The sequence below is a fragment of the Triticum aestivum genome, chromosome 2B (assembly GCF_018294505.1).
Source record: "Triticum aestivum cultivar Chinese Spring chromosome 2B, IWGSC CS RefSeq v2.1, whole genome shotgun sequence".
Lineage (NCBI taxonomy): Eukaryota > Viridiplantae > Streptophyta > Magnoliopsida > Poales > Poaceae > Triticum > Triticum aestivum.
Genome location: NC_057798.1, coordinates 175,572,669 through 175,644,757, shown reverse-complemented (window position 1 = coordinate 175,644,757; position 72,089 = coordinate 175,572,669). Strand labels below are relative to the sequence as shown.

At 44.7% G+C, this 72,089-nt stretch overlaps 5 protein-coding genes across 6 annotated transcripts; 3 read left to right on the top strand and 2 right to left on the bottom strand.

Annotated features, from left to right (window-relative positions):
• Nucleotides 1–20,463: 20,463 nt before the first annotated feature.
• On the top strand, nucleotides 20,464–21,087 carry LOC123040983 (uncharacterized). Its single transcript, XM_044463690.1, has one exon. It carries the CDS (start codon nucleotides 20,499–20,501, stop codon nucleotides 20,757–20,759), a length of 261 nt encoding a protein of 86 aa, XP_044319625.1. The 5' UTR covers nucleotides 20,464–20,498; the 3' UTR covers nucleotides 20,760–21,087.
• Nucleotides 21,088–22,385: 1,298 nt separating this feature from the next.
• LOC123040982 (probable calcium-binding protein CML27) lies at nucleotides 22,386–22,830 on the top strand. The gene has a single exon (XM_044463689.1). It carries the CDS (start codon nucleotides 22,546–22,548, stop codon nucleotides 22,828–22,830), a length of 285 nt encoding a protein of 94 aa, XP_044319624.1. The 5' UTR covers nucleotides 22,386–22,545.
• A 158-nt stretch (nucleotides 22,831–22,988) lies between these two features.
• On the bottom strand, nucleotides 22,989–26,084 carry LOC123044185 (uncharacterized). Of its 2 annotated transcripts, none has more exons than XM_044466845.1 (3): nucleotides 25,928–26,084; nucleotides 25,761–25,835; nucleotides 22,989–25,645 (listed from the first exon to the last, which is right to left on the bottom strand). In XM_044466845.1, exon 3 carries the CDS (start codon nucleotides 24,508–24,510, stop codon nucleotides 23,386–23,388), a length of 1,125 nt encoding a protein of 374 aa, XP_044322780.1. In that variant the 5' UTR covers nucleotides 24,511–25,645; nucleotides 25,761–25,835; nucleotides 25,928–26,084; the 3' UTR covers nucleotides 22,989–23,385. Both variants share the same exon structure in this region, with proteins under 2 accessions (XP_044322780.1, XP_044322781.1).
• Nucleotides 26,085–42,309: 16,225 nt separating this feature from the next.
• On the top strand, nucleotides 42,310–43,712 carry LOC123044184 (uncharacterized). Its single transcript, XM_044466844.1, has one exon. It carries the CDS (start codon nucleotides 42,509–42,511, stop codon nucleotides 43,475–43,477), a length of 969 nt encoding a protein of 322 aa, XP_044322779.1. The 5' UTR covers nucleotides 42,310–42,508; the 3' UTR covers nucleotides 43,478–43,712.
• A 5,695-nt stretch (nucleotides 43,713–49,407) lies between these two features.
• On the bottom strand, nucleotides 49,408–54,259 carry LOC123044183 (zinc finger CCCH domain-containing protein 62). The gene is made up of 8 exons (XM_044466843.1): nucleotides 53,724–54,259; nucleotides 52,721–52,839; nucleotides 52,468–52,529; nucleotides 52,331–52,385; nucleotides 52,155–52,251; nucleotides 51,965–52,063; nucleotides 51,305–51,413; nucleotides 49,408–50,633 (listed from the first exon to the last, which is right to left on the bottom strand). Exons 1-8 carry the CDS (start codon nucleotides 54,102–54,104, stop codon nucleotides 49,816–49,818), a joined length of 1,740 nt encoding a protein of 579 aa, XP_044322778.1. The 5' UTR covers nucleotides 54,105–54,259; the 3' UTR covers nucleotides 49,408–49,815.
• Nucleotides 54,260–72,089: the final 17,830 nt, after the last annotated feature.

Genomic DNA, 72,089 nt, shown 5'->3' with positions numbered 1-72,089 from the left:
AGAGAATTGACTCTATGGGAGGACAACCACCATCTACTTTATAATGTGTGAAAATTTCATTAGCTTCTTTCATAATAAATCTAAACTCATATGCTAGAAATATAGTGGAGGCGCGCTTAACAGAAGAATGCTCAATATTAGAAAACTCTAGAAAAATCCTTTGTATGGATGGATGCATGTGAACAAATTGTCTTTCAAGTTCGATCACGAGCAAAGATATAGCATCAGCAAGACTACTAGTTCTATGGAGAATAGATCCACCCATCAAGGGTAACGCACCGACACAAGTAAAAAAATCTTGAATAACCCCTTTTTCCAATAATATTTCCGCTACCAAGGCGAAGTTTTTTAGTGTGCAAAATAGTGGATTCCTCATGAGGATTAGTATTAGCAAAAGCATCAAAGTCCCCCCCATCGTTACTACTAACCTTTTCAGCAATAACCTCCCAATTGCATACATGGGTGCAACAAACCAATCTAGCAAATGAGCACACACAAAGCGAGCAAGAAAGATGAGCGGAAGAGGGGCGAAGAAAAGGCAAATCTTTTCAAAAATTGTTTTAGAAGTGGGGGAGAGGAAAATGAGAGGCGAATGGTGAATAATGTGATGCAAGAGATGAGAGTTTATGATGGGTACTTGGTATGCTTGACTTGGCATAGATCTCCTCGGCAACGGTGCCAGAAATTCTTCCTGGTACTTCTTGAGCTTGCGTTGGTTTTTCCCTTGAAGAGGAAAGGGTGATGCAGCAAAGTAGAGATAAGTATTTCCCTTAGTTTGAGAACCAAGGTATCAAGCCAGTAGGAGACAACGCACAAATCACTGAATACCTGCACAAACAATCAAACAAACTTGCACCCAACGCGATAAAGGGGTTGTCAATCCCTTCACGGTTACTTGCAAAAGTGAGATCTGGTAGAGATAGATAAATGATGAAGTAAATATTTTTGGTATTTTTGGTTTATAGATCAGAAAGTAAAAGATTGCAAGAATAGTAGATTGGAAACTAATATTGTAGATCGGAAACTTATATGATGGAAAAGAGACCCGGGGGAAATAGGTTTCACTAGCGGCTTCTCTCAAGATAGAAAATAATACGGTGGGTGAACTAAATACTGCCGAGCAATTGATAGAAAAGCGCAAAGTTATGATGATATATAAGGCAATGATCATGAATATAGGCATCACGTCCGTGTCAAGTAGACCAAAACGATTCTGCATCTCCTACTATTACTCCACACATCGACCGCTATCCAGCATGCATCTAGAGTATTAATTTCGTAAAGAACGGAGTAACGCATTAAGTAAGATGACATGATGTAGAGGAATTAACTCAAGCAATATGATGAAAACCTCATCTTTTTATCCTCGATGGCAACAATACAATACGTGCCTTGCTGCCCCTACTGTCACTGGGAAAGGACACCACAAGATTGAACGCAAAGCTAAGCACTTCTCCCATTGCAACAAAAAAACAATCTAGTTGGCAAAACCAAACCAATAATTCGAAGAGACTTGCAAAGACACCAAATCATGCATATACGAATTCAGAGAAGATTCAAATAATATTCATAGATAAGCTGATCATAAATCCACAATTCATTGGATCTCGGCAAACACACCGCAAAATGGTATTACATCGAATAGATCTCCAAGAACATCGAGGAGAACATGGTATTGAGAATCAAAGAGAGAGAGAAGAAGCCATCTAGCTACTAGCTATGGACCCGTATGTCTGAGGTAAACAACTCACGCTTCATCTGAAGGGTAATGGTGTTGATGTAGAAGCCCTCCGTGATCGAATCCCCCTATGGCAGGACACCAGAAAAGGCCCCTAGATGGGATCTCATGGGTACAAAAGGTTGCGGTAATGGAAAATTATTTTCGTGGATGCCCCTGTTGGTTTGGGGGTATATGGGAATATATAGGCGAAGAAATTAGGTCAGGAGACCCACGAGGGGCCTAGAAGACAGGCGTGCCTTCCAGCCTTGTGGCCACCTCGTGGCTCCTCCAACTTCATCTCCAAGTCTCATGTTTTACTTCTGGTCCAAGAAAGATCGTCGCAAAAGTTTTATTCCGTTTGGACTCCGTTTGGTATTCCTTTTCTGTGAAACTCTAAAACAGGGAAAAAACAGGAACTGGCACTGGGATCTAGGTTAATAGGTTAGTCCCAAAAATAATATAAAATAGCATAATAATGCATATAAAACATCCAAAACAGATAATGTAATAGCATGGAACAATCAAAAAGTATAGATATGTTGGAGACGTATTAGTAGGCTCGCTAGTTGGTGAGGAGTTGGATGAGATTCATCATGTAATCGAGTTAGTTTTGTTAGGGCTTGATCCCTAGTATCCACTATGTTCTGAGTTGATGTTGCTATGACTATGCCATGCTTAATGCTTGTCACTAGGGCCCGAGTGCCATGATTTCAGATCTGAACCGTTTATGTTTTCACCATTATATCTATGTTCTAGATCCGATCTTGCTAGTCATATGCACCTGCTATGTATTATGATTCGTAAACCCCGGGGTGGCAATAGTCGGGATACTTTTCGATGCTGACCATAGTTTGGGGAGTTCATGTATTCATCATATGTTAATGCTTTGTTCCGGTTCTCTATTAAAAGGAGGCTTTAATATCTCTCAGTTTCCATATGGACCCCGCTGCCACACGAGGGTAGGACAAAAGATACCATGCAAGTTCTGGAGCTAGTTTTGTATTTCCTAGGTTCTGACTGTTATATGATGAATATCATCCAACGAATTCACCGATCCAATGCCTACGAATTTTCCACATGGTGCTCTCGCTAAGTTACTAGTGCTGCTGTTACTATTACACTTGCTACAAAACCACTGCTATCACTATTACTATTACCACTGCTATTAAAATTATCATATTATTGTGCTACTGATTATCTTGTAGCAGATAATTAATCTCCAGGTGGTTGAATTGACAACTCAACTACTAATACTTGCAAATAATCTTTGGCTCCCCTTGTGTCGAATCTATAAATTTGCATTGAATACTCTACACTCAAAAACTATTGCGATCCCCTATACTTGTGGGTTATCAGTCCCCTCATGCAGGTTGGCCCCACTCCAAAACCTTCTAGAACCTTCCTGATACAATACCCAAAAAACCCGAATATTTTCCGGAACCCTGAATATGACTTTCCATATATAAATCTTTACCTCCAAACCATTTTGGAGCTCTTCGTGATGTTTCGGATCCCATCCGAGACTCCGAACAACCTTACGAATTTCCACTATTGATATCTAATAATACCCTAACGCTACGACCGTTAAGTGTGCGACCCTACGGGTTCGAGAATCATGTAGACATGAACGAGACTCCTATATAATAAATAATCAATAGCGGGACCTGGATGCCCATATTGATTCCCACATATTCAACAAAGATCTGTATCGGTTGAACCATGATGTCAAGGATTCAGTCAATCCGGTATCTCTATACCTAGTTCAATCTCGTTACCGGCAAGTCTCTTTACTTGTTCCGTAATACAATATCTCATGACTAAACTTATTAGTCACATGCTTGCAAGCTTCTTGTGATGTTGTATTACCGAGAGGGCCCGGAGATATCTCTCCGTCACACGGAGCGACAAATCCCAGTCTTGATCCATGCAACCCAACAAACACCTTCGGAGATAACTATAGAGCACCTTTATAATCACCTAGTTATGAAGTGAAGTTTTATAGCACACAAAGTATTCCTCTAGTATCCGAGGGTGGCATAATATCATGGTCTAAGGAACTGATACTTGACATGACAAAAGTTGTAGCAAATAACTAAACAATCTGATGCTAAACTTATGGTTGGGTCTGTCCATCACATCATTTTCCTAATGATGTGATCTCTTTACCCAATGACAACTAATGTATATGGTTAGGAAACCTTAACCATCTTTGATCAACGAGCTAGTCTAGTAGAGGCTTACTAGGGACACGGTATTGTCTATGTATTTGCACATGTATTTAAGTCCCGGTCAATAAAATTATAGCATGAATAATAAATATTTATCATGAACGAGAAATATGATAATAACTATTTTATTATTACCTCTAGGGCGTATTTCCAACATCACTCCCCATCCAGCTTTGCCTAGTCGAGCTTGCCTTTTTTGCATGAGTAGGTGTCGGCATTGCACAGTACTAGCTGCTGAAGGCCAGGGTGTTAATTAGAATGGGCGGGTGTCGGTATTACTCGTATAGCAGGTCTCGCTAAGGAGGGTGGAAGGAGAGGCCTAGCCCCTCCATTGGCAGGCGGCAACCATGTACTCCAGTGGCAGTGGAGGGTTGATCTTGTATGCCACGGCGGCGACCCTGGATGGCGGGTTACACGACTGGCTCTCTGGTGAGCAGCGTGGCAACGGCGGTAGCAACTTACCTTGGTTGTGTGGATGGCGAGGTCATGGTGGTGGGTAATCATGGCGAGTTGTTGCCTATCAAGTGGTAGATCCCATATCTCGATCTAAAGGCATTGATATGTTCATGTCGGGCCTTCCCTTAGTGTGGGTTTAACTACCTTGTTACAAGTGTATTGCAGGCGAGATATTGGCGCCAACAATGCCCGTGGGTGTCGGATCCCTCTTGGTGATGCCCTTGTGCTCCCATTCTCTATGCTAGGGCTAAATGTGAAAACCTAAGTTCGTATTATCTGTCTCGACGATGGCGACTCGTAGCATCATCACTGGCCCTTCTGGGGGCGCCGTGGTTGAGCTCAGGTACCTTCTGGTCACATCATGTCGACGTCTTTTCGGGCAAGTTTAGATCGCAGCTCAAAGCTTTGCAGCTCTGGTGTGGTGCAGTCTTGTAGGCCTCCTACCTTTTACACACGACCACATTGCCACCTTTCTTGGTCCTTGTTGTTCAAAGTCAAGACCAATGCTCATCGGTACAGAGCAAGAGGGCAGGGAGCCCTCCACGGTAACTGTTTGGTTCAGTTGTGTGGCTTTGTGTATAAAGTGGAGCAAAATCCTATTTTGAGGGGACGAATGTTTTACCTACTTGAATTTCGTAATTCAGTTCTTGGGATGTAACATTAGGTTTTACCTTTTTACGAGAATCAGCAAGGGATCTCCCTATTGCGGTTTCTATTCACATTTCTTGTGGTGGAACCTATCTACTTCTCGAAGGTTGGGGGGTTCAAAAAGGTCAACTTTGAGTGATCTAGGTTAAACTCAGGAAAGAGCTAGATCAAGTTATATTCTCGGATCGTACTCGGCTTGCGATGATCTCGGGTGGATCTCGAGCCAGTTTTGAGCCAAATAAAAAGTTGGTTTCTTTACAATCGACTTGTTGTGCAATGTGAAATTTCTTGGCTATTTAGATTACAATAATTAAGAATCACATAAGGAAAATAATTATAAATAAAAGGTCATTCAAACAAATAACTTCATAAATATTGAAGAGTAGTTTGACTCCAATCCTTTATCTAAACAAATAACAACATGGTTCATGACATAACTCCATTGATTTATAAGTTGGATAAAATAAATTTTTAACAGATAAAATTCATAAGCATGCATCCAATGCACATGGTGGAGATCTTCTTCGAGCAGCAACACAACTCAATGAATAACCCTTTGCATACTAGACGATGCGCAAGTGTCCCAACTATTGAATTGCCTAAATGGTGGTTATACATTTACCTTTCCATTTGTGTGATTCCACGTAAAGCACTTCTGAATCAAACACACAACCTAAAGATAATATATATTTTCATTTCAAAAAAGAAAGGTAACTAATTATTCTAACTTCATTGCATCTATCAAAGATAACATAGCTGCCATCTTAGTTTTAGCTATATCAGGTAAAAATCGAGCAAGCTAGTCTTGGCTCAAACTTGGTCTATATTTTAACTGAGCCAACACCATCTTTGGCCTGGGATGAGAGGGAAGAGGATGGGATCAAGGGAGCTTATGGGGTAGGACTGTTGATTTAGAGAGTAAGGAAAGTGGCAGGAAATATATTAGTGTTTGTGGCCTACTCTTCAACGACACGAACACCAACCACTATATATATAATGATGTATAAGAGCAGGTGGCCAAACATGATTTTACCCAACATGGGTGACGGATCTTGTTTTTTGGACATGCATGGTAACAAACATCCTCTTGTTGCTTGGTCCAAAGTATGCATAATAAAAATTCAAGGTGGTCTAGGGGTGATCAATATTAACATTCACAACAAGGCTCACTCGAGAACTTGTAGAAATTTTAAAATGGGCAAGACATCCCCTAGGTTAATCTCATATGGGAGTAATAGTAATATACCACCGACTCTCTTTGTGGTAATCATATGCAAGGTTTTTTGTGTGGTGGAAGGCAAATATCAAGTCAATGCCCGGATGCAATTTAGGTGAAGGTAAAAGTATGCTTTTCAGGATTGATATTTCGCATACTATTGCTTGTTTGTTTTGTTTCCACATCTTTTTACCTTTGCAAAGGATGTTAATCTAAATGTGGAAACAATAATGCTTCACAATGAATTTCTTGAGGATCTTTTTCACTTGCCACTCGCCACTGAAGCACATCAAGAATTCTTGCAAATGGAGGACTTGTGTTCAAATCACAATTCTTATGAGCATAGGAATTCAAATGACACCTAGAGTTACATCTGGGGTAATGCTAAATTTTCAATTATCAAGGGTTATAAAGTCACGGTTGGTGCTCAGTCTACTCAACCTCACTTCAAATGAATCTGGGGGAGTTCTTTTCAATCTAAACACTAGGTTTTTTCTGGTTATTACTCCAAGACAGACTCAATACTAGAAACTTATTGTCAAGAAACAATTTTGTTCTGCAAAACTACAATTGTATCATTCTGCAATGTTAGTAGAGAGAACCTTATCTATCCCTTCTTTAAAGATGATGGAACTTTGTCTATCCCAACAGAGGCACAAATCTTTGAGTGTTGGGAGCATTTGTTGGTATTAAGATAGGCTACATGTGCAATGTTTTTATCATTAATTGCCACTTGGGCCATGTGCATGTCAACAATCAACAAAATCTTCAGAATTGTGGATCCAACTTTGCGCATTCCAAAAGGCGTCTATTTAAAGGAGATTACTTAGGCCTACTTTGGCAGCACGGTTTTCAAAAAACCTGAATATTACAATGTATGGGCAGTGAATACTCCGTTTTCTTAAAGGTTTAGCATTTCTCAGGTTTGACAAAACTATCGAAGCATTTGGTTAGCATTATTTTAGCTTCATTTTGATCGATGGTTACACATGGCAGGCAGCTGGACCTAGCTAGGGTATAGTATCATAAACTAGTAGCAGCCGGCACATGATATTACTCTGTTATACTACCTCTCGTTGCATAGTATCATATTGTTATGTCATTAATTCATTCATAGAATCTCAAATCAGAGTTGTGACCCAGATTTATTTTTATTAACTTTTCTCGGTTCATGTGCTAGATATTGTATCACAATGTGCTATATAACTCTCTCTCTCTCTCTCACACACACACACATCATTAATTCAGTGTCACGTCATTTTTTACTTATATGGCAATGCATAATACTCTTATAATATATTTTTATGTAAGAGGTCTAAGGAGCTATATGCTAATGTCGACCGCCGGCTGCATGCAGCCTTGCCGTGCACGAGGTCATTTGGGATCGAGCCGTCTCAGATCAAGGGATGGACAAACAGAGAAGGTTGTCTAGTGTAGATACTGATGGATTAATCGTGGACAAGCAGAGTGACGAGACGAAGAAGGTATAGAGAGCTGACTGAGATAAAGCATGTCAAATGTTTCGGCTAGGACAAACATCACATATGACTTGTCATCGGCTACGTAACTGTTGCCAGATTGACATGGACATAATATCGTACATATAATATCTAAGAAAATGATTCCTTTTGAACGCACATGCAAATCATCCACACCATCAGAGTGTATGCAACCAATTCATTTTTTTTACTTTCACTTTTCACCACATGAAAGCTCTTCACATTATCAAGCGCATCTAAGCAAGTGATTTCATTTGAATGCACACAGTGGCGGACCCAGGATTGGCTGACGCCCCAGGCAAGAAACTAAGGGCTAAAAACTACCCAGAAAAAACTTCAATTTTAAGGCATACAAAAATCAATCTATGATGCATAACTAATAAGAAACCGAACATAATATTCAATGGCAGCATTTGTTCCATGATGGGTCAACTAATAAAGAAAAAAAATCAAAAGACAATATGTAGCATAGATAGATGATACAAAAGATTGATACCAAATCAAAGTATTGGTTGGTCTGAGCCTCCCATGATCACATCTTCAATAGCAGAAGAAGCTAAACATTCAATCATCAATTTTGAAATGCAAGTCAGTGCATAATATAGCAGGTAAAACTAGTTAATGATGCATGCAAAATGTGAAAACTTACATATAGGACGAGGCAAAATGCCTTTACGTGTGCGATAACCTTGAAATCACTCGATGATCTTTGATTCTTCAATACTAACAAATACATCTCGCTCAATGTAGCATACCATTCTATGATTCATCCAATCATCACCCATTTCGTTCCTCAATCCAGTCTTGATAATGCTCATTGCTGAGAATGCTCTTTCCACTGTTGCGGTTGCAATGGGTAAAATCAATGCTAACTCAACAAGACGGTAAACCAAGGGAAAAGTTGTGTGCATATCACTTTTAACCATATTCATGGCAAGATGACCAAGATCATTGCAATTCATCAAATGTGGATCAGCTCTTGCTTCCTGAATGAATGAGTCTAGTTGGCTTCTAAGGACAAAAGTAACTTCATATGCAGAAAAGTCAGCAGCATACATATTAGCAAGATCTACTAGCTTGTCTTCATTATAATTGGCAAATGAATTCTTGGGGTCAAGACAAGCAATGCATATCAACAATTGAGTAGACCTTTCAGCAAAGTGGTTGTTTAACTCCATAATAAGTTGATCATGCAACACATTGAATATTTCAATTTTGAAATGGTGGTTGTAAGTTACCAATTGTCCACCCCAAGTCCTTGAACGTCCATCCGCAGTTCTTATATCTTCCATATTTGGCACTACAATGTTGTATTTGACACAAAAGTATGTTACCTCTTTAAAGAGCTCATCCCAACCATTCTGCCTTATGTCTTGAACATCCTCTAATGTGGTTTTAATCAACCCCACAACACGTACAATACTCTGATTTTTCAATTGCAAGCATTGTGACAGATTGTTAGTCTTGCCCAATAATCTAATCATAAGATGCAATATGAGAACAAATTCGAAGGACTCCATGTGTTTTATCAACCCCGCGGCTGTGGTTCGTTGGGAAACATTATCTGCATCATTGTGTAGATTTTCTAATACCTTTAGAACTGATTTCCACATCTCAACAAGACGGCATAATGTTTTGTGATGTGATCCCCATGGTGTATCACCAGGTCTTGCAAGGTTAGTTAATTGGTTTTTCCCTCTTCCCTCAAGAAGTTCCCCAGCCTCTATTTGACACACTATTTCTCAAGTTTCTCTTGGGCTAATTGATCATGTCTTTTACAAGATGCATTAACAATGTTAACAACCATGCTTGTGTACTCAAAAAAATCCCTTACTGATGAACAACACTTGGCAACAGCAACAACCACTAATTATAACTGATGGACAAAACAATGTATATAATGAGCATAAGGATTTTCCTCCAAGATCAATCTTTGCAACCCACGAAATTCCCCTCTCATGTTTGAAGCCCCATCATAACCCTGCCCTCTCAAATTAGACATAGATAAACCAAGAGTACCAAACAATGTATATAATGAGCATAAAGATTTTCCTCCAAGATCAATGAAGTTGCTCTCGTGTCAGGAACATGCTCAACTGCCATGAATCTCTCAATCACCTCCCCTTGTTTGTCGAGATACCTACATAAGACAATGGAACATGATTAATATTTCAAAAACTTTAACAAAATAAACCTACAAGGCTAAAATATCATACACAACAATATGAGCAAAGGTACTAACCTCAAACACATGGCCATTTGCTCCTTCATAGATGCATCTCTCGACTCATCAACAAGTAGTGCAAATTTACTATCTCCAATCTCCTCAAGAATGACATTGGTGGTCTCTTTTGCACAAGCCTTGCACAAATCCAATTGTATCTTATGTGAAGTCAGCTTATGGTTATCTCCCGCATCCCCAAATAATTTTGCCACCTTTGGGTCTTTCTTTATGAACAAGTCCAACAACTCTTTGAAGTTACCCTTATTAATTGAGCTAGTAGACTCATCGTGACCACGAAAAGCAAGAGCTTGTAGTGTCAAAAATTTGACAATACCCAATACAATCAAGAGATGAGCTTTGTATTCTTCTTCTTTCTTCTGAGAACCCCTATCAAACACATGTGGCAGATTTTGTCTTTGATTTTTGAAATCCTCATAATGTTGCCTAGATTTATTATGAGCACTATCATGCTTGCCAACATGCTGATTAAAAACTTTAGGTCCATCCTTCCAAGATTTGAATCCATTTCTCGTGAATGCTTCAATACCATAGTTTTCAGCTCTTGGTTGCTTAAACAAAAAACAATAAAAGCAAAAGGATGACTTTTTTTCAATGCTATATTCCAACCAGCCGCGGTGATCATTGAACCAATAGCCATGAAAGCTCCTACCATTTATCTTTTCATATGTATGATTAGTTGGTTGGCAAGGACCCATACTAATGTACTCCCTTCTAGCAAGATCTCTAATGTCATGATCTAACTCCTCAATTGGTATTCTCTTATCGGGGTCAGATTCAACATCACCGGGTTTGAGTTCAGCTCTAACATTGGGGGTATTATCAGTTGTTTGAGCTGAAGGACCTGTTTCTACAGTTTCGGTGGTTTGAACTTGAAAAAAAGAATTCAATGTCTTGTTTCCTTTATTCATCTTGCGTTCCTGCAAAATTTTAGAGAAACAAAAAATTCTCAATGTCAAAATTGGTTTCTACATCTAACAAACACACAAACAGTGGCATCTAGCAACTAAAATCATCATCGTCCAATCGAATACTGACAATTTGGCATCTATAAACAAAAACAGGGCATCAAGGCATCAAGTCACCAAAATTGTACTGAGAAAGTGAGCTGCAGGCTGAGTGTGGACTACCTCGCCTCATTGGACGCCGGGCAACCTGCAGGCTGCAGCCTAGCGCGGTCGCGCCCTAGCCGGGTTCGCCGCCTCACGCCCTCGCCGCCTCGCCGGACACGGCGAACAGGACAGTTGCGGAGCAGCCGCAGGCCCACAGCGGCAGCGGCGCAACCGGGGGAGGGCGGCGGGCGCTTAAATGAGGGGCGCTGGAAGGGGGATCCGGGGAGGCGCTGCCGGACGGAGGCAGGGAGCTGACCGGCGACGGCGGGCGGCGATCGGTGACGACTTAGGGTTCGTTAGGTCCAGTCGGGGGAAAGAGCATCTGGCATTTGCGCTTCGTGCGGTGGTGAGCCGATCTGCGGGTGAGTTGGCCTGGGCGGCTGCCGGCTGGGCCAGTGGGCCTGGGCTACCTGGGCCTAGAACTGGGCTGCGCCCCAGGCCAAAGTTTTTTTAAATATAGGCCTAGGGTTTTTCCCACGCCCCAGGCAATGGCCTGGGCTACCTGGGGCCCAAATCCGTCCATGAATGCACATACAAGTCATCCACATCATCAAGCGCATGCAAGCAATCCATGTTTTACTTTTCACCACATGCAAGCCCTTCACATCATCAACCGGTGCAACATGCAAGCTCTCTTACGTCTTTTTTCTTTTTTACTACAACAAATATTTGGACTTTGGACTTGAATGTCACAAGTCAATATAACATGCATCTATACTCCATTTACCTCTAGGTTTTTCTATCGTTGTATGATGAGAATGTGGTGCGGTATTATTTTGATATATTAAAAAAACATTGCTATAACTTTTCGTACCAATGTGTCGGGCACTCTTAGTTGTTTTCCTTTTGGGCTTGGCCGCCTCTCCTCCTCACCCTAACCGCCCCTCCTCCTCACCCTAACTGCCCCTCCTCCTCACCCAGCCCCCCCCCCTCCCCCCTCTTCCCTTCCTAGCCGCCGCCTGAGGCGGCCGCTAGGCAAGCCCGAGGCGCCAAGGATGGTGGAGGCGGGGCCTCGGTTGCCCTGCTTCTACGTGGGGAACCCCGGATCTGGAGCGGCGACTCCATTGGCAAGGCACGGCCGGCTAGCAGCCGTGCGGGCGGTGGATCTGGTGTCTCGGCCGCGCGGGCGGCGGGATCCGGTGGTTGTTGGCGGCTAGCGGGTGGCTTCTGCGGCGGCTGGTGCGCGCGATCTGGCGCCTCCCCTCCTCCCCTGTTAGGTGTGTGGGTCAGCCTGGTCGGGCCGCACTTCTTCTTGGTCGTCGGTTCTGTACAGGAGGCGCTACTGGTGGCGGGGATCTAGTTCGGGCGAAAAATCCCTGGCGGGCCATGACCGGCCACGCCAACGGCGACACCTGAGGGCACCGTTCCCCTCCTTGGAGGCGTCAGTATGGACTAATCTCCTCACTTCACCTTCCCCTAGGTCTCCCGGGTGAAAGCTCTAACTTTGTTGGGCAGCGACGCTCACGGCGTCGTTCCCTTCTTGAAAGCGCCGCTTTGGGAATCTTGGGGTTGGGTGGCGCTTGTGGGTGGTGGGCGTCAGCGGTGGAGCGGCCCTATCCTAGAATGGATTTACATCCGTTGCTTGGAGATGGACTCGCGTAGGTGGAGGTCGTCGTTTGGCGTTGTGGTGGTGTCGGTGGCGGAGGACCTGCCAAGGTTGTCACCTCAATCTACTCTGAGATGGACCAGTGGAAGATGGTGGCGACGACATATGTTAGTGCGTCGGACCGGTTTGAGCCCCGGACCCGGCAGATGGATCTGTCGGGGCCTCTGGCTTTAGATGTTAGGCTTAGGTGAGAGGTCTGGGTATGTGGCCCAGCTTGCACCCCTTCATCATGTTGATAGGAGTAGCGGCAGATGTTGCCAAGATGGCGAATCCAGGCATATTGTTGTTCTACTTTGTAAGGTCCTCGAGAATAATCAATAAAATAGCCGCATGCATCTTCGAGATGCATAGGCCGGCGGTCATCCTCCTTTTTAAAAAAAAACTAGTTGAGAAAAGATGTATGCTCTGTGATTATTGTTTCCTTGTTGGATTGGTGAGTCAATGGAGAATCTCTTTCATGCAAGCCCTACCACACGATGCTAGTTTCCCTACATTGAACTTATCCCCAGGGCTAGCTAATGAGCTTGCCACAGGTTGCCCGCACGGGATGGCCGACACGCGGTGGCACGCGACATTCGTCCCCGACTTCGTCACGGCGCGCACACTCGTCGCCAACGACGGCGAGATCCTCCTTCGCCATGGCGCGCTCCGGATGGTGCTGATCGACAAGCGAGGCGTGACGGTGGACGCGCGGTACATGCGCGAGGGCGAATGCATCGAATTCGGGCAGGCGATCTCGTTTCCGTGTCATGTGGCTAGGGTTGGACAGCGCATTCAGGCACCAAGCGCGTCATCGTTGCATGAGGGGCCTGGTACACAGCGCACGGAGGAACGGCATGCAGCGGCTGGATGCGCGACATCTGGCGCGGGGAGCGCGGCTGGATCAGATCCATGGCCACCCCACTGCCATGCGGGGCCCAGCAATGGCGTCGAGGTACTTAATGGCCACCAAGGGGGCGCGGGCACTACCAATCCCCCACCTACCACCACTCCTATCGGACCCGATTCGCATCTGGCATATCTCTTCGGGCACCTGTGGGAGCGATCTAGGGTTTCCTCCTCTTCTCCAACCCCGCCGCGCGATTCCTTCGGCTGGTGGCGTGGCAAGGTCGGCGGCGACGACCGCTCCTTTGCGCAAGTCGCAGAGGGCTCGAAGATCCGTCTCGATCCATCCAAGGCGATGGGGGATCAAGGCGGGAGAAGATTCGGAGGGCGACGCGACTTCGTGGCCGTGGTGGGTTCGGGGGTGGACGCCGACCACCGCCACCCAACCAGACTCGCAACATGGTGTGGCAGCGGCCAGATCCACCGACGGCCACGGCCGGGAGCTCCAGATCTGCGGGCGACGGCGGTGGCGACAAGTGGGAGGCGGCGGCGCGGGCGATGGGAGGGGGGCCAAGGAGTGGGAGACTCAGAAGACGGCGGCCCCCAAGGAGGCGATTCCTCCTCCTGCTGCAGATTCGACCACAACCCCAGCCCCCAAGAGCTCCGTGGAGCGATGCCTCAACTGCAACAACTCAGGTCATTTCACTCCGCGTTGCCCTACTATTCGTTGCGAGAAATGCAACAAACTTGGTCATATGGCTCAGCTGTGCCAATCGCTTAGGCCGTGGGAGTGTGTTCCTATGTTGTGCGGGTTTCAATCACCTGGACAGGGCTTTTTCTATATCCCTGATTTGTGTGCTGCTAAACAGAGTTCTGAGAAAACTAATAATGTAGTTATCACTGCCATAGAAGGGGCTGCTACTGTGAAAGAGATAGAACATGAATTCAATTGCATATTTGCACATAAACCTGGCAAGAAAAAATGGCGATGTACTGCTCGCTCCATTAGTCCAATGCAATTTGTCATGCGGTTCCCGAATGCTAGTGAAGTGGAAAGAGCATGTTGTTATGGTAAGCGTCTTCCTTTGAAGGATGGTTCTATCATTGTGTGCATTACTCCATGGTCTGCATCTGTGGGGGCTAAGGGGAGTACGGAAAAAGCTTGGGTTCGTGTTAGAAATGTTCCACTGGAAAAAAGATGCCCGGAGCATGTTGCATATGCTGGGGGGCTGGTTGGTATTACCTTGGAGGTGGATGAGGCAACATTACATAAGCCTGAGTATGCCAGGATATTGCTTGGATGCAGGGAGGTTAAGAAAATTCCTCCTTCTGCGGAAGGGATGCTGGGTGAACAATTCTATGATTTTTTTCTATGAGGTTGAGAAGGTGGTATCTGTTGGGGGAGAGAAAAATCAAACCTCCATTGTTGTTGACAGTGGTGCATCCCCATCAGTACCTAAAAAAGCTAAGGTGGATTCATACCCAGCTTCCTCTATGGAGCAAGGGGATACTGATGCTTCTATGGTGGGGAATCAGTCATCGCAAAACTATGATAAAAATTATCAAAGACTAGCTGTTGTGTCTGAAAATGAGGAAGAGGAGGACAGTGACGAAGGGAATCATACTGAGCTGCTTATTGAATCTATGGCCAGAGAACATGATAAAGAAAATGTGTCACATTATGATTCTCCTATCAACAACACGGCTGCTGGGAACATTGGTGATGAGATGAGTTGTGAGGATGGGGGTATCCTGCCTGCCAACAGAAAAGGTGCTTGGGAAATTATTCAAACCCCTATTCCTCCTTCTCCCATGTTTATGTCTCATTGTGAAAGTGCTCATGGGCATGTGTACCCTCCCTTGCTAGATTACGTGAGCTGGCCCTCCCTGCCTCATATAGTCCCTCTTGAAGAAGGGTCGACAGAGGGTGGAGGGGATTGCAGTGCTTACACTGTTGAATCGCCCAACGGGTCTCCTCTCAGGGAAGTGGTGATATCTGAAGAATTGACTTCACGAAGACAGTTTGAGAAGCTGGAAAAAATGGAGGACAGGGCCACTAATAGAATGAAGAAGCGTGACCTTGAAGGTAAAAATATGCTCAACACAAAAAACCAATTCTCTGTGTTATCTAATACTGAAATTGTCTTGCGTGCCTCCCTTATGGGAGTTCAAATTCCTGATGACAACTTTGCTACTGTTGATGTTATCCGTGAGCTAGAAATTTCTAGGAATTTACTTCTAGATAAGAAAAATGAAAAGGATCCTCCCAAGATCGTTATTAATGATGGGTTGGGCAACAGTGTTCCATTATCCTTGACATGGGAAGAAGATAAAGATGAGGAGGAACCTTTTATTCTTGTCCAATCCAAACAAAAGAAAAAAAGAAACCAGAGAAGACGAACAGTGGTCATTTCGCCCCATAAAGACCCTGTTAGACCCATGACTAGAAGTCAGAAGAAGGAGGAGGGGGAGGGTAAGGCTGCTAAGAATCATGGCAGACCTACCAGGGTGAGAGATAAACCTGATCGTTATAAATGATTGGCCTCTTTTGGAATTGTAGGGGGGCAGGTAAGAAGGGCATGTCTACCTGTCTCACTGATCTGATCAATGCCAATGAGGTGGATTTCATTGGGTTGCAGGAAACAATGAAGAGTAGTTATACTCCTTCTTTTTTTAGAAAATTAGATCCACACCAAAGATTTATGTGGGAATGGAACCCTTCTAGGGGGAAATCTGGGGGAATCCTTTGTGGGGTCAATAAGGATAAGTTCGACATCATGGAAGTGGAACATGGGAGATACATTTTGCAAGTTAAACTCTTTGATAAGAGCAGAAGTTGCAATTGGGTGCTGATGGTAGTTTATGGGGCGGCTCAGGATGAGAATAAACCAGAATTTATAGCAGAGATGTCATCTATGTGCCATAAAATCTCTGTTCCTTATATAGTTGGAGGGGACTTTAACATCATTCGTCACAGTGGAGAGAAGAACAAAAGAACCCCTTTATCTCATTTCTCTGATGTCTTTAACTCAGTTATACACCTGCTGGGGCTGAGAGAGATTCATATGTCAGGTGGCTGTTACACCTGGTCGAACAAACAGGAACACCCTACCCTGGAACAGCTGGATAGAGTTTTAATGTCTTCAGACTGGGAAGATCTTTATCCCCTTGTCTCTGTTAAAAAGCTAGTTAAGGAGATCTCTGACCATAATCCCTTACTATTGGATGGGGGAGTGGCTGCTCCTAGAGCACCTGGTAGCAGATGCTTTAAGTTTGATAACGCTTGGCTGAGCAATCCTGAGTTTCTTCCTCTAGTAGCTGCTATCTGGGCGCAGCCTGTTTACACTAGTGACCCTATTGATGTTTTAAATATCAAGTTGAAAAGAATTAAGAAATTCTTCAAAGGATGGGGGTCCAACATTTTTGGTCAGTATAAAATTAGGAAAAATCTTATCAGGCTCGAGCTTCAGGAGCTGGAGAAAATGGAAGAAGAAAATGACCTGTGTGGGGAGGCCTATACTAGGAAGTTGAATATTCTAGTAGAGCTTAATAACATGTATACTGAGGAAGAGACCCATTGGCACCAGTTTTCGAGTGGGAGATGGCTTCTAAAAGGAGACAACAACACTGGCTTCTTTCATAGGGTAGCCAATGGGCGTCGTAGGAAAAATTCCATGGTTTCATTGGAGTGTGGCTTCGTGGTTATAGAAGGGACCAAAAACCTGCTTTCTCATGCTACCAATTACTACAGAGAGTTGTTTGGACCAGCCCCTGGCAACATTTGCCATATCGACGCCTCATTATGGTCCCAGGATGAAAACATCATGCCTGAGGATAATGAGTACCTAACCCGCCCTTTTTCTCTTGAAGAAATCAAGACGGCACTGTTTGCGATGAAACCTAATCGTGCCCCTGGACCGGATAATATTCCTGCGGAATTCTATCAACATTGCTGGGGCGTTGTGAGTCCAGAGTTGTTCAATCTCTTTGAGTGGTTCTATGAGGGAAAATTAGATGTTCAACACTTGAACTATGGGGTTATCACGCTGCTCCCTAAATCTGCGGAGGCAAATAGGATACAGCAGTATCGACCTATTTGCTTGCTGCGATGCCCATACAAACTGATCACGAAAGCTATGGATCTTAGGGCTGCGAAAGTTGCTAGCAAAAATTTTAGCATCCAGCAGAATGCCTTCATTAAGGGGAGACACATTGTGGATGGCATCCTATCTTTGCATGAGGTGCTGCACTATACTCATGTGAAAAAAGATGTGGGAGTGATATTTAAGATTGACTTTGAGAAAGCCTATGACAAAGTCAACTGGGAATTCCTTCTGGATTGTCATGTTAAACGAGGCTTTAATTCAAAATGGTGCGGGTGGGTGTCTCAAATCCTTAAGAATGGCACGGTTAGTGTAAAGATCAATGACGAGATAGGGCCCTATATCCAGAGCGCTAAAGGGGTGAGACAAGGTGACCCACACTCTCCGTTTCTTTTTAATCTTGCGGCAGAATGCCTGACTAAGATGGTCATTTCAGCCCAAAAAAATAATCTCATTAAGGGGCTTGCTTTTGGGTTGGTAGAAGGAGGGGTAGGCATCCTGCAGTATGCAGACGATACTGTCCTGTGCTTCGAACATGATGTTGACAAAGCTATCAACATTAAGCTGTTGTTGTATCTTTTCGAACTTATGTCTGGCTTAAAAATTAACTATGATAAGAGCGAAGTGTTTGTGGTGAGAGGGGATAATGACACGGACAGCATATATGTTGATCTGTTTGGCTGTCGTGTGGGATCTTTACCTATGAAATATTTAGGAGTTCCAGTTACTTATTCCACTCTTAAGAACATTGAGTTGGATTCCCTGGATGTTAAAATGGTCAAGAAACTGGATGCATGGGTGGCATATGCAGCCTCCTCTGGTGCTAGGCTCACCTTGCTTGATTCTAGTTTGGATGGTATCCCATCTTACTTGATGTCGATGTTCCTTTTCAACAAAACATTGATAGAAAAGATTAACAAACATCGCAGACGTTTCTTTTGGAGGAGGAAGAATAAGAAGCGTGCTTATCATATGGTTAAATGGGCTAGAATTTGCCGATCGAGAAATATTGGTGGCTTGGGCATAAAAGACCTTCACAAACAAAATATCAGCCTACTTGTGAAGTGGTGGTGGAAACTAGAAACTGGTGATGGGTTATGGCAACGCATCATCCGGGCAAGATATTTCAGAAACAAAACGGTCGCGAACATTCGCAGCCGCTTCTCTGACTCTCCCTGTTGGAAATCTATCATGAAGGTCAAAGACGTTTATATGGCCGGGAGAAGAGTCAATATTAACAAGGGGGACCTGGCAAGGGTTTGGCATGACCCATGGGTGGAAAATGATATCCTGCGGGAACGTTTCCCTGTTTTGTATGATATCTGTCAAGATCAAGATTGTTCTATCGCCTCTTTTGTAGACAATGAATATAATCTTCCCTTCAGACGTAGACTCTTTGGAGAGCTGGAGAAACAATGGAAGTGGATGGTGTGTGAGGCTAAGAAGTTGCATCTGAATGAGAACCCTGATGCTATTTCCTGGTCTCTGAATAGGGGAGGTAGATTCACCACTAAATCTGTATATAAGTGGCTGGAGAGAGACTTATCTGGCCCTAATTATAAGTGGGTATGGAAAGCGACTATCCCATTGAAAATTAAAATTTTCCTATGGTAATTATTCCAAAATGTTGTTCTCACGCGCGATAACATGCGGCGGAGGAATTGGCCAGGGAACCCGGTGTGCTCTTTTTGTACTAATGTGGAAACTGCTAACCATCTTTTTTTCACTTGCCCTCTCGCCCGCACAGTTTGGGGGGTGCTGGGGTGGACTGTTGGGGCCTCCTGTGCTCCCAGGTCAATATGGCAAAGTCTGGCTTGGATGTATAATTTGTTCCCTGGAGGCAAAAAATTCTATATGATGGTCATTGCGGCAGTATGCTGGGGAATTTGGTGCCTTCGCAACAAAACTACTTTTGATAAGTATAATGCTCATTCTCCGCTGGAGGCTGTCTTCACCGCTTGCTCTTTTATGTTATACTGGGCAGGGTTGCTTAAGGAGGATGACAGGAGGAAATTCCAGGATGGCGTGAAGAGACTGGCTCATGTGGCAGCGGCGCTGGCGGACAGACCTTATGCGCGTGGCAGGCTTCTGCTGGGAGATGGTGATGGCATACAGATTGGTTAGATCATGATAGTCTCATCTTAGCTTAGCCTTATATCCACTGGGGTTTGATGCCCGCTGGATCGCTCCTTTTGGTGTTGATTATCCTATCCTCTCAAGGCTAGACTCTAGTCAGGTTAAATCTGTAGCGAGCTTTGGTTGATTGTGTCGTCAGGTTTTCGCCCCACGGCTGATAGTCCGCTTCAGGGCTATCATGCAGTGGGTTTCCTGGCGATGCACCAACCCGCTCTTCCCCTTTCAGTCTCCTTTGCTTGGTAGTTGGTCTTATTCGGCTCGATGCTCATTTTGCGTTGCTCTCCAAACAACAGTAACAGACTGATGTATTTCCGTTGATTGCAAAATTAATGGAAAGGGGTGTGAGCCCGGTTGGAAAAAAAGGAATATTATCTAATGAATTAGCCGCCCGCGTCCCATCAGGCAAAATAGTTAGGGTCAAACGATGTGATATGCCTTGCTCATTACTAACATTGCAGTAAGTGTAGTGGCTAATGATCGATGCGATGCTCAAGCCTGAAATTTACCTTTGTCTCCCTCCACCAATAACTGAGATGGGATTCGGATTCCGATCAACACCCCTCGCAGCCTGCAGATAGATAGAAACGAATAAAGTCACGAGCTGCTGCGTGGATTGGATCAACTCAACTATAAAAGGAGGCACGACCGCGAGAAAACTGCAAGGACTAAGCTGGTTCTGAGCTGCTAGACACCATATAGCATAGGCCATGCCGATAAGGAGCGCCCCGTGTGCGTGGACGGTGGAAGAATTCAAGAAGTGGGTCGACGTGAGCGGCGACGGCCGGATCAGCAAGGCCGAGCTCCGCCAGGCCATCCGCCGCCGGGGCTGCTGGTTCGCCACCGTTAGGGCCGGCCGCGCCGTCCGCCGCGCCGACAGGGACCACAACGGCTACGTCGACGACGCGGAGCTCGAGAACCTCGTCGCTTTCGCGCGGGAACACCTCGGCATGAACATCTCTCCCCGTTAGCTAGCTCGCTAGAGCGTTACCAGTTCAGCCTAATGCCCAGTATGGTAACATAGTATCTAAGCCTAGCATCGTGTGATGGGTTCAACTTGACATGCCAACTTCTCCTGAATAATATGTGTAAATCCAGGAGAATTTTTTAAGGTTTGTTACGACGACGTCGTCTGCTACTATGTATGCAGTTGCTTAATTGTGAGTGTTTGTGCTGTAAATTTTGAAAGTTGCATGAAGTGCTCAATATATACAGATTGTCCTTGTGGCTTGCGTATTTTGTCTACGGACGTCCTGGCTGCTGGGGATGGCCGCGTCTTCTTTGACTGCTTGATGCCGAAACCGCACCCCAACTTTGCAGGGACTGCTTTCAGGACCGCCACTTTATTATGTTATCTTTGTCGTGAAATACGGAATGGACATATGAATACTGCATCTTTTTGTTGATGGATTACACACAGTTGTTTTGCCTAGTCACCCTCCTCCAGCATTTTAGCTCAGTTGTCCACTTTGAAGTCCAGTCTTAATATTAACCTGACGACATATCCTCGACAAATGTATTTCACGATGCTACTACCTTGCTGCACAACGATACACTGACGTTCAAGAAAACAAGCATGCCATTCCACAAGAGGCAGGATTAAGCAATTATTTCCTGCATACTGAAAAGACACCGCCCATGGCGAAATCCATCTTTGGTGGGTCGGGACTGCGCCATCAGAAATGAGCCCACATCCACAACTCTGATGATCTTCGCCTTGTCGTCCATTCCTAACGATTTTCGTGGTCTAGCACCACCTGAGGTGAAGGCATGTTTCAGGCGGTCCAGTTAGCACTTCAGAGACAGGTTTCTGTAGTAGCGTTGGAAAGAACTTGGGACATTCTTGAGCAACCGTGGTAGAATCTCCCAGGACTGTTTATTTAACAGGTGCCTGCAAAAAACGTTTCATCGGTCATTTTATTTTCTGTTCATCCGATCTGCATCTAACCGCTCAGAGGTCGTCTTCTTTCGCTCAAGCGTCTTCCTCATCCACCCACGATCTGATCCATCCTTCTGTGCAACCGTCGGCCAACCGGTGCAAACCTCCGGCGATCCCCTGCAGTCCCATCCCTAAGATAGTAATGGGGTTGTAGTTTCCCACTAAGATAGATAGTGAGGCCATGGCTTCCCTCCAAGATAGATAGTTGGTTTGTTCTTCTCCGGCGAGGTTGGGAAGAAGGAAGAAAGAAGGAAGAAATGACTGATGCAAGTGCAACATAAAATTTTAGGTACGCGAGAAATAGCAAAACCAAAACCTCCCTAATGTTTCCTTCCTGGATTGGTGGGTCAATGGAGAATCTCTTTCATGCACGGGCCCTACCACATTGCTACTTCCCCGACTTCCAATTTATTCTCAAGCGAACTAATACGCTTTCTGGTCGCTGCAAGCATATAGGAATATGATCTAATGAGGTAAATGCAGCCCATCAGTCAAAAGAGCCACAGTTGAACAGTGCAATGTACTAATATGCATAAACTTGCGCTTACCGCTTACTACTAGCCTTGCATGCATTCCGTGTAGTGAGTAGTGACTAGGTCGGACACAAGCCTGAAATTCAGCTAGGTCGGACTCCACCAAGAAATGAGATACGATTGAGATCACCGACCCGTCGCAACCTGCAGATATAAACGAATAAAGCCACGAGATACGTGGGTGAAACGATCCAACTATAAAAGGAGGCGAGAGGCTTCGAACCATCCATGCACCTGCCTAGCACAGTCGTCAAGGACTAGCTGGCTCTGAGCCTGCAAACATCGATGGCCATGGCAGCGCGGAGGTGGCTGCTCTGGCCGAGAGGGACCACGGTGGAGCAATTCAAGGAGTGGCTGAAGCAGTTCGACGTGGACGGCGACGGCCGGATCAGCAAGGCGGAGCTCCGCCAGGCCATCCGCCGCCGGGGCTGCTGGTTCGCCACCCTCAGGGCTGGGCGAGCCCTCCGCCACGCCGACAGGGACAAGAGCGGCTACATCGAAGACGCCGAGATTGAGAATCTCGTCGCGTTCGCGCAGAAAGACCTCGGCATGAAGATCTCTCCATGGTAGCTAATTCGGTTTATTGACCAAAACTAGTGGGCACTCTAGTACCACCTTGAGTCGTGTGCTATAGTTTCAAGTTTCAACTTTGACATGGCAAATTCTCCTGAATAATGTGTGTAAAATCAGGAGAATCAATAAAGCTTTGCTACTGTGCAGTTGGCTAATTATGAGTGTATGAATGTGTGCTTGTTATATATACTTAAGATAACTAGAATCTACTAAAGTGCTTCTAGTGATGACAATTTTATCAACTGAACTGGTATGCGTGTTATTCCCTGAAACGCCGTCAGCCAAGTAATGACTTCTCAGATGATTTAGCGTTTTGGCATACAAGAGTTTCAAGAAAATATAAACCAACCAAGAAATTCAGTGACAAACTGTAACAGACTAGAAAAGGAATATAAACTTCAGTTTTCAGGACAGCATGGAAAGTACTGCAAATAATACTAGAGGTTCAGAGTATACATGGGATAACTTAAAGCACAGCAGCCACCAGATATTAAAGGTCCAAAATATGAACAGCCTGGAGTTTCACAGATGATAAAAGAACCTCAAATTTGGCTAGGCTCTTGATTCTTCTGAGCGTGTCTTTGTTGCTTCATTGTCTGCAACTGATTCATCTTCAGTTGTGCACTGTTGCCCTTCATCGACAACGGCAGTTTGTACGCAGTCCGGCAACAGATAAACAGGAAAACCACGTTCCAATCTTTTGTCGGGGATCCAAGTTGGTGTTTCACGTTCAAATGGTCTGATATCTCTGTAGTAGCGTGGTAAATTTTTTCTGTAGTTGCGTGAGAACTCATTGAATTTTTTACTCCAGGTCCTGCCTAGACAAGTCAGGCTGTAGTATGGGGACATGTATTCAGCAGTGCTAACCCCAATATGACAACAGACGGCAATGACATGAGAGCAAGGCTTGTGAAGCAGCTGCGGCTTGTTGCGTGAACAGGTAGCAGTTTTTCGAGCTGTGGATCCTTTAGACTTATCCATGTTGTGGGTATATTCCGACTTCATGTTTACGGTAACCTGCCTCTGCCTCGACTTCACCGTAAATTTCAGAGCCTCTTCACCCACAAGAACTTGATGCATCTCGGCTTTCTGCATTTTGGAGTTCATGTCATCCTGGACACGTTCTGGTAAACTGACTGAAGGGTTGCCGGTTGCTTTGTTTGCTGCGGCACCTGTGTTTTTGAAGTACTCTTCCAAGCGTAGGAATGTCACCTCCACCATCGCACTGAGTGGAAGGCAAGTTATACCTTTCAATACAGGATCGTTCTTATATACATCAGTTATATCAGTGCCCATGATACCATATCTTGCTCCGTTGCGATCATGCACCAGTGACCACTTCTCCATTGGTTTCAGACGAATCCAATCAGAGAACTTTGTTATCTTTCCATTGCTATCATTGGCACGATCTCCTTCCATCCCATCCTCCACTGAATCAGGCTGGCTGAATGGGCTTTGCTCCTGAAGCTCTGCATCATCATGCTTGACTGACCCCTGCTGCACTTCCTCACTAGCACCAGATTCTTTCTCTGCCATATATTTGGATGTCAACTCGTCGAGCTCCTTCCAGAGTTTATCGAATTTATGCTGTCGCTTCTGCTGGCAAAGTTTCTTGAACATCATCACCAGGTTCTCGTCGCCAAAATATGCATAGAAGTTTTCAGCAAGATGTTCCATGCACCACCGGCTTTCTGCTTTCAGCCCTTGTCGTCGACGGGAATTCAGAAGATCCTCTACGGCATCGATCAACTCCCTTTTGTAGTCGTGTATAATATAATGCAGACATCAGCTTGATCAACCACTGCTCGCCCCAAATTCCTAAGAAACCACAGCCAGCTTTCCTTTGTCTCGCACTCAACGATGGCATATGCTATTGGAACAGAGAAATCATTAGCATCTAATGCTACGGCCGTCAACAGCGCCCCTTGATATTTACCGCATAGCGGTGTGCCTTTAATGCACAGCACAGGGCGACAGGTAATGAAGGCCTGTAAGCATTGTCCAAACACCCAAAATATACGCCGGAGGACTCGAAAATCCTTACACCCTGCAACCTCTGCATCCTTGATGTCTACAAAACCACCAGGGTTTTTACGTGCTATTTCCTTGAGTAACCTCGGGGCAAAGTTGTATGAATCATAAAAGGTACCGAATTCCTTCTCCAGAGCCATCTGTCTTGCCCTCCACGCCTCAGCGGGAGTAACCTGCTCGCCGTAGTGACCAGTGAGATAAACTGCCATTTCCTCAGCAGTAACTGCCAGGTGTTCCTTAAGGTAGCGGAAGCTGAATTCACACCTTGCCAGGCTTTCTGTCCCAGGCAACACAACAGGCACCTGTTGAGAGTAATCATCATTTATGGCTTTGAGCAATATGTCATGGTGCCTGATCTCAGAGGATTCCACGTACAACATGAACTTCTGCGAATCTGCGCTACATTTCTCTTTTTCTTCAATTTATTGGCAAAGGAACTCCAGTATTTATCGCCATAGAATTCATGGGTGTCCCACCGGTAGTACTCCAAATACCAGTCCGGATCCTCTTCGTCATACGGGTCATTTTTGTGTTGTTTGAGGAACCCCTTAATACGGAGATCTTGTGTTTCTGGATGGAGCCTGAACAGCTTGAAGACCCAGAGCTGCAGATCCACCAGTGACATCGACTGTGGCTGCAGCGGTAGCTCGCCGATTATGTGTGCACATATGTTTTCTGCATAAATGGCTGGGCAATCTTGAACTAAATCATCGCCGTGCACGCTTGAAAAATCTCCTTTTCTACACCCGTAGTACACAGGGATCTGAATCGGTTCTTCAACCTACCAACATTCAGACGAATCAGACTACCAAACAATGCCACGACATTCAGACGAATCAGACTACCAAGCAAGATTGCCGCGGGGAGGGGGTTGGTGGGTGCAGTGAAGTACAGACCTGCCGCTTGCGGGGCTTCCTCGGAGCCTTCTCCGTCGCCGGGGCCTTCCGCTTCCTCGCGCCGGCGGTGGTGCCCTGCGAGGTCAAAACGCAGAGATTTCAACGGAAGCGGTGGCGGCGAATCCATCGAGTGGTACCAGGAGGGCGGGCGGGCGAGGAGAGCGGACCTGGTTGGGGGCGGGGAGTGCATCGGTGGCGGCAAGGGAGGGGGCTTCAGCGGCGCCGGCGCGTGGTTCCACCATCGCCGGCTTCGCGCGACCAGGGTTTCCGTCGGCGTGCCGCGCGCGTTTGGGGGACGGGAAAAGAGTTTTTCCCTCGCTTCTGGAGTTTTCCCTCCATTTCGTCTCTGGATGGTGGGCCGTTAGCGAGGCTATGGGCTCTGGATGGTTCGTCTTTAGCGCCTGCTGCCTGAGGCTGCATTTCCATTTGCTGTGTGGGCCTCACGTCTAAGGGGACAAAGGAACCAAAAAAAAAAGCAGATTGGCGCAAGATCCTCTTAAAAAAAAGGAAAAACGGATTGCCTCAAGAAAATTAGCAATGGGACATGTGGCTCGGGCTCAAATGAGCCTGCATGAACACTAAAATTTAAAAAATTAAAAGAATTCTGGAAAAATTTGTGGCAAACACTAGCAAATGTTTTGAGTGCTTTGGCAAATTTTCATCATAGGATCACATTCGTCGAAGTCATGGGAAAAAAATTATTACTCCAAAGATGCTACTTTTGAAAGCACTTTAGAGCTCTTATTTTATTTTTTAAACCCATTTAGGAAACTTAAAAGAAAGACAATAAGTATAGGAGGATACTAGCTAGGCAGAAAGTAATAATAAGAAGTGTGGCTAGGTTTCAGTCTACTGGGATTTAACCAAGTATTAGTCAATGGATACAACATGCAAGAGAGAAAAAAATTGAAAAAATACACCGATCTTAATGCGGGATCTCACAGACTTAGTGAAGTCTCAATCGACTGAGGCTTAGCAAGAATGAATAATAAAAGTTCCCCATGCATGCCTTGTGAGCCGATAATGATTCAGTTATCCGAAAATTGACATCCGTTGGGAGGGTCCACTTGCCGACGGCATGCTCCCTGTCTCGGAATAAAAGATCACAAATCCTGCTACGAAAAAGGTACTACCACCAGATATAGATTTTACCAAAACTGAGATCGACAGCATTCCTTTCCTTTTTTCTTTTTTCTTTTTTTTTTTTTTGCCAGCTGAACTGAAATGGACACCGTTAAAACACCGTGAAGACGACGAAACTGACGCCTCGTTACGGGCTTCCTCGCTGCACTGTATGCTCTGAAAGCTCTCCTTTTTCCCTTAACGGAAAACGTGCAGCAAAGACACCTCTCATCATCAAACGTCTCCGTGGCTGCCGGCCGCCCCCATCAATTCCTGGCTTCTCCTTCAGGTCAGCCATTTCTGCATCACATCATCCATTACCATTTTGTGCCTTGCACGCCACGTCGACCGAACGAACTCGCCCAGGCCCGTCCATCCGTCCCACGGCTTCCCGCAAACTGGTGCGTACGTACGCGCGTGCGTGCGTACGCTCCCGGAAGTCAGTCGGACGCGCGCAACAGTTGGGCTGATGGCCGTCGAATCGCCCTCCCTCACGGGTCACGTCCAGAGAAGCGAAATAAGGAGACGACAGAAGAGGCCGTTGATGTGGGCGACCGACCAGATCAGGCCGGCCGGCGAGGCGCACGGTCCGCACGGGCGGATGGGCCGTGGAATGAGGCGAGCCTACGTAACGTACGGCGCCTCGGAGGAGGGACGGCGTGGGTCGCCCGCCCGGGTCATGTCATTTTGTCTCGTTTCTTTCCCTGCCACGTCGCCGTGCATGTACACCAGCGCAGGGCGGGCTGGGTAGGTGCATGGCCGGGCGGGACGGTGCGGCGCGCTCGGCGACGCCGAGCCACCACGTCCACGCGCGCACCTACCGCCTTGAAATTTGAAGCCTCGCCGGGGCTTGCTTGCGAGTTGCTAACTGTACAGCCCCTCATTTACTGACCGACCGTGCGGTACCTCAAAAGTTCAGAAAAGGATGTTTTGCAGATCTTGCAAGCAGTTATTAGTAGGTTACCTAATTCAAAAGCAACACCGTTCGTTCGCTGACACGAAAACGGCTTCACACAATCGCGCAGACACGCGCGATACATGGACTGATGGACACGACTAGTTTGAGTGAGTCTACGACACGACCGGCTCTGCTTCTAGATACATGGACACGAAGGCGTTCTCCCTGCTACATCCATCCACAGATACGGATAGCAACCTCGACCACCGGAAAAACGAGACACGTACGTGCGTGCGACTGTTCCCGTTCATCGGCTGTGGATATGCTCCCTGGACGCTCTGCCTTTTTCTGGAACAGCTGTGATATTCCCACAAAACGGCGACATGTATGCATGTCAGCACAAAAAACCGATCCTATCAGAAACTCGTGTGGTGTGGTGTGCCAGAACCTCCAACTCTTCAACGGATTCTAGAACACCAGGGCTTTTTCAGGGGTTCGATCGCCGTCCGCCGTGACAGCAGCCCCCGGGTCGCCATCGCCATAAAATCCACCCACCCCGTCCGCATCCGCTCTTGACGTCAAAAGAAATGTCCACGACCGACGCCCCGACGGCAAAACTCGACCACTTTCCTCACGGAATCCTCCACGTGATCGCCGTTGCTTCATCCATCTCCTCTCGCTCACTAACTCGGCAGTCACTAGTCGCCAACTCGTCGTTAATTAATCGGTGCTGGCGATTAGTAGCTGCCTTTGGCGCAGCAGAGTTGCTCGGATCGGAAAAAGCTGAATTATACATTCCATTACAATATTTATAGTGTGTGCAAAATATGTGTGCATGTGTTGATGTGTACGTTGTTGCACGGGCACAAAATGTACTCTCCGTCTCTATGACACACCAGGCATATTCTTTTCCGATTGCTCCAAAATCTGGTTGGGTAAAACTTTCCACCGATGGGTCCTAAGATGATGATGGTTCAGCTGGTGCTGGTATGGTTTTGCGAGATGAGAAGGGTGTTATTAGTTTTTCTTCATGCAGACTATTATTTTCATGCCGTGACTTTATAGAAGCTGAATTGTGTGCTTGTATGGAAGGCCTTTCATTGGCTATCCAACGAAGTGATCTTCCAATCATGATTGAGATGGATTCTCCTGTTGCAGTGAAGCTAATCCAGGCCAAGGAGGTGGATAGATCTATTTATGTGTCACTCATTAAAGAGATTAGATATCTTTTGTCTCTCCGTGAATCATGTATTACTCATATAAATTGTAGGCAAAATAAGGTTAGTATAACTTAACTAAGTTTGCTCGTTTAGAGGGTAGAACCATGAATTGGATTGGATCAGGGCCTTCAGTTGCTACACAACTTTCTACGATTGATTGTATGCATTTTTCAAGTTGAGTAATACAGTATTTACCCACGAAAAAAAAGTGGCCAGGGCAAAGTTTTTCTCCCGTTCAAACTTCACTGGCCAACTTGTGGATACTCCTTCCCTCCGCGTGTCGCTCGGGCGGCTAGGGGCAGGGAGGGAAATCCCGGTGCCTCGGCTCCGGCTAGTAGTTTAGGTTAGCTTCTTTTTTGACCTCGTGGGAGCGGCGCTTGGACGGATGGCGACGCTTCATGTTTAAGTTGGTCTTCCAGACTTCGATATGGTATCAGAACTAAGAGGCATTTCATCCCCGTCTCATGTAGTAATTAATTCTAAAACCCATGCAATCTTAATTGATCGACATTAAATTTCTTACAGCATCAACGACTTCACAAGTTTAAGTTGATGGACAAAAGGCAAAGTGCCAAATTCCGAATGGGGGGACAAATGCCATGTAGCTCACAAATACCGAGCTCAAAATCTCTAATCTCGGGAATCGACGTATATAATTCCTCTACTTCGACTCAGTGGTGACAATCATGCAAATATCTCCAATTTGGTGGGCCAATAACTCTTTCCTAGTGCTCTTCTTTGTCGACTATTGGCTTCGAAATCGTCTGTTCAGTGACTCCTTTCTCGACGAGCTTCATCCATGGTTGCACATGGACCCTTATTGTGGTTGGTTCTCGAGATTCAACACCACTGTGTATTGAGCCCTCCAGGGCTCTACCATGAGTATGCGTCAAGATCCAATTAGCATCACAAGGTCGAGGAGAGGTGATTACTGATGCAATCACTTTACTACTCTCGACCGTGTTACCGAATCCTCCCCCCCCCCCCGTCTGCTTGAGAGCTTCAGAGGGCACCCCGACCTAATACCATAACTTGTTTGATGGTGTTGCTGGCCGACGATGGTCAGGTTGTGATTTTTCCTGTACATGGTAGATATAGTTTATTTTTGTTAGGACTTGCCTTGACGGTGACTAGCATTATGCCATTCTCCCGTGGCACTAGGCAGAGGCCATCTCTCCTTCCTCTTTTTCCCTTCAGGGTGGTGGATGGCGGTGGGGGTTTAAGGGCTCGAGCTCCCTCTCAATATTCCTGTGGGAAAGCAATATCTGGCTGGACCAGGAGCCGTTCGTTCATCTTCTTAATGCAACCATGGCGACAGTACAAGAAGGTGCACGGATCCCAATGTGGTTGCTGGTGACCCGGGAGAATATGAAGATGGCTTTCAAGGTTGCTAGCCTCTATCTTCTTACTCTTATCTGATCTCACCTTCTGGAGTTGCATATCAAATTACTACAAGACTTTAGCAAGCTTCTTGGGTGGCTAGGACAATTCACCGGCCTTCGGTGGATTTGTTGGCGAAACCCGACGCCCCCTTGTTCAACATCCATTGGGGGAGGGGGGCTCTTTTCAAGGTCATGGCCAGAGACGTGGCCATAACTCTCAAACGAGGTCACCGGTAGCGTGAAGACCTCGCTGTGTTTTTATTTTACCTTCTCAGGTACTATTTGCATTTTAAGAGAACCTGCTTATGATTTTTTTAATATTTTGGGGGTCCTTTCTACGGAATTATAATACGTTTTACATTATGGAATTTTTGCGATTTGTTACTCTTTTACTTTTATGTCATCTCTGAAGGAAATATGCCCTAGAGGCAATAATAAAGTTATTATTTATTTCCTCATATCATGATAAATGTTTATTATTCATGCTAGAATTGTATTAACTGGAAACATAATACATGTGCGAATACATAGACAAACACAACGTCACTAGTATGCCTCTACTTGACTAGCTTATTAATCAAAGATGGTTATGTTTCCTAACCATAGACATGTGTTGTCATTTGATTAATGGGATCACATCATTAGGAGAATGATGTGATTGACATGACCCATTCCGTTAGCCTAGCACTTGATCGTTTAGTATATTGCTATTGCTTTCTTCATGACTTATACATGTTCCTGTAACTATGAGATTATGCAACTCCCGTTTACCGGAGGAACACTTTGGGTGCTACCAAACGTCACAACGTAACTGGGTGATTATAAAGGAGTACTACAGGTGTCTCCAAAGGTACATGTTGGGTTGGCGTATTTCGAGATTAGGTTTTGTCACTCCGATTGTCGGAGAGGTATCTCTGGGCCCTCTCGGTAATGCACATCACTATAAGCCTTGCAAGCAATGTAGCTAATGAGTTAGTTACGAAATGATGCATTACGTAACGAGTAAAGAGACTTGCCGGTAACGAGATTGAACTAGGTATTGGATACCGACGATCGAATCTCGGGCAAGTAACATACCGATGACAAAGGGAACAACGTATGTTGTTATGCGGTTTGACCGATAAAGATCTTCATAGAATATGTAGGAGCCAATATGGGCATCCAGGTCCCGCTATTGGTTATTGACCGAGAATAGTTCTAGGTCATGTCTACATAGTTCTCGAACCCGTAGGGTCCGCACGCTTAACGTTACGATGACAGTTTCATTATGAGTTTATAAGTTTTGATGTACCGAAGTTTGTTCGGAGTCCCGGATGTGATCACGGACATGACGAGGAGTCTCGAAATGGTCGAGACATAAAGATTGATATATTGGACGACTATATTCGGACACCCGAAGTGTTCCGGGTGATTTCGGAGAAAACCGGAGTGCCGGAGGGGTTACCGGAACCCCCCGAGGAAGTATTGGGCCTTAGTGGGCCTGAGGGGAGAGAGAGGGCAGCAGCCCAGGAGGTGCCCCCCCATGAGGAGTCCGAATTGGACTAGGGGAGGGGGCGCGGCCCCCGCTTTCCTTCTCCCTCTCCTTCTCTTTCCTTCCCCCTTCCTCCTTCCTAGTGGGACTAGGAAAGGGGAGTCCTACTCCCACTAGGAGGAGGACTCCCCCCTCCTTGGCGCGCCCCCTAGGGCCGGCCGGCCTCCCCACCTTGCTCCTTTATATACGGGGGCAGGGGGCACCCTAGAGACACACAAGTTGATCTACGGATCGTTCCTTAGCCGTGTGCGGTGCCCCCCTCCACCATATTCCACCTCGGTCATATCATCACGCAGTTTACGTGAAGCCCTGCGCCGGTAGAACATCATCATCGTCACCACGCCGTCGTGCTGACGGAACTCATCCCCGACGCTTTGCTGGATCGGAGGTGCCGTACGTTCGGTACTTGGATCGGTCGGATCATGAAGACTTACGACTACGTCAACCGCGTTGTCATAACGCTTCCGCTTACGGTCTATGAGGGTACGTGGACAATACTCTCCCCTCTCATTGCTATGCCATCACCATGATCTTGCGTGTACGTAGGAATTTTTTTGAAATTACTACGTTCCCCAACCGTGGCATCCGAACCTGGTTTTATGCGTAGATGTCATATGCACGAGTAGAACACAAGTGAGTTGTGGGCGATACAAGTCATACTGCTTACCAGCATGCCATACTTTGGTTCGGCGGTATTGTGAGATGAAGCGGCCCGAACTGACATTACGCGTACGCTTACGCGAGAATGGTTTCACCGTTACGAGCACTCGTGCTTAAAGGTGGCTGGCGGGTGTCTGTCTCTCTCACTTTAGCTGAATCGAGTGTGGCTATGCCCGGTCCTTGCGAAGGTTAAAACAGCACTAACTTGACGAACTATCATTGTGGTTTTGATGCGTAGGTAAGAACGGTTCTTGCTAAGCCCGTAGAAGCCAAGTAAAATTTGCAACAACAAAGTAGAGGACGTCTAACTTGTTTTTGCAGGGCATGTTGTGATGTGATATGGTCAAGACATGATGCTATATTTTATTGTATCAGATGATCATGTTTTGTAACCGAAGTTATCGGCAACTGGCAGGAGCCATATGATTGTCGCTTTATTGTATGAAATGCAAACGCCTTGTAATTGCTTTACTTTATCACTAAGCGGTAGCGATAGTCGTAGAAGCAATAGATGGCGTAACGACAACGATGCTACGATGGAGATCAAGGTGTCGCGCCGGTGACGATGGTGATCACGATGGTGCTTCGGAGATGGAGATCATAAGCACAAGATGATGATGGCCATATCATATCACTTATATTGATTGCATGTGATGTTTATCCTTTATGCATCTTATCTTGCTTTGATTGACGGTAGCATTTTAAGATGATCTCTCACTAATTATCAAGAAGTGTTCTCCCTGAGTATGCACCGTTGCGAAAGTTCTTCGTGCTGAGACACCACGTGATGATCGGGTGTGATAGGCTCTACGTTCAAATACAACGGGTACAAAACAGTTGCACACGCGGAATACTCAGGTTAAACTTGACGAGCCTAGCATATACAGATATGGCCTCGGAACACGGAGACCGAAAGGTCGAATGTGAATCATATAGTAGATATGATCAACATAGTGATGTTCACCATTGAAACTACTCCATCTCACGTGATGATCGGACATGGTTTAGTTGATTTGGATCACGTAACCACTTAGATGACTAGAGAGATGTCTGTCTAAGTGGGAGTTCTTAAGTAATATGATTAACTGAACTTAAATTTATCATGAACTTAGTACCTGATAGTATTTTGCTTGTCTATGTTTGTTGTAGATAGATGGCTCATGTTGTTGTTCCGTTGAATTTTAATGCGTTCCTTGAGAAAGCAAAGTTGAAAGATGATGGTAGCAATTACACAGACTGGGTTCGTAACCTGAGGATTATCCTCATTGCTGCACAGAAGAATTACGTCCTGGAAGCACCGCTGGGTGCCAGGCCTGCTGCTGATGCAACTGACGATGTTAAGAACGTCTGGCAGAGCAAAGCTGATGACTGCTCGATAGTTCAGTGTGCCATGCTTTACGGCTTAGAACCGGGTCTTCAACGATGTTTTGAACGTCATGGAGCATATGAGATGTTCCAGGAGTTGAAGTTAATATTTCAAGCAAATGCCCGGTTGAGAGATATGAAGTCTCCAATAAGTTCTATAGCTGCTAGATGGAGAAGAATAGTTCTGTGAGTGAACACATACTCAAAATGTCTGGGTATAATAATCACTTGATTCAACTGGGAGTTAATCTTCCTGATGATAGTGTCATTGACAGAATTCTTCAATCACTGCCACCAAGCTACAAGAGCTTCGTGATGAACTATAATATGCAAGGGATGGACAAGACTATTCCCGAGCTCTTCGCAATGCTAAAAGCCGCGGAGGTAGAAATCAAGAAGGAGCATCAAGTGTTGATGGTTAACAAGACCACCAGTTTCAAGAAAAGGGGCAAAGGGAAGAAGAAGGGGAACTTCAAGAAGAACAGCAAACAAGTTGCTGCTCAAGAGAAGAAACCCAAGTCTGGACCTAAGCCTGAGACTGAGTGCTTCTACTGCAAGCAGACTGGACACTGGAAGCGGAACTGCCCCAAGTATTTGGCGGATAAGAAGGATGGCAAAGTGAACAAAGGTATATGTGATATACATGTTATTGATGTGTACCTTACTAATGCTCGCAGTAGTACCTGGGTATATGATACTGGTTCTGTTGATAATATTTGCAAATCGAAACAGGGACTACGGATTAAGCGAAGATTGGCTAAGGACGAGGTGACGATGCGCGTGGGAAATGGTTCCAAAGTCGATGTGATCGCGGTCGGCACGCTACCTCTACATCTACCATCGTGATTATTTTAGACCTAAATAATTGTTATTTGGTGCCAGCGTTGAGCATGAACATTATATCTGGATCTTGTTTGATGCGAGACGGTTATTCATTTCAATCAGAGAATAATGGTTGTTCTATTTATATGAGTAATATCTTTTATGGTCATGCACCCTTGAAGAGTGGTCTATTTTTATTGAATCTCGATAGTAGTGATACACATATTCATAGTGTTGAAACCAAAAGATGCAGAGTTGATAATGATAGTGCAACTTATTTGTGGCACTGCCGTTTAGGTCATATCGGTGTAAAGCGCATGAAGAAACTCCATACTGATGGGCTTTTGGAATCACTTAATTATGAATCACTTGGTACTTGCGAACCGTGCCTCATGGGCAAGATGACTAAAACGCCGTTCTCCGGAACTATGGAGCGAGCAACTGATTTGTTGGAAATCATACATACTGATGTTTGTGGTCCAATGAATGTTGAGGCTCGCGGCGGGTATCGTTATTTTCTCACCTTCACAGATGATTTGAGCAGATATGGGTATATCTACTTAATGAAACACAAGTCTGAAACATTTGAAAAGTTCAAAGAATTTCAGAGTGAAGTGGAAAATTATCATAACAAGAAAATAATGTTTCTACGATCTGATCGGAGGAGAATATTTGAGTTACGGGTTTGGTTTACATTTGAAACATTGCGGAATAGTTTCGCAACTCACGCCACCAGGAACACCACAACGAAACGGTGTCCGAACGTCGTAATCGTACTTTACTAGATATGGTGCGATCTATGATGTCTCTTACTGATTTACCTCTATCGTTTTGGGGTTATGCTTTAGAGACGGCCGCATTCACGTTGAATAAGGCACCATCAAAATCTGTTGAAATGACGCCTTATGAACTGTGGTTTGGCAAGAAACCAAAGTTGTCGTTTCTTAAAGTTTGGGGCTGCGATGCTTATGTGAAGAAACTTCAACCAGATAAGCTCGAACCTAAATCGGAGAAATGTGTCTTCATAGGATACCCAAAAGAGACTATTGGGTACACCTTCTATCACAGATCTGAGGGCAAGATTTTCGTTGCTAAAATCGGATCCTTTTTAGAGAAGGAGTTTCTCTCGAAAGAAGTGAGTGGGAGGAAAGTAGAACTTGATGAGGTAACTGTACCTGCTCCCTTATTGGAAAGTAGTTCATCACAAGAACCGGTTCCTGTGACAACTACACCAATTAGTGAGGAAGCTAATGATATTGATCATGAAACTTCAGATCAAGTTTCTACTGAACCTCGTAGGTCTACCAGAGTAAGATCCGCACCAGAGTGGTACGGTAATCCTATTCTGGAAGTCATGTTACTTGACCATGATGAACCTACGAACTATGAGGAAGCGATGATGAGCCCAGATTCCGCAAAATGGCTAGAGGCCATGAAATCTGAGATGGGATCCATGTATGAGAACAAAGTATGGACTTTGGTTGACTTGCCCGATGATCGGCAAGCCATTGAGAATAAATGGATCTTTAAGAAGAAGACTGACGCTGATGGTAATGTAACTGTCTATAAAGCTCGACTTGTTGCGAAAGGTTTTCGACAAGTTCAAGGGGTTGACTACGATGAGACTTTCTCACCCGTAGCGATGCTTAAGTCTGTCCGAATCATGTTAGCTATTGCTGCATTTTATGATTATGAAATTTGGCAAATGGATGTCAAAACTGCATTCTTGAATGGATTTCTGGAAGAAGAGTTGTATATGATGCAGCCAGAAGGTTTTGTTGATCCAAAAGGTGCTAACAAAGTGTGCAAGCTCCAGCGATCCATTTATGGACTGGTGCAAGCATCTCGGAGTTGGAATAAACGCTTTGATAGTGTGATCAAAGCATATGGTTTTATACAGACTTTTGGAGAAGCCTGTATTTACAAGAAAGTGAGTGGGAGCTCTGTAGCATTTCTGATATTATATGTAGATGACATATTATTAATTGGAAATGATATAGAATTTCTGGATAGCATAAAGGGATACTTGAATAAAAGTTTTTCAATGAAAGACCTCGGTGAAGCTGCTTACATATTGGGCATCAAGATTTATAGAGATAGATCAAGACGCTTAATAGGACTTTCACAAAGCACATACCTTGATAAAATTTTGAAAAAGTTCAAAATGGATCAGGCAAAGAAAGGGTTCTTGCCCGTGCTACAAGGTGTGAAGTTGAGTCAGACTCAATGCCCGACCACAGCAGAAGATAGAGAGAAAATGAAAGATGTTCCCTATGCTTCAGCCATAGGCTCTATCATGTATGCAATGCTGTGTACCAGACCTGACGTATGCTTAGCAATAAGCTTGGCAGGAAGGTACCAAAGTAATCCAGGAGTGGATCACTGGACAGCGGTCAAGAACATCCTGAAATACCTGAAAAGGACTAAGGATATGTTTCTCGTATATGGAGGTGACAAAGAGCTAGTCGTAAATGGTTACGTCGATGCAAGCTTTGACACTGATCCGGACGATTCTAAATCGCAAACCGGATACGTATTTTTATTAAACGGTGGAGCTGTAAGTTGGTGCAGTTCTAAACAAAGCGTCGTGGCGGGATCTACATGTGAAGCGGAGTACATAGCTGCTTCGGAAGCAGCAAATGAAGGAGTCTGGATGAAGGAGTTCATTTCCGATCTAGGTGTCATACCTAGTGCATCGGGACCAATGAAGATCTTCTGTGACAATACTGGTGCAATTGCCTTGGCAAAGGAATCCAGATTTCACAAGAGGACCAAGCACATCAAGAGACGCTTCAATTCCATCCGGGACCAAGTCCAAGTGGGAGACATAGAAATTTGCAAGATACATACGGATCTGAATGTTGCAGACCCGTTGACTAAGCCTCTCTCACGAGCAAAACATGATCAGCACCAAGACTCCATGGGTGTTAGAATCATTACTATGTAATCTAGATTATTGACTCTAGTGCAAGTGGGAGACTGAAGGAAATATGCCCTAGAGGCAATAATAAAGTTATTATTTATTTCCTCATATCATGATAAATGTTTATTATTCATGCTAGAATTGTATTAACCGGAAACATAATACATGTGTGAATACATAGACAAACACAACGTCACTAGTATGCCTCTACTTGACTAGCTTATTAATCAAAGATGGTTATGTTTCCTAACCATAGACATGTGTTGTCATTTGATTAATGGGATCACATCATTAGGAGAATGATGTGATTGACATGACCCATTCCGTTAGCCTAGCACTTGATCGTTTAGTATATTGCTATTGCTTTCTTCATGACTTATACATGTTCCTGTAACTATGAGATTATGCAACTCCCGTTTACCGGAGGAACACTTTGGGTGCTACCAAACGTCACAACGTAACTGGGTGATTATAAAGGAGTACTACAGGTGTCTCCAAAGGTACATGTTGGGTTGGCGTATTTCGAGATTAGGTTTTGTCACTCCGATTGTCGGAGAGGTATCTCTGGGCCCTCTCGGTAATGCACATCACTATAAGCCTTGCAAGCAATGTAGCTAATGAGTTAGTTACGAATGATGCATTACGTAACGAGTAAAGAGACTTGCCGGTAACGAGATTGAACTAGGTATTGGATACCGACGATCGAATCTCGGGCAAGTAACATACCGATGACAAAGGGAACAACGTATGTTGTTATGCGGTTTGACCGATAAAGATCTTCGTAGAATATGTAGGAGCCAATATGGGCATCCAGGTCCCGCTATTGGTTATTGACCGAGAATAGTTCTAGGTCATGTCTACATAGTTCTCGAACCCGTAGGGTCCGCACGCTTAACGTTACGATGACAGTTTCATTATGAGTTTATAAGTTTTGATGTACCGAAGTTTGTTCGGAGTCCCGGATGTGATCACGGACATGACGAGGAGTCTCGAAATGGTCGAGACATAAAGATTGATATATTGGACGACTATATTCGGACACCCGAAGTGTTCCGGGTGATTTCGGAGAAAACCGGAGTGCCGGAGGGGTTACCGGAACCCCCCGGGGAAGTATTGGGCCTTAGTGGGCCTGAGGGGAGAGAGAGGGCAGCAGCCTAGGAGGTGGTGCCCCCCCCCCCATGAGGAGTCCTAATTGGACTAGGGGAGGGGGCGCGGCCCCCCCTTTCCCTCTCCCTCTCCCTCTCTTTCCTTCCCCTTCCTCCTTCCTAGTGGGACTAGGAAAGGGGAGTCCTACTCCCATTAGGAGGAGGACTCCCCCCTCCTTGGCGTGCCCCCTAGGGCCGGCCGGCCTTCCCCTTGCTCCTTTATATACGGGGGCAGGGGGCACCCTAGAGACACACAAGTTGATCTACGGATCGTTCCTTAGCCATGTGCGGTGCCCCCCTCCACCATATTCCACCTCGGTCATATCGTCGTGGAGTTTAGGCGAAGCCCTGCGCCGGTAGAACATCATCATCGTCACCATGCCGTCGTGCTGATGGAACTCATGCCCGACGCTTTGCTGGATCGGAGCCTGGGGATCGTCATCGAGCTGAACGTGTGCTGAACTCGGAGGTGCCGTACATTCAGTACTTGGATCGGTCGGATCGTGAAGACGTACGACTACGTCAACCGCGTTGTCATAACGCTTCCGCTTACGGTCTACGAGGGTACGTGGACAATACTCTCCCCTCTCGTTGCTATGCCATCACCATGATCTTGCGTGTACGTAGGAATTTTTTTGAAATTGCTACGTTCCCCAACAATCTCTTGACTCCGATGCTGAGTTACATAATATCTGAACATGAAAAAGGCAAACAATGCAAAATAATATTTGGCACCCAGGTAATTTTTGAACCCTGAACCATAGGAGAATTGCTGTATAGAATTTTCATATGACTAAAGTATATGTACAAAGAAAGAAAAATGTGAAAAATACAAAAAGCCTCAAGCTCAACCAATTCCAGTTTGGGGAAATCCATTTGAAACAACACTAGCTGGGATGAAGATCAATCCAGTTCTTGAAGTTTGTCACATCATGCTTGCTTTTGATTCTATGGAAGATGAGAAGCAGATCATTTATAAGCAATGTGTCCAAGCAGTGACATTGGGTAGGCCATTCTTGAATATTTTCTGAATTTATTTGTATCCAAATATTCCAACAACCCTTGATGATTATGTCAAAAAAAATTGCTAGGCAGATAGACTTTATCAAAAATGATATCATCCAACATAGAAATACCTATGTTTCTATAAAAACAAATGTTGTGCCGACAGGCTAGAGCAAAAGGGCTGTCACAAAACAGGTGCAATGAAGTTTCTTTCGTGTGCAAAGTGCAGAGCACGCAATTATATGAAGGAAGATAAAAATGTTTTCTCTGCAGCAGATTCCTTGAGTTTACTCTGTCATTTAACATCATCTGGAAGAATTTTTTGCGCGTGGTGGTAGCACTTCTCAAGAGATTTTTGAATATGAAATGAGCTGGAGGACCCTGTTGCATGATCTTATACATCTGAATAGATGAGTAATTAATTGCCTTCCATGGATAGGTCTACTTGTCATGATGCTTTGCAATTTGTTGTTGAAATATCAACCTTAGCTCTTGACACTGTTGATATGATTGTAAGGACATGGGAGTATGAAAGTTATTGATTTCATGATCTTGTTTGAAACAATCTTTGTCAGAAACATTTGCATTCCTAGAAAAGGAGTATACTTCACATAATCTTTGTTCAAAAATATTTTCTCCCATGTTATCATGCTACAGCATGACAGTGTTGCCTTGTCCTAGAGGGCATCTGGGAACCCTCTTGAATTCTTGGATTAACTTGGTTATGCACTTCCACCATAAGGACCCTACTGGTGTGCTGCAAATTGATCCGTTGAGGTAGTATGTGTCCGAAACAAGTTTAACCCAGGGAAGATCATCTTTGTTGTGAAATTTGTGCAAGTGTTTCATCAGAAGACATCCGTTGTGAGAGGCCAAATCTAGTAGTCCCAATCTTGTTTGATGTTTGGGGAGACGAACATTATCCAAAGCAATGTGTGGCATTGCCTGTGCCTTCCATGCCATATTCTCTCCAGAAGCAATGTTTGAGGTATTTATTAAGCTATTCAAGAATATCAGTAGGTATTTATTTATCTGTAGGGACATGAGTACCATGCCTCTATTTGAAAGCTATGTATAAGATTGTTGTTTTGGTTTGACGTTCTTTGTGTTCTATGCCTTGCTCATCTTAAAGCATTGCAATATGATTTCTACTGTATTTCATTGTTGCTTTTGATTGCAGAAATTTGGTATTTTCTTCATCAAATTTAATAAATCTTATAGTGGCCCTTTGTTTTCGGTATGTATCCTGCTAGGTAAAAGATTAAGAAGATATTCCTTTGCAATAGTTTTTCCATTCCATTCAACATTAGACAGTGGTTTTCTGCATGCAAGCGCCCGCAAGACGTGAATTAAGTCTAGCATGAAAAACCAAAGTAACAAAGATTAGTGTACTTTGGGCCTCGTGGCGATGCGGACGCGTCTGCTTGCATCCCTAAGTGGTTTGAATTCTCCTCGTGTGTCGTAAAAAATGATAATGAAATTTGAGGCTTGAATTGCAAGAAAGCTGAGAAAGATTTTAGACCAAAAATTTCGGTAAAAGACACAAACTTGACCTCAGGGCGAAACTATTTCACAAACTAAATTGGTTTTGAAAGCATTTCATCCAGCAGACCCCTAATGTGCAGCTCCTGACAGCAGGGCGCTGCACTCTACCGTGCAGCACCTAACACTCAGGCGCCACACCTGTGAGCGCCTGATGGCTAGCCGCTGCACTACACTGTGCAGCGCCTAGCTCTAAGAAGTTGCACAGTAGAGTGCAGCACCTAACTCTCGGGCTCTGCACAAAAGGGTCAGCGGTGTGAAATTTTTTCAAAAACAGTTTAGCTTGTGAAATACTTTCGCTCTGAGGTCAAATCTGTCAATTTTGCCAAAAAATTCCTTTATTTTGGGGTACTGTTTTTTGCGGAGGGAAAATTTTAATCCTTAATCTCTCCAGAAAAATTACCATTTTTACTTTTTGTGATAACTAAGTTGTTGATTGTTTTTTAAAGATAGCTACCCGCTTATTCCAGACGTTTTTTGCTATCACTAAAATAAAACAAAGAAATACCATTCATCTCGCTATACACACATATTCACCAACCAATTCATGTGGTCTCTTACCGTGCTAGCGGCTGCATGCACGGGAACAAAAGAGCGTGTTATTTTCCAACCTCCAAGCAGCTAATTCTCTAACGAACTGTTGATGTCAATCGGATTAAAAACGAGCAAGTTGCGTATAAGACGCACATCAAAAATGCTAGACATACAAAAACTTACACGCTTTTACACGCTCCTTCCAGCTAACAACCAATCACAAACCTCCCCCCTTGATTTTCAAGAGGTGAGCCGCTCCGCTCACCTATTGACCAATTAAGGTTAACCATCCTATAAAAGCCTGTAAATGGTTTGTACGTGTAGCATTGCCGAAGACCACATGGTCGATGTCTCGGCGACGGCTTTTAACGTACCCTCCCCCTCCTCTCTCCCTTCAACCATCCCCCCACCCCCACCCCCTACGATCGATCCAGCTTCCTCCTACCTTCCTCTCTCCCTCTCCAATCTCCATCTCCGGCCAGAGCCTCGCCACCTACATAAGCAAAATCCGGAGGCATCTATCTTTAAAGAAGTAGAGCAGAAGAGAAGAGCAGAGGCGGGGAGTGAGGAGAGGTATAGCAGAGGAGACGTGTAGGGACATGGAGGTGGCGGTGCCTGTCATGGCGCCGAGCGCGCCGTGCAGCCCAAGAACCGCGGCTGCCATGGGCGGCGGCGGCAGCCACCTGCCCAGCTACTGCTACTTCTTCTCCAGCGCCCCCACCAGCCCGTCCAGGGCCAGCAGCTACGCCGCGGACGAGCAGGGCGACGCCGCCACGTTCGACTTCGCCTTCGGGTTCAGCGGGCAGCTCAGGGAGTCCACGCCCATCCTCGCCGCCGCCGACGAGCTGTTCGAGGGCGGCAGGATCCGTCCGCTCAACGGCCCACGCTCCAGCGGCAGCGGCCTGCTCGCCGACGAGGACTACGCATCCCTCTCCGTCTCCCCCCGGTCTCCGAGAAGAGCGAGGACGATGTCCGCGGTGCGCGGTGGCGCAGGGGATCGGGCGGAGGTGTCGGCCGATCAGGGTCAGACGAGGGGCAGGTCCGGCCGGCCGGCCCCTGCGTCGTCCTCGTCGTCGGGCGTGTCGTCTCGCAGCAGGAGGGCCACGCGGTCTCTGTCCCCGTACAGGGGCGACCCGATCGACGACGAGTTCTGCTCCTCCCCACCCTCCCCCCGCGGCGCCGCCTCCCTGATGCGCGGCTGCGGGAGCGGCAGCCGCAAGTGGCGGCTCAAGGACCTGTTCCTGTTCCGCAGCGCGTCGGAGGGCCGCGCCACCGCCGGCAAGGACCCGCTGCTCAAGTACAGCATGCTCAAGAGCGGCGGCGACGCGTCCATGCGGAAGGGGAGGGGCTCGGCGGCGTCGGCCAGCGACATGGCGCCGTACACGGTGAGCCGGGCGGCGGCCGAGGAGATGCGGCGGAGGACGACGACGCCGCTGCCGTTCCACCGGAACAGCCTCTTCGGCTACTTCAGGTCCAACCCGGCCATCCACTCCATCAGCCGCAAGCTCAGCAGCTACTCGTCGTCGAACTCCAACCGCGGCCGGAGCGCCACCGCCGCCGCCAACTGACGGCCGACGACGCAGCTCGCTCGCCCGCGCGCACATGCATGGCGCTGGCTACTTTGGCAGTAGGAAAAAAAAAAGGAAGAGAACAGTTTTTATTCGTTTGCTCCTGCTTGGTTTGCTCTCCTGATCTGTATTCTTTCTTCATGTGTGAATCACCACAAAGGTTTTCATACAAGTGTAGATATGTACCTACGCAGCACATGCAACTCGCAAATTCTTTGCAAATTTTGCCCGAAAACTCAAGCACGCCTTGAATTTCATTTCACCGGAGTCCAACTCGTTTTGCCAGAGCTGTGCTGCTAATTCCCCTGAGCGATTAGGCGACCAAACCCTGCATCGGCACACGTATATGAATTAATCTAATGAAAAACCAGGGAGGACGCAGCGCGGCAACATGGGGATACTGTTGTGGGATTCCGTCGGGGTGTGTGAGCGTGATGCTGCGTGCATGCGATGCGATGCGATGCTCGGTGGATCGATCGATCGGCCTCGGCGGCAAACTGCTGACGCCCTGAGCTGTTGCGGGGCGTAGTATAATGGTTTCAGGTACACTGCGAACTGTCACAACTGTTTCGTCGAGCTCACCGCGCCACCGCGGCGAGCGACGGACGGAATAATCCGGGTTAAGATAAGCTGGCGGATCTGACATTCCCAGAGTTTAAAATTGATGGGGATTGGATGATAGTAACCGGCATGATTAGAGCCTTAGAGCTAGACGAGATGAGCTGAGGTGTTGATGTGTTTGTTACTAGTGGTAGCGTAGAGACTTGCTCGTTCGGTGATGCAAGCAGGCGCATCACCCATCTGCCTCTCCAAAGATTCTCATCTGAGCTTTTCTTGCAAAGATTCTCTTTCTTCTCAAGTAGACAAGTACTCCCTCCGTCCGAAAATACTTGTCATCAAAATAAACAAAAAGGAATGTATCTAAAACTAAAATACATCTAGATACATCCCCTTTTATTCATTTTGATGACAAGTATTTCCGGACGGAGGGAGTAGTGAGTAGTAATTTTCTCTGGCCTGGATTTCAGTTGTTGAATTGTCGGTTGATTGGTTGGGACTGTGAAGTTTAAGTGTTTATTAACTGAACACCACTCGTTGGAAGAAGATACGACACTACTGCCTGGAATGTACGTACTATACCGGAGCAGACACCATTGATGGTGATAATCCTCGTGTTGGACGAATTTATGTAACAGTGATTAGACATGAGAGTGAGACATCATCATGAACGGTGCTAATCTCTTGTTTTCCCGCAGCAAATTAAGCAGCTGTGGCCATGTGGGTAGGCATCAGGCATAATTAAAGGTGATGTCAAGTCCACAGAGAAAGGCAAACAAAAAAGAAACACGACTGCAGAGGGGAATAGTGCCACTTACCAGTAGAAATGCAGAAGAACTTTAAAAGAACTGAAGTGCATAACTCTGGATTGCCAGTTCTGATTTCAGAGAGGTGTCCCAAGTCAACACCTACCAACAGCTCCCGGCCCTACCTTTTGACACAATGTTTGTTCCTTCGTTTTGAACTCGCGGCTTGTGGCAAAGAACAAAGGGGACCCTCCAATAATAATAGGCCACCACTATAACAACACGTCTTTAGAAAGAAAAGAAATCACCGTCAGTTCTGATTACACATCACTAAGATTCACCGTCAGTTGTTGCTGGTCAGTTCGCAAGTCGTTGGCCCGTGTCGGTTTTCTTCATTTCTCCTTCTTATTTTATCGTATTTGGTTATGTGCATCCTCACTGTCTCGATTAGGTCCTAAAATTGTGACGGTGCAGATGTCATAAGTAATTGATACTGTTTTGATATTAATATATACTACCTTCTAAAAAAAATAGCCTACTAGTTTATTTTGTCATCAATTATTCACCCAAGCAAAAGGTTTGGATTTCGGCGAAACAATGACTCAATTAAGAAGTGTCGTCGTGATGGATGTAGTCAGGTTGTGCAACACTGCAGCTTGAGGGTGAGCGTGAGTACGTTAGGGCCACGACCTCGGAAGGTGGTGTCAATGGTGGAAAGTCGGGGCGGCATCCCCAAAACTTCGACGGGTTCAAGGACATTTTTTTTTTGTCATGCGAGGACAACGTGCCATCGATGTTGGTCGACGACCTGCCATGGGAAGCTTATGATGCATTGTCTCATGGGATGTTTGCTTCTTCATACGCGCCTAAGAGCCCCCGCTCTCCTAATAGCGGTCACGACCTCTTGTGTACGATGGTAGTAGGAGGTTGACTAGCTTCGGTGGTGTCGTTTCTCAGATGCAGAGATCGGAGTTCCAAGAGCACTCCTAGATTATTCGGCCAGGGGTCAAAACACTTAAGTCACTTCTCAGATGCAGAGGTAATTTACCGAGGTTCAGGGCACCACGAGGTGTAATCAGGGACGGGGCTGCCTTATTGGCATTGATGTCAGTTGACCCCAATAAAATTTGAAAATCCTTTACTAATTTGGTACTAATCACTAACATTTATAGAAGGACGAACCCACAGCCAAATACATGACCCCGCCATACTTTTTTTCTAGCTTCGTCCTTCGGTGTAATACTCTGCTTCTACTTTGTGTGTTCTTGCTTGTGTGTTGAGAGACAGAGAGAGAGAGAGAGAGAGAGAGCTCTTTTGTTTACAACGGGCATAGAGAGCTCCAAATGATCTAATGGGAACCTCCCTAGGGAACGGTTTCAAAAGCAGTGCTGCTATGCACACGATGGTTTTAGACGATTTGTGCACCATAGTGCATATCCATTCGTTCATCTGTATCACCGAAGGATAGCAGACGGCCAGCACTCCCGTCGTGCAGCTGTCGTGCATGCCTTTGTCGTCTGCCAAGCAGTTTCGTTTCAAAAGTCCCTTAGATAGGCCAGAGAGGACCATACTAATGGTGATAATTGCGCCTCAAGGGCGCTGGTCCTTTAAGGCATGTGCACGAAGACTTTTCGGTTGTTATCAATAAGGCCAACCATCTCCGGTAGGGGAGTGGGCGTTTCGACGAGTCGTTCTGATGGCGGTAGAGATCGTGTATGGTGTAATTCTTATTGTGTTTGAGATGATTTCTACTTCTAATAAACTTTTATAATAGGTATGAACCTTTTTTGCAAAAGGAAAGAAAGAACGAATATATGGTCTCAAAGTGAAGTATACTCCACAGAGTTGAACACACGTTTGGAATTATCATTTTTCAAAAACAGTCTCTTTCTCTTTTATTTAAGAACAAAAAATGTCAGAAACTGGGCGAATATTATGCTGGAGATGAAAAGAATAATTGTTCTTTGCTTTGACGTTTGATACTCCCTCTGTAAAAACATATGAAAAACGTTTAGATCACTAAAAACGCTGTTATAATTTTTTTGAAGGGAGTAATTTACGGAAAAACTAAAGCCCACACGTGTGGGTGTTTGCAGATCGCCCACACGCCTCCATCACCATTTATTTTGCCACGTATGAATAAATGACATCAACAGAAATCTTTTTGATTTTCGGCTTAAAAATGTTTTATCTTCTAAATAAAAAAGCGAATTAAAAATCCGTTTTCACCATTAAATCCGTCTCGACAAGATCTTCAAAACTAGACCCCATGTTGATATGTTTCGACGATTTTTTTTCCCGGAAGTTGCCATGATGTTTACACTATAGTTGCCATAGTGCTTAAACTAAAGTTGCCATGTGTCAATTTTAGTTTGTAGATCGTGGCAATTTTAGTTTTTCGATGATGGCAATTCCAGCACTTTGACCATGAAAATATTTTTTTATTGAATCATGGCAATTTTAAGTGCCTGTATCATGGCAATTTTAGTTTATGGTGCATGGCAAGTCTAGTTTCTTAATTCTCCATTTTATAATATGTTAAAATTTACTTTTAAATGTAAAAGAAAATAGTTGAAATATATCATGACAACTTTAGTGTAAATATCATGACAATTCATGTGCAATAGACATGGCAACTTTTAACACACAAAAAAATTCGCCGAAATATATCGATATGAGATCTAGTTTTGAAGATCTCGTCGCGAGGGATTTAATGGTGAAAACGGATCTTCAATCGGATTTTTCATTTAAGAGATAAAATATTTAAAACACTGAAAATCCAAAAATATTCTCGCATGCATGCATGCGATGACGTGGCAATCTATTTTGCATTAGAGACGTGTGATGCGTCTTCTTTCCTGCCACACGTGTGGCAGTTATCGACGTCCGTAATTTATTGGTATGTCAACGACTCTTTGCTCAATCTACTTCACTTGCTTTTATCAATATATTGGCCAAATTACGAGCAACCAAAACTTTAGCCACACCTAAATACTTGGCAGGACAAGGCTAGCCAAGAACCAAACACACTGATAGTTCACCCTCGTTCGTGACATACTCCAAGCAGCATCGATCATTATAACCACACGCTCCTACTAGCGTTTGCTTTGACGTTGGGACTACGAAGCGGCAGAAAGTACAGACACCTTCTGATTTTTTTGTTTGGAACTTGAACCTTTGGCAACCTAGGAGGGACCTAAAAAGGCCAGCAGAGAATCAAATCCAACACACCCGTCGCGATCATCATCGCCATCAAAGGAGTGCAACGCATAGTAGGAGGCATGTGTTGAGGGTCCAATCCTGTCGGGCAAGGGAACAGCTGAGCTAAATTACAGGCTAGGTTTGGGCTGCACAGCTTGACATGATTCGTAGCCGCCGACCTTTCACTGCTGCGTCGACACAACACGCCTTCGATACGTGCGCATGCAAAAGCACATGACACTGCTGCTGCAGCTTCCATGGCTCGGCTTCTCCTTTGCCACGCAGCCGTGGCCTGTGGTGGTGCATGACGGCGAAGCGGACGCGTACAGGCAAAGCCAGAGTGTGTGATCGTTATCGTGGAGCGTGTTTTTTTATCTGAAAAAAAAAACATTGAGAAGAAAAGTGAATGCTTTCGATTGCCGTTTAGAGCTTGCGAATTAATTTTCGAGTTGCTTGAATATCTTAAGATCGAGGTGATAGGCGTGATTATGAAAAATAGATCGGATAAGATACGGTGTTTGACTCGATCACAGTCGGGCGTTTGTGGAGGGTGGGCTCACTTCACGTAGGCCCGTGGTGCGAAACCAACCGGGGAGAGCAGAGGGTTGATCAGAGTCGAAAACATTGACCTCGTGCACAACGTACTAGTACGTGCGCGCGGGCGCGACTGTGGGGCGCTGGTCAGCATACGCAGCACAGCACGCATGCGCACTGCACCGGCGACTCGGCTACAGCCCCCGGGACCGGGATGGGACCCGCCCGACGCCCGAGGCGAACAGGGTCGCATCGCGCACGCACCTGCCGACCCCACCCGCAAGCTTCGTGCTTCCCACAAAAGTGACACGCACGTATGATGATGCCCAAGGAATTTTGGCTCTCACAACACTCATGAGTGTGAGGTGCATGTGTTTGTTGGATTAGACTTGGTTAGATTTCACTCTCTCTTTTCGCCACCACGATCGAGCTCGCTGTAAAAGCTCCCACCGCACAGGACACTTGCCGCAGCGTCTACTTGATGATCTATTCATCGCGACAGCGCACGAACCCTCCGCCACCGGATTTTTACGAGTATTAGCTCGACGCTAAGCAGTAAACGTGCGTATTATTCAGACAGTTTATTATGAAGATCTTGGGCCGGTCGTCGGTCAACCGGTCGATAATAAGTCACGGGAGGAAGGGGCATCGCGTCGAATATATACAAGCGTAGCAGATGGAGAACTGACAGGAGACATGGTGCCGTCACAGGTACAGGTGTATGTATTGCCAAAGCGAAATGTCGACCATGACCGAGTCCTTGTTGTGTCCCCCGGCATGTGCTCGGGGAAAAGTTCACGGTTTCAGACTGTATACAATACTGAACTGTGAACTCTACTCAACTGAAATGTTTGGTGTAGGCTGACGGCCATATCCGCCACAAGACTGGAGTAAGCAATTTGGTAATACTGCCATTTAATTTTTTTCTCAGAATCGTCATGTGATGTTTCAGAAAATTTCTACTTGCAGCAGATAAGTTAGTCCATTAATGAATAGATTCAGAAAATAAAACTAGCAGATAAGCCCATTTATGAACCCATTCAGCAAAGGAATGAAGGTATTTCTCAAGTTTTCTTGTTTACTCTCAACTTCACAGTTGCGCCTTCCTGTTGTTCTCTGAGGCATGTCTTGGAATGTCCTCACAAACATCCGTGTCAATTACAGTGGCCGTCACATTTTCCACAAGACAGGCATGGAAATGTGCAAAATCACCTCAGCGAGCTGGCAGGGTTTCCACATTTCTCACTAGTGACCACTAATCAAGTGTTCAACCATGCAACTGTCATCTGACAAACTACCCTATCGAGGAAACCCATGACTACCACCAGAATATCTGTACTGCGGCATCACATATGCCCCATCTGGATGACGGCGGTATATAGTTTGCGACGTGTGGAATGGTGGAAATACCACCGCACGTTGATCAGGTGGAGGTTCCCTGAAATAACCAGGCGCGCGCCAGCCAGCCGGTGCTGCATATGGGTGTCCGAAAACCATTGCAGGGTTTGGACATGAAATTGATCTGTCGTCCATATGATGTTGCCAGGCATTGCCAACTTCGCGCAATGGAGGTTGCCAGGCATTGCCAACTTCGCGCAATGGAGGTGGCCGCTGGGGCCTCTCGGAGAAAGGACGATGTATCCCAGCTGAATTTCCAGGGTAAGCCTGCCGATGAGAAGCTGAACCTACACCTAGGCGCCTTCCTTCAAACTGATCATGGTTGCCACCAACAGTGTTTTTTTGCTTCGAACCGGCTTTTCCTTTACTCACCCTAGCCTCCGTGTTACGCAGACCATTGTTGACTGGTGCTGTTCGCAGGTTTTTCTGCGGGATGGCATGATTTGTCTCCGTGTTGGCATTTAGCTGAGAACTGCTAGTGCTGGTGCCAATGTTCTTATCCAGGGGGGCAGAATTTGTCTTTGCCTTCCGATGATCACCAGTGTGGTTTTTCCCGGAAGGCACTTGGTGCTCTTCTTTTTGAACTTTTTTGGCAGGATGATCAGAATTGGAGGTTTGCATAGCACGTTTTCTGCCTTTAGTGATATTGGATCCACCATCAGGCCCTCCAGGTTGAGACTGATGCTTTCCTTTTTCCTTCGATTTCTTGCCCTTAAGAGCTGAAAGAAGGATAGATACAAAAGGAAGGGGGACAAAATTAGTCTGGCACCTGGCAAAGCAAACATATACCTTCAAAACAGTAGACTTGGAAACTCGAAAGAAAATTGAGGAGACACAGGTTGAATCACACAGTAGCTTAGTGAAACAAATGACGTGTTATGCATACATCTTTCGTGGGCAACAACAGACAGCTCATCTTGCAAAAGCTAATGTACGTGTTATGCTGTTCTATGTAGACAGATTTTTAATTGATTCCTTAGGAGGAACAGCTGGTTCTACAGTGGAGTTTTAAGGATCCCAGTGCCAGTCGATTAGACCAACCCAAACTTTAGAGTTTACAGACACCAAATCAAAATTCAAATAAGAAATGGTCACAAACTTCTGGTGTTTGTACTGTCTAACCATCATCATAGAAGTCGTTAGCATACAGTAAGGTTCAAACTTCAACATTGAATAAGGAAAATGTACTACATTCTAGAAAAGATGTTTTTTAGGGCAGAAAAGTGGATATATATTAAACAAATACAACAGCTTTTAACACGATATCTCCTTGATTGAATACTAACCCACATATGCAATAACATCACTGAGTTCAGAACTGGGATAGTACTAACAGCGAAATATAATCTGTCTCAGGAACAACCAAGGTTGTGTTGCCAATAGAATTTACCGTGTCCTCTAGAATTACGTCTATTTGAAGCACGGACACGCCTTACAGCATCTCCTCTACTGTGCTTTTCTTCTAGAGCCTTCAACCTATTCGCTTCATTCGCCCAAGCCTAGAATTAAAACAAAAGAATTGCTACATGAACATGAAAATCATATGGGGCCATCTTGTGACAAGGTCAATATATCAATGCATAAGTACACAACATCTGAGAATTGTCCGAACATCCTCAAAATGGTGCATGTGTAAAATAAGCTTCACTTTTCCCATTTATGTTGGTGTGGTTAAAAGCTACTCCCTCTGTTCACTTTTATAAGGCTTTGTAGTTGTTTCAAACAGTGTGCAAAACAACACAATTTTACTTGTCTGAAACGACTTATAAAAGTGAACGGAGGGAGTATAATTCATGCATATCCAAACAGCAGAATGGATCAATAAGATTATATGTAGCTATCTCATACGAGTAGTATGAAAGGCAACATAAACTTGATAATTGGTATGCACAGATCCATAACATTCCAATAGCACAATATCTAAAAAGACAGCATAGACTGAATAAGTATGATTAAGTGCATGCGTTGGATAATATTGAAGTGTTCCAATATCAAAAATGTGATTTACAGAAACTAGTGTAAACTAATTCTGGTAAAGAGCAGTTCCTACCTGACGGAAAGTCATCATTCTGTATAGATTGCGTCCTTTGACAAGTAGCAGATACAAAGGTGGTAATTTTCCTACTCCTTTGCTCCAGAACACTTGAATCTATTGAATTGAACAACTAACATAGTCAGAAAGGCCATAATAAGAGAAAAAAAACACAATAGCAGTACTATATCATTGAATCGATCCTTACAGTAAATGTGTGTTGCTGCTTGTCTTTACCATAACTTTCCTTAATAACTTTCCCAGCTACTATTCGCTTCCCCATACTTTTTGAGAGCCTTTTGCCACTGTCATAACAAAAGGAGAGTCACATTACCATTCCAAAGAGACACTGGATGCTCTAGTGCAAGAAACACCAATGAGTACCTTTTCTCGTGAACCTTTTGTTTGAATAAGACAGTATCACCTCGACAGACATCGCCTAATTCACAGACCATGGTCAACTGCCTTTGATAATTTTGTATGCAGATAAGAGAAAGTTTCCATGACAAGTGGGATCTCACCTTTACAGTTAATACAAAAGGATGACCGGGGATAAATCTTCTCTGGATCTTCATCTTTGAACCTATTTCAGAAATGCCGCATCACCAAATAACAGGGGATTTTGGATTAAAGAAAAAACAAGAACGGAAATAATAATGCAGGGAGTGTTTTTTAAAATGTGACTTCCGATATCAAATGTAATAGCTATTCGTCCTGATAGTTGAGGACAAGCACCAAGTACTGTTCATGACTAGGACATATCTAATAACGAACCTATGATGCAGCATTATTCTTTCGACACAAGTTTCTATGTCCCCAACTTGGGGAAGACCATTATTCTTTAAATATGCTTTGCACTCCGCCAACTTAATACCATCCAGGTTTCTCCCTCGTACAAGAAAATATTGATCATTATATTATGTAGGAAATAAGAGAGTAGTCTCAGACATAAGGACCATGATGTTCAATAAATTCATGTTTTGCTCTGGAACAAACAGAGCAAAAGCAAGGTCTAGCTATATCGTATAGCACTGTCCTAACTTCTACCATCTCAAACCTGACAGAAGTCGTGCCAAGGATTCCAGCTCAATTCAACCACTGGTTTATATTGAAGTTGGTCCTGCCAATTGCTCATATCCATTTCAACAACTATTCTGCCTGTATTTCAAAACAAACTATAGATGTCTACAAAAATATCTACATAATTTGGAAATCCTATTTCCTCAGGTGAGGCTGTGATACTCAATATCACTACGAGGCAGACCACATTCTGCGACTAAATTCAGTTGTACTAGATTCCTCTAACCAGCATGTTATCAGATTGAGTTTCCCCTGGATGTATCCCACCATGAACAACGCTAATTCTCAACAGCTAACAGGGTTCCAGCGTGCAGCAGCATCCACGGTGTCCAATATCACTCCAGGAAGACTATGTTTGGCGACGTGATTGAGTTGCACTAGATTTTATAACTTGATTGAGTCGCACTAGATTTTACTAACCCACAGGTGCTCACAGATTGAGTCTCCTCTGGATGCAATCCATACTACGAAGCTACTTCCTGACAGGGTTCCAAGCTAACAGTATGCAGAACTATCTACAAGTTTATCAGATCAACAGTGCCAAGCACATGCCACGTTTTCCAAAAATCAAACAGCAATTAGCACTATCCACGATTTCCAATTCCACTCCAGATTTTCAAAAATCTCGCCTGCTTATAGAACGCAATCATACGAATTACGGCCGAGAGCAAACGAGAAAGGGATAGAGGTGATTACGGCGGAGGAGATCGGCGATTTTTGTGCAGGCAGCCTCGCTCCGATCTGCGCCGGGTCGGTCCGCCTCCGCTCCCCCCTCGTTCCCAGCGCAGCCGCCTTCCTCATCGTCGTCCTCTTCGTCTTCGCTGTCGCTGTCGCTGATGTCGACGTAGCTCTCGCCGCTATCGCTGATGTCGACGCAGCTCTCGCCGCTGTCGCTAATGTCGATGTAGTCTTTGTCGCTGGTGGGCTCGTCGCCGTCGTCCTCATCCTCCGACCCGGACTGTTCGGATCCGCCGGCATCGGAATCCGAGGAGATGTCGATGGGCGCGTGGCGCTCTTCCTCATCTGCCGCCGCCGCCGCCGCCGCCGCCGCGGCGGCGCGCCCTCTTGTTACCGGCATCGCGGCGTCCTTGGGCGCCTCCCGATTGCCTTCCGCCGCGCCGCCGTACCGCCGCTTGCCCCTCGGTCTTCGCGTTTTTCCCCTTTTGTTTGCCTCGGAGAAAAATGGGAAGGCGGATTTATATTGCCTTGTCAGACCAGCAACGTCTACAGCCTCTCCACAAGTAGTTCCAGAAATTCAAATTTTGAATGAGCGGCCGTTGGGTTGGGACATTTGGATTGACATGTTCCACTTCCACGCAACACCAGCAGCTCATCACAAGGCCTCAACGGCTCAGATCAGAGCTTATCTTGCAAATGCCATGGTAGCTGTTTTGGTAACCACTTCATCCGTCCCAAAATATGCTTATGTATTGGTGGGAGTAGTACTATTTGGACTAAGTTTTAGCAAAACCAGTTGTAGAGATTTTTAGGAAAATCAGTTTTAAGTTGTTGTTTTGTTCAAGCTGGCCGATAGAATACTTTGTTTGGACTTCTATAAACTTTAAATATGGCCGCCGAAGAGACAAGAGCATTAAATAGATTTTCATCTCTAATTTCTCTTCTCTCTGATTTTCTGTCGTCCCTAATCTCTCTCTCCCTCAACTATCACACATATATCGCCGACGAGGCCCTCATGGTGTCGACACCCAGATACCTTCCTGCTACTAATGCATCAACTGTGGTCGAGCACGGCGCCTTCTCCGTCACGCCTTGAGGGTGGATGTAGGATCGAGAAGAGGTGTTTGGGGGGGGGATTAGACCCTCAACAAACAAAAGTGGTAGTTTTTACGTTCTTCAAGTTGAGGTGGAGTTTTAACACAATTTTAAGCATGCACAATGCATTTCAAGTAAGCATGGCAAGAGTATAAGCAGCGGAAAGAGTAAAGCATATGTTAATTGCAAGAAAGTAAAGGGATGTGATTGGAGTGTGCAAACGCAATGATGACACGGAGATTTTTGGCGTGGTTCCGACTTCCGATAGGTGGTGCTATCGTATATCCACATTAATGGAGACTTCAACCCACAAAGGGTAACGGCTGCGCAAGTCCATGAAGGACTCCGCGAACGAAGGGTCCATGAAGAAGCAGCAACCTTGTCTATCCCACCATGGCCATCGCCCACGAAGGACTTGCCTCACTCGGGTAGATCTTCACGAAGTAGGCGATCTCCTTGCCCTTACAAACTCAATGGTTGACCTCCACAATCTTGTCGGAGGCTCCCAAGTGACACCTAACCAATCTAGGAGACACCACTCTCCAAAAGGTAATAGATGGTGTGTTGATGACGAACTCCTTGCTCTTGTGCTTCAAATGATAGTCTCCCCAACACTCAACTCTCTTTCACAGATTTGGCTATGGTGGAAAGATGATTTGAGTGGAAAGCAACTTGGGAAAGGCTAGAGATCAAGATTCTTGTGGTTGGAGTGGAATGTCTTAGTCCCAACACATGAGTAGATGGTTCTCTCTCAGAAAATAAGTAGTGGAAGTGTAGGCACGTTCTGATGGCTCTCTCTTCAATAGAGAAGGGGTGGAGGGGTATATATAGCCTCCACACAAAATCCAACCATTACACATAATTGACCCAACTTGGTCAGACCGAATAGATTAACTCGGTGAGACCGATTTAGTTCAAAATGTGAACGTTAGGAATCTCGGTGGGACCGACATAATCAACTTGGTGGGACCGATGTGCTAGGACTAGGGCAAAACCTCATCTCGGTGAGACCGATTGCATGAACTCGGTGAGATCGATTTCAGCAATGAGCAAACAGAGAGTTGGTCAGGCAAACTCGGTGGGACCGATCGCTCATTTTGGTGGGATCGAAACGTTACGAAGGGAAACAGAGAGTTTGCAATGCGAACTCGGTGGGACCGATCGCTCATTTTGGTGAGACCGAAACATTAAGAAGGGAAACAGAGAGTTTGCAATGCCATCTCGGTGAGACCGAGATCCGTATTGGTGAGTCCGAATTGTCTAGGGTTTCTGGCAGTGGCTATGTCAACTGAACTCGGTGGCGCCCGATAGATCAAATCGGTGGGGTCGAGTTTTACTTTGGATTTTGGACATATTTGGAGTGGGAAAGTGGTTGAGGGTTTTGGAGCAGTATCACTAAGCACTTTGAGCAAGTAGACCATTAAGCAACACTTCATCCCCTTTTAATAGTATTGGCTTTCCTATGGACTCAATGTGATCTTGGATCACTAAAATGAAAATGAAGAGTCTTGAGCTTTTGCCAATCTTTGTCCTTAGCATTTTGAAGGGGTTTCACATCCTCTTGTCCTTGCCATGCCATTGTTGAACTGATCTGGAATCTACTAGGTAAAGGTATTAGTACGACAAGAGATATGTTGACATTAATTACCAAAACCACCCAAGGAGCACTTGTGCTTTCAATCTCCCCCTTTTTGGTAATTGATGACAACATACATCAAAGCTTTAGATAAAAAGATATGAAGAGTAACACGTAAAGCTTTGGAAAGACATGTAACATGCATAGGCTCCCCTACATGTATGCATTCATGTAAAGATGGAATATAAGAACATGTGAATGCATAAGCATGTCGGAGCACGTAATGAGTTACATGTATCTTGGCTATATGCATTAGAGCAAATGATGTAGATAAGATAAGTGTGCCTTCATGTTCATGAATCCTTCTTGCAAACAATATGTACATCAACAAGAAATCATCATGCACATGAGTGTGATGCATGTACTTACCTTGTGGTCTTGGGCTGGCTTTCGAAGAGGTGAACTTGAGAAAACAGGGTTAGATAACACAAGAACACTCTAATTAAAGCAATTTCAGGAAACCACAAGAGTACCAAGACTGGGATGACATGTAATGAGTGAGTACTTAGTACTCCATTTGGAAATAGTCATGTCCCCAAAGATTAAAGATATGCAATGAATTCCAAAGATTTTCTCCCCCCAGATATGAACTCTTTCTCCCCCTGAATCTGATATTGGATAATGGGAGAAGGTAGGGTAAGAGAAAATCAGAGCAAGAAATGGTACAATCAACTATATATTGACATGTCTTTCCCCTCTTAAAGACATGTGACTTCTCTCCTCTATTGTTCACAGGCATCTGGAGAAGCTAAGATGTGATTTCTCTCCCATGTGATAAGCTTTGATGTGCTCTCTCTCCCCCTTTGACATCAATTTCCAAGAAGAGAACTTCTGGAGTATGATTCAAATAGGTTTGGTCCTTGAGACACATTACAAAGTAGCATGTAATTTATGATGCGGGTAGAGGATAAGAATCATTGAGTGGAGCCGGAGAAGAAAGGAAACATGCAATGACAAAAAGTTTTCTCAGCAGTGAAATTGGTAACGCCAACCTCTTTTCATCGGTGACACCGAGTTGGCAGTGTCAGGGATGATGCATATCGGTCAGACCGAGTTAGTCTGTGTCGGTTGTACCGATGAACTATCTACAAGTAATTCATGTAGTTCGGTCTATCCGATAGGCATGAATCGGTGAGTCCGAGTTCAGTGCAGAGTAAAAGATTTATCAACTCAGCTCACTAGACAAATTAAATCTCACAAGGATTTGCAATGAATTAAACACAGAAAGAAATGCAGACAAAAGATCTAGATGAAGTGAACAAAGAAACACTAAAGAACTTCATCAAGAGGGGGGGGGGGGGCGGCGACAAAGTCACCTATGTTAGAGTATATCGACTGAGGAGTCAAGTGATAACACTTGATCGTAGGTCATACTCATCGTTTAAGCTCAAAATGGGGTTTCCATTTTTTGTTTAAGCATTTTGATGTATTCACATCTCGTTGAGTTGCTTTGACTCATGACTTGGGTCAGAGCTTCTCTAAGATGGAATAACATACCTTAGGTTGTGTTGATCTTGGTCATGTAGTTGAACTTGCGTTGGATACTCAAGGTTGATGTAGTCCATCAAGAGTTGAGAGCACCACTTGTAGTTTGAGTTCATCTTCCTAAATGGGTTAGTTTTTGCAAGGAAGAGCACTTGTGTATCCAAAATATATCCCATTATCCCATTACCCGACGGCAATGTATTCCGCTTCGGCGGTGGATAAGGATACCGAGTTTTGTTTCTTGGGGGACCAAGACACAAGAGATCTACCAAGAAATTTACAAGTACCCAAAGTGGACTTCCGATCAACCTTATCACTGGCATAGTCCGAATCTGAGTAGCGAACAAGATCAAAAGAAGACCTCTTAGGATACCAAACGCCAAAATTTGGTGTATGAATTAAGTATCTCACTATCCTTTTCACAGCCTTAAGATGACATTCTTTAGGGGCCACTTGATATCATGCACACATGCACACACTTAGCATAATATCGGGATGGGAGGCACATAGATATAACAATGAACCAATCATAGAGCAGTAAACCTTTTGGTCAACCGGTTTGCCATACTTAGTCAAGTCAAGATGTCCACTAGTAGGCATGGGTGTTTTCATGCCTTTGCTTTCTTGCAAGTTGAACTTCTTTAATGAGTCATTGGTGTACTTTGTTTGACATGTGCCACTTCCACGCAACACCAGCAGCTCATCACAAGGCCTCAACGACTCAGATCAGAGCTCATCTTGCAAATGCCATGGTATCTGTTTTGGTAACCACTTCATTCGTTCCATAATATGCTTATGTATTGGTGGGAGTAGTACTATTTGGACTAAGTTTTAGCAAAACCAGTTGTAGAGATTTTTAGGAAAATCAGTTTTGAGTTGTTGTTTTGTTCAAGCTGGTCGATAGAATACTTTGGTTGGACTTTTATAAACTTTAAATATGGTCGCCGATGAGACAAGAACATTAAATAGATTTTCATCTCTAGTTTCTCTTCTCTCTGATTTTCTGTCGTCCCTGATCTCTCTCTCCCTCAACTATCACACATGTATCGCCGACGAGACCCTCATGGTGTCGACACCCAGATACCTTCCTGCTACTAATGAATCAACTCTGGTCGAGCACGACGCCTTCTCTGTCACACCTTGAGGGTGGATGTAGGATCGAGAAGAGGTGTTTAGAGGGGGGGGGGGATTAGACCCTCAACAAACAAAAGTGGCAGTTTTTACGTTCTTCAAGTTGAGGTGGAGTTTTAACACAATTTTAAGCATGCATAATGCATTTCAAGCAAGCATGGCAAGAGTATAAGCAGCGGAAAGAGTAAAGCATATGCTAATTGCAAGAAAGTAAAGGGATGAGATTGGAGTGTGCAAACGCAATGAAGACACGGAGATTTTTGGCGTGGTTCCAATAGGTGGTGCTATCGTACATCCACATTGATGGAGACTTCAACCCACGAAGGGTAACGATTTTGCGGGTCCATGAAGGGCTCCACCCATGAAGGGTCCATGAAGAAGCAGCAACTTTGTCTATCCCACCATGGCCATCGTCCACAAAGGACTTGCCTCACTCGGGTAGATCTTCATGAAGTATGCGATCTCCTCGCCCTTACAAACTCATTGGTTCACCTCCACAATCTTGTGGGAGGCTCCCAAGTGACACCTAACCAATCTAGGAGACACCACTCTCCAAAAGGTAATAGATGGTGTGTTGATGATGAAATCCTTGCTCTTGTGCTTCAAATGATAGTCTCCCCAACACTCAACTCTCTTTCACAGATTTGACTATGGTGGAAAGATGATTTGAGTGGAAAGCAACTTGGGGAAGGCTATAGATCAAGATTCTTGTGGTTGGAGTGGAATGTCTTGGTCTCAACACATGAGTGGATGGTTCTCTCTCAAAAAATAAGTAGTGGAAGTGCAGGCATGTTCTGATGGCTCTCTCTTCAATAGAGAAGGGGGTGGAGGGTATATAGAGCCTCCACACAAAATCCAACCATTACACACAATTGACCCAACTCGGTCAGACCGAATAAATGAACTCGGTGAGACCAATTTAGTTTAAAATGTGAATGTTAGGAATCTCGGTGGGACCGACATGATCAACTCGGTGGGACCAATGTGCTAGGGCTAGGGCAAAATCTTATCTCGGTGAGATCGATTGCATGAACTCGGTGAGACCGATGTCAGCAATGAGCAAACAGAGAGTTGGTCAGGCAAACTCGGTGGGACCGATCACTCATTTTGGTGAGCCCGAAAAGTTACGAAGGGAAACAAAGAGTTTGCAATGCGAACTCGGTGGTACCGATCGCTCATTTCGGTGAGACCAAAACGTTATGAGGGAAACAAAGATTTTGCAAATGCCATCTCAGTGAGACCGAGATCCGTATCGGTGAGACCGGGTTGTCTAGGGTTTCTGGCAGTGGCTATGTCAACTGAACTCGGTGGCGCCGGATAGATTAAATCGGTGGGGCCGAGTTTGACTTTGGGTTTTGAACATATTTGGAGTGGAAAAGTGGTTGAGGGTTTTGGAGCAATATCACTAAGCACTTTGAGCAAGTAGACCATTAAGCAACACCTCATCACCTTTTAATAGTATTGGCTTTCCTATGGACTCAATGTGATCTTGGATCACTAAAATGAAAATGAAGAGTCTTCAGCTTTTGCCAATCTTTTTCCTTAGCATTCTGAAGGGGTTCCACATCCTCTTGTCCTTGCCATGCCATTGTTGAACTGATCTGAAATATAATTGGTAAAGGTATTAGTCCAACAAGAGATATGTTGACATTAATTACCAAAACCACCCAGGGAGCACTTGTGCTTTCAATGGAAGAAGCGGACGACAGTGACATGTTATCAAGATGATGACCATCAAGGGGCGATAGTAGTTGAATCCTTCAAGGGGCAAGGGCGGTGTTGAATGTTGTGGTGGCAAAATCATCACTCAATGCTTCAGGGGGCAATGGCGGTGTTGCATGTTGTGGTGGCAAGATCAATGTCGCCAGAAGAACCTCACATATCCGGGACTGGCTTTTGGGACGACGAACCCATGATTAGGGTTGGTTCGCAGGAAGCGAATTTTTGAATATTAGTAAATTATCACAAAACGTGTAAGTATGAGCGTAGGCAAAATCAGTTGTAGTGATATATTAGAATAATTATGGTATCTAAAAATAATTGAGATCTTCTCACAAGTCTCACATGCCATCTTCCCAAAAAAGCCTCACATTCCTCAAGCGTGCGTTTGGTTTGAGCTCAATTTCATCCTACCAAATAAATTATTTAGCCACTCAAAATTTTGGTGATTTGTTTTAGGGAACATCGTTGCACTTTATTAGCCACCGACATTCAAAGGGATTGTTACCATATCAAGTGGCGCAACTAGCCAAATATGGCTACCAACATCTAAAGATAATGAGAATTTAGCTAGACCATCCGCCTTATGGTTACTCTTACGACCTCCATAGACAACACGACAGTCCTCGAAATCGCTTGCACGAGTAATGGTTTCCTTACGATGGCACCATGCCTTCCTGTTGCATTTAAATATGTCCTTCACAATGGTTGCATAGTCGGAGGCATTGAGTAAGCGTTTGGCCAGCAGATCAACCGCTAGGGTTTGAGCTTCTCAACAGGCTAGGGCTTCAAATGTTGAAACATCAAAGATACTCATGTAAGTTACCGACAATTAGCCGAGATATAGGCGTGATTGATCCTGGCATACACCAACCACAAATCCTTTGTCGTTGTTTTCAAGATAGTGCACCATCAAACATTGAGGTTCATAAAGACCAGTCAAGGGAGGAATCCAAGGAAGCTGTTGTGGTCTTCCACTGCTCACATGAACAATATTCTACAACCTATTTGTAGTAATATCAAGATCAGACAGAAAGGAATTGATGAACATATGTGTGGGCATTGGTGACTAAAACTCATTCTCATGTATAGCTTTGCGCCAAGACGTCCAAACCCCCGAAGAGTCATCACCATATGTATGAAATATGCATGTGATAACGATCCCATCATATAAAATAGCTAGTGCTTAGCATTAACTTTCGTTGTGTCGATCATATACTGATACTTCTCCAATGTATCTATAATTTATGAAGTATTCATGTTGTTACATTATCATTCTTGGATGTTCTACAATCGTTTTATAGAAACTTTATATCATTTTTGGGACTAACCTATTGACCCAGTGCCCAATGCCAGTTGTTGTTTTTTTGCTTGTTTTTACATCACAGGAAATCAATGTCAAACGGAGTCCAAACACCGTGAAACTTTTTGTGGATTCTTTATGGACCAGAAGACATCCATTAGGCCAGAGTAGAACCTGGGGGGGGGGGCAAGGGGGGCACAACCCACCAGGGGGCGCCCCGGTGGGTTGTGCCCACCTCGGCGGCCTCCCGTACCCCCTCTTCGCCCTATAAATTCTCAAATATTCCAACAACCCTCGGTGAGACCCTAGATCAAAATTCCTATGGCCGCAAGCCTCTGTAGCCACGAAAAACCAATCTAGACCCCGTTCCGGCACTCCGCCGGAGGGGGAAATCATCATCGGTGGACATCTTCATCATCCAGCGGCCACCATGATGAGGAGGGAGTAGTCCACCCTCGGGGCTGAGGGTTTGTAGTAGTAGCTATGTGTTTAGTCTCTCTCTCTCTCTCTCGTGTTCTTGAGATGTCACTATCTTGATGTATCACGGGCTTTGTTAATATAGTCGGATCATTTGATGTTTTCCCCTCTCTATCTTGTTGTGATGAATTGAGTTTTCCCTTTGAGATTTCCTTGTTATCGGATTGAGTACTTTTATGGATTTGAGATCACTTGATATATGTCTTGCATATGAATACCCGTGGTGAAAATGGGGTATCATATTGATTCACTTGATATGTGTTTTGGCACTCAACTCGCGGATTCCCGAGGTGACATTGGGGTAATCTATGCATAGGGGATGATGCACGTTCTCGTCTTTGTTTCTCCGATAGAAATCTTGGGGCACTCTTTGAAGTTCTTTGTGTTGGATTGGGTATTATGAATCTGACATTGTTTGATGCATATCGCATAATAAACTCACGAATACTCGCGGTGACATTGGAGTACACTACAAAAAAAGACACATCCGTGACATCTTGGGCCGAACAAATTTTTTTCTATCATACTTATGACACTTCTATGATGATAATTGTGCAAAACCCGGTATCATCATAGATGTGGTGGGCTCCTACTTCAATGACAAAAATCATGACAAAAAATGGGCTTTTCGTCCTGGGCGGGCCGGAGACGCAGCTGCATGACATTCTTTGGGCCGTCCAAGACGGAAAAAACCATGGTAGAAGTGAGGGCGAGGAAAATATCAGGGAGTTCCCGGTTATGGTGGGTGGTCGGGGGCCAAGCGATGCATGTTTCTCTCATACCCTGCGCGCGTGGGTGCGAGGCGTTGGGCTCTAACTAAACCCGAGCGAGGCGTCGCCTAACCGAACCCGAGCGATTGCACTGCAGGCTACGCGTTACTGAACCCGAGCGATCGAGCGATTCCTTCGCTACTGCCGCTAACTGAAGCCGATCGATGCTGCTTCTGGATGAACAGTGAGCGTTGCTAGGGGGGGGGGTGGATGAACAGTGAGCATTGCTGGGGGGTTTGGATGAACAGTTCCCGGTGGGGGTGGATGAACATGACCCCGTGGTGTTGCCTCTGGATGAACAGGACCCCGATCGATCGAGCCGGTTGGGGCTGGATGAACAGGACCCCATGGAGGGCTGGATGAACAAGACGACCCCGTGGAGGGCTGGTTGAACAGTAGCCGGTGGAGGGCTAGATCAAAATTTGTGCCATCAAAACTAAGAGTGTCAGAGAATCCTAATCCCCTAGTCGACATCTTTACTCTCTAGGCGGTAAAGCCTAATAAAGAGAGACGAGGCTCTGATACCAATTGAAAGATCGTGGATGTCGCCTAGAGGGGGGGGGGTGAATAGGCGTTTTGAAATAATTACGGTAGAGGCTTGAACAAATGCGGAATAAACCTAGCGGTTAATTTGTCAAGCACAAAACCTACAACAACTAGGCTCACCTATGTGCACCAACAACTTATGCTAAGCAAGATAAGAAACTATGTGATAGCAAGATATATGACAAGGAACAAAATGGCTATCACAAAGTAAAGTGCATAAGTAAAGGGCTCGGGTAAGAGATAACCGAGGCACGCGGAGACGATGATGTATCCCGAAGTTCACACCCTTGCGGATGCTAATCTCCGTTTGGAGCGGTGTGGAGGCACAATGCTCCCCAAGAAGCCACTAGGGCCACCGTAATCTCCTCACGCCCTCGCACAATGCAAGATGTCGTGATTCCACTAAGGGACCCTTGAGGGCGGTCACCGAACCCGTACAAATGGCGACCCTTGGGGGCGGTCACCGAACCCGTACACTTTGGCAACCCTTGGGGGAGGTCACCGGTACCCGTCAAATTGCTCGGGGCGATCTCCACAACCTAATTGGAGACCCCGACACTTGCCCGAAGCTTTACACCACAATGATTGAGCTCCGAACACCACCAACCGTCTAGGGCGCCCAAGCACCCAAGAGGAACAAGCTCAAAGGTACCAAGCACCCAAGAGTAATACGCTTCTCAACTTGTAGCTTCCACGTATCACCGTGGAGAACTCAAACCGATGCACAAATGCAATGGCAAGGGCACACAGAGTACCCAAGTCATTCTCTCTCAAATCCCACCAAAGCAACTAATGCTAGGGAGGAAAGTAAGAGGAAGAACAAGAAGGAGAACACAAAGAACTCCAAGATCTAGATCCAAGGGGTTCCCCTCACATAGAGGAGAAAGTGATTGGTGGAAGTGTGGATCTAGATCTCCTCTCTCTTTTCCCTCAAAAACTAGCAAGAATCCATGGAGGGATTGAGAGTTAGCAAGCTCAAAGAAGGTCAACAATGGGGGCAAAAACGAGCTCAAGAGATGGGGAACCATTGGGGAAGAAGACCCCCTTAAATAGGTCCCCACGAATCTGCCTGTTATGTGCAGAAAACTGTAGGACCGGTACAACCGGTGCACGAACCGGTACAACCGGCCAAAGCAGAGGAAAAACCGGGAAAAGCTCTAAGCGGTACAACAGCCTAGGGAACCGGTAGTACCGGTTAAACCGGTAAAACCGGTCAACAACCGCCCAAGAACCGCTCCAAAATAGAAACTAGTCCGGTGGTAGAGTGGTACATGGCCGGTACAACCTCCGGACCAATTCTGGAGCGGTACAACCGCTCCAAACACCGGTTGTACTGGTCAACCGGTACAACCTCTCTACGGGGCGGTACAACCTCTCTATGTAAAACAGGCAGTATCAAAACAACCACAACTTTCGCATACGAGCTCCGAATTCGATGAAACCAAGTTTGTTGGAAAGCTAGAAACAAGGGCTAACACAATCTTGATAGAAATATCAATAAGAAGCAAATGAGAAAAGGCCCATAAGAAAATGGTGAGAACCCTTCCTTGGATAAGACCGGTAAAACCTCCAACACCGAAAACATCATAGAAGACGCATGCGAACTCCGTTTTTGATGAACTCAAGCTTGTCATCAAGATGACCATAAGCTCTAAGACTCACAAAGAGAACCAAACAAGAACCAAGAAACATGATGCAAGGATGCAATGGTTTGAGATCTCTACTAACGATACAATCAAGCTACCAACTTGAGAGCCCCCCTTGATAGTACAACAAACGATCCTATAACCCGGTCTCCCAACTACCACCACGAGACCGGGAAAATAGAAAACCTATCAAGGGCAAACCTTTGCTTGCACATGGTCCACTTGAGCTAGATGATGACGATCTTGACTCCCTCAAGTTGGACCACCTTTCTTGATTGTGTTGGCTCGATGAAGACTAGATGATTGCTCCCCCACAGTCCACTATGGGTGAGCGACTCTTCGGCACATCTTCACAAGTCCATAGACACCACAATGGATGGCAAGATTCAAACTTGATTGCTCCCCCATACTCCATTATGGGTGAGCCACTCTTCGTGTTGCTCCACTTGAACTTGCACACTGCAAACTTGATGACGATCACCACTTGATGTCATCCTCCATGGGTTGCATGGGATCTTCCTCTTGACGCAAGACCATGGAAACATACCTAACCCCACAAAGAACTCTCACCTAGACCATGGGTTAGTACACAAAGCTTAATGGACAATGCTTACCATACCATGGGAACACTTGGTCCCTCTCGGTACAACTTATGCGCTTTGTGTGTTGATCAACTTGAATCACTCTCTATACTTAGTCTAGATCAACCTTGAATCTTTCCAACTCTCTTCATTTGGATGATGTCTTGAAGGTAAACATGAATTATCACACAATCTTCTTCTTCAAGACATGCTTGCAATAAGCTCAACACTCACATGACCGATCTTTGGATAATTCCTTAATAGCACCGCGGTCATCACAAACTCTCCTTGAAACCAACAAATGGACTCCAAGAAAAACCTATGGACAAACCCTTCAAATATAAATCAAGGCAACCATTAGTCCATAGAGATTGTCATCAATTTCCAAAACCAAACATGGGGGCACCGCATGTTCTTTCAATCTCCCACATTTTGGTAATTGATGACAATAACTTTCAAGAGAGTTTATACAAGGAATTATGCATCACCATGCAATGCAACAACCAATAGTGCATGCGAATGAGATGCAAATGCTAAGGAACAAAACCAAAGCAAGAGGAGACAACTCTCTAAACTTCTCCACAAAACTCTCCGAAACTTCTCCCCCATTGGCATCGATTGCCAAAATGGGCTAAAAGCTTAGAAGGCCAATATAAAATGTGTTCCTCCATAAATTGTGTATTTGTCAACAAGAGAGTGGAATGCAATACACATATCCAACGGTAAATACTTGGAGGAAGATAAACTATATTGAGGCCCAAAGATTGCAAAAGGAAGATATGCCACAAAGACATAATCAAAGAGATAAAACAAGCAATCAAGCAATCAAAAGATACCAATTGAAGTAAGCTTATCAAAAGATACCAATTGAACCAACTAGGCCAATGATCCTACGAGCCACATGAATAAAGGATATTACGATAAGAGCGGAGTAGTGTTCTAAAGAAACTAGAGAAGCTCCCCATGATTTGTGCACATCAAGAATTTTTGTATTTGGATACAAAGTGCACAAAATAGGATCATATCTCCCCCAAAATTAATAGAAACTTACAACAAGTGCAATTGAGCATATAGGAAACTAAGCCTAGTACTTGCAACAAACACATGGTTGAGCAACAAGTAAGAGAGGCAACTTAAGAGTGGGCTCAACCAAAAGGATGTGTGTGACTTAAGGCAATGCACTTGAGAAGACTAATGTACAGAAGAGCATTAAGCAACAACAAAGTCTTCAAAGAATGAGGCACACGGTGCAAGGCCTATCATTCCCATACACAACTAGCGAATGGGTTCACAAGCTTACTAATAAGCAGAAGAGAACCTATGCTTGTGACAACCCGTGGTGAAGATAGAAAATGAAAGCCTCATCAAGACGAGGGATACCAATGAAGATGGCAAAGGCCTCGTCAAGACAAGCATGAGGAAAAAGATCTTCACCACAAAAGAGTGCATCAAGATGCAACGAGATAAGACCCGCACTCAAGACAAGATCTTTCACGGAGCCACCAAAGAAATAACAAAAGAAAGACAAGGTGGACGTGAAAGAAAGGATATCATCTAGAGATGTAATTTCTCTCAGGTGTATAAGGTTCTAGGTAGACGAAATCATGATGATATATGTCTACAAAGAAGGATGTACACCCGACATAGTTACAACACGAAGGAATAAGATATCCAAAAGGAAGTCATACATATACCAATAAGATATTTGCTTGGAAGCATAGCACATGGCTATATATGGTCTTATTGTATATAAATGAATTCCTACCACACAACCATCAAAGACATCACAACTAGCAACATGAGATCATTGTTGGGATGCTTTGAGAAAGGAAACAAGTATCACAAGAAAGAATGAATACATGCCATGATACAACCTACACAAGGTTGATGCAAGAAATGTGTGCATGAAGTAGATGATGATACTTGTTACCGAGATACCATTGGAAGGATGTAGTAGATACCAATTGAAGGTAGATGGTAGTTCATTGATCATCCTAGCTTGACACCAATAAGCACATGGTGGAAACACCTTCCTTGTGAATGAGACGAGCACCCAATCCATCTCCAAATGTTCCTAGAAGAACAACACAAACTAAACGGTACCCAAACTCATTGGGACCACATAGTTAGAAACACCAATACATAGGACAAACTTCACATAAATATGTGCATATAGATATGAAAATGAATTTCATGCACATCTCATCCAAATTGAGGCTAGGTGGAGTTTCCCCTATATATCGAGTCAAAGAAAGAAAGCATGCCAAATAACATACAATAAGTAAATATGCATGCTTGAAACTTTCAAGAACCGAAACCAATGAAAACGAAATGCCAAGTGAAAAAGGATACCAAATAGATAAATCATCACTTGGAAGATATCATTAAAGATACATCAAGGAATGAGATATCCATTGATGCACACTAAATTAAAGATGTCAAACTCCCAAAGAGAGGATGGTTCCAAACAAACCAAGCTCTCAACAAAGTTTCATGATGGCACAAGGTACCAAAAGAAAATGGCTTGCCTTCCACTAACACACACTTGATAAGGATCACAAGAAGAGTGTTCTAAAGAAAATAGGATAGCTCCCCCACGAGTTGTGCACTAGAGAGAATTTGCTTTTGAATACAAAATGCACAAGGTGGGATCACCACTTTCACTATATCTAGAAAACACTAGACAAGAACAAGAATTAACAAGATCCACAAGTGGTATGGAAGACAATGGGAGTTGACACAAACCTTGGCAAGAGAAAAGGCAAATAAAAACAAAAGCCCATGTAAAGATGATCAATAAATTCTACCACACATAAGTGACTACCACTTGTCAAAAGACAAGAAGTATTTGGAAATAATTCCCGTTGGTAGATAGCAAGGATATCCAACATCATCTTCACACCAAACACAAGCAAATTGCAACTTGTAGAGCTAACATGCCAGCTAGGAACAAGATAATCTACAATATCAACACTAGGTGACAAAATCTCAAATGTACACATTTTCTAGGCTAGTAATATACATAACATATTACTCCCCCATAATGTTATACCAATAAAAACTTAACAAGAGGCAATAAGAGAAACAAACAAGAGATAATTAATGGACTATTTAGAATTTGAATTTCTCATGAGAGATATACCACCTAGCGACTAGATAATCTTGTAATATCAATACTAAGTGGTATTCTCCATGTACCCACCTTTATAGGATTGCAAAGTGCACAAAGCACATCACTCCCCCATAATGGGATATTCCATTAATCTCTCACACGAGCCAACTAAGATACAACCAAGATGCACTAAGGCTCAATGAATTACACACAAGTACATGATGTGCAAACCAACATACACAAAGGCAGTTTGGAGACATATCATATACAAACACATGCAAGGAACAAAACCAAAACATGCAAGGGGGCAAGTAACTTTCAAAGTAAACAATTTAAGTACAAGTTACCGCAAGGAGGCACATTGGATATAAGATAGAAACTTGATAATCCAATTGACTTGGCTTGTGACAAAAAGAATGATGAAGTCCCCTTAATTCTTCATAATGTAGCCAAGTCTCCAATGCCCTCCAACAACACCTATTGATCAAGTTTGAGCTTGTTGGTCCCCAACCAAGTTGGGTCCTAAGAGGTTAGTCACAATAGGCTTGGCAACTAAAATGGCTCTTTTCTTGACACCACTTTGAGTACCAACAAACTTGGCAAACACATTGCCAACCTTATCCTTCCCAAGAGAATAGATATCATCAATAGTAATTGGGTTGGATAAGTTACCACTAGTGCATGAAGAAGCGACGTGGCCTTTCTCATGACATAAGTAGCAACATCTACTCTTCACTTTCTTCTCACTTGATTTCTCAACTTGAGAAGCATTAGCTCGAGTTTTCTTGGGAAGAGGCCTTTCTTCAACTTGAGGTTGAGCATGAAAGTGAACTTGTGGCCGCTTCCCTTTTTCCTTGTCACTAATGGGCTTCTTCTTCAATGGGCAAGATCTAACATGATGCCCTTCTACTTTGCACTTGAAGCAAACAATCTTGGCCGAATTCTTGACTTGTTCTTGGCCCTTCCTTTTGTTCATCTTGGACTTCTTCTTCTTATTGGAGTTGAATCCAAGTCCACCTTTGTCATTGGGGGCTTTTTGCACACTCAAGATATTGTTGAGTGTGGATTTCCCTTGATGACTCTTTTCCAAGTCTTTCTTCAAAGAAGTGACTTGGGCCTTGAGCTCTTTGATTTCCTCTACATGGTTAGTCTCAACACAAGTACTAGAGGAAGTATAAGCTTCATCGTTAGAGCAACAAGGCAAGGAAAGCAATTCATCACAAGATGTACCAACATTGTGAGTAGATGAATTACAAGGGCTAGCACATGGCAATATACTATTTTGACTAGAAGTAGTGCTAGTATCCACATGAGGCTCACTAGATGTTACCTTAGCAATCATGGCCTCATGAGCTATCTTTAGCACACTATGGGATACTAGAATATCATCATGAGAGCTTGATAGCTTTTCATGACTTTCTTCCAATTTCCCATAATTGCTAGATAGCACCTCAAGTTGAGCCCGTAGCTCAACATTCTCCTTCAAAATGGATGCTTCATAAGTAATAGAGTTAGTAGCACAAGCATCATCATTTACAACAATAGGAGAAGGCAACTTGGCAAGCTCTTTTAAATAAGGAGCTTCAAGTTGGGCATGAGACTCGGTGAGTTTGATGAGCTCACCCTTGATGACCCTTGAGCCATTTTCGAGGTGCTCAAAATCCTCAAGGAGTCTAGCATGAGAAACTTCAAGCTTAGCATTTTTAGTTTTGAAATCATTGGATACCTCAAGAGCTCTATCATGAGATTCCCTCACTCTAGATAATTCTAGAGCAAAAGTCTCCTCAAGAGATTCGGAGGTGGTTTGTTCATGTTCAAGAGCTTGAGATAGCTCTGCGATCTCATTTGCGTAATCACGCCCATGAGCTTCCATTTTCTCAATGGTGGCCTCATGCTCCTCTATATGAGATTCCAACTCCTCAATGTATTTCTTGCCATCAATGGCAATGGACATTATTTCCATGAAGCTGGAATGAGCAATTTTATTTTTATGAAGAGCTTTAAAAATCATTTCCCCCTTAGTTTTTAAGGAGGCAACATTATCATTCTCTTCATCATTATCCTCATCATCATTAGCATCAACATCATCATCAAGAGACATATTGGAGTACAAAGTAGGAGATATCTTTGACGCCTTAGCCATAAGGCAAAAAGGAATAGATGATGATGTAGGATCCCTTGAGGCACCATTAAACACCACATCTTGTTCCATGGAGTGTTCGGTTTCCTCTACATTGTTAGCACAACAATTCGAGGAAATAGATGCATTTTTATCATGGCAACAAGACATAGCAAGCATATCATCATGAGATTTAGTCAAGCAATTTCTACATGATATGCAAGGACTATCAACACAAGCATGTGAAACATTTGGAGTGCTCCAAGTGTTAAAGCCCAAAGAAGGAGCATTGCAATAATACAGTGATGAAGGATCATCCACAATAAGCATACTATCATCATTGCAATGACCAACACTACTCACCATATCATTACCTTGTGGCAAACCACATGTAGGTGAAGTAGAAGAAGTTGAGAAGACTATACGACCGGAGGTGGAGGGAGAACAATCATCCCCACAAATCTTGGACACACCATATTTATCTTGAAGCTTCGTCCACAACTCATGAGCATCCCGGAACGACATGAGTTGAAATATAACTACATTGCTTAAAGCATCAAAAAGCACATTAGAAGCTTGAGCATTGAGATAAGAGTTTTTCTCATCCTCTAAAGATAATCTTTGGGGTTCCTTTGGAGGAGAAAAACCCATATCTACAATTCGCTCTAAATTTGGGTCCATGACCCTAAAGAGATTAAGCATGCGAATTAACCAAACATCAAAATTTGTGCCATCAAAACTAAGAGTGTCAGAGAATCCTAATCC

Coding starts and splice junctions, on each gene's coding strand:
- LOC123040983 (XM_044463690.1), top strand. CDS start 20,499: ATGCCGATAAGGAGCGCCCCGTGTGCGTGGACGGTGGAAGAATTCAAG.
- LOC123040982 (XM_044463689.1), top strand. CDS start 22,546: ATGGCCATGGCAGCGCGGAGGTGGCTGCTCTGGCCGAGAGGGACCACG.
- LOC123044185 (XM_044466845.1), bottom strand. CDS start 24,510: ATGGAACATCTTGCTGAAAACTTCTATGCATATTTTGGCGACGAGAAC.
- LOC123044184 (XM_044466844.1), top strand. CDS start 42,509: ATGGAGGTGGCGGTGCCTGTCATGGCGCCGAGCGCGCCGTGCAGCCCA.
- LOC123044183 (XM_044466843.1), bottom strand. CDS start 54,104: ATGCCGGTAACAAGAGGGCGCGCCGCCGCGGCGGCGGCGGCGGCGGCG. Junction 52,840..53,723: donor AAATCGCCGATCTCCTCCGC/CGTAATCACCTC, acceptor TATTTTCTTGTA/CGAGGGAGAAACCTGGATGG. Junction 52,252..52,330: donor CAAAAGGTTCACGAGAAAAG/GTACTCATTGGT, acceptor TTGTTATGACAG/TGGCAAAAGGCTCTCAAAAA.